Source organism: Amblyomma americanum, chromosome 1 (genome assembly GCF_052857255.1).
Source record: "Amblyomma americanum isolate KBUSLIRL-KWMA chromosome 1, ASM5285725v1, whole genome shotgun sequence".
NCBI classification, from domain to species: Eukaryota; Metazoa; Arthropoda; class Arachnida; order Ixodida; family Ixodidae; genus Amblyomma; species Amblyomma americanum.
In genome coordinates, this window is record NC_135497.1 from 248,240,673 (window position 1) to 248,312,761 (window position 72,089).

General features: G+C 48.1%; 1 protein-coding gene across 1 annotated transcript; it reads left to right on the forward strand.

Moving 5' to 3' along the window:
• The first annotated feature begins 32,749 nt into the window (after positions 1–32,749).
• On the forward strand, positions 32,750–35,361 carry LOC144114892 (uncharacterized). The gene has a single exon (XM_077648906.1). It carries the CDS (start codon positions 33,229–33,231, stop codon positions 34,789–34,791), a length of 1,563 nt encoding a protein of 520 aa, XP_077505032.1. The 5' UTR covers positions 32,750–33,228; the 3' UTR covers positions 34,792–35,361.
• Positions 35,362–72,089: the final 36,728 nt, after the last annotated feature.

Consider the following 72,089-nt stretch of genomic DNA (forward strand, 5'->3'; position numbering starts at 1 on the left):
AGCACGTCATGCGAGATCATAACATCCCCCGTCGGTCATCGGCGCTTCAGGTCCTTTACCGCACGGTGTTTCAAATGGCTACATCCACGATCATGTCAGGTGCCGTGTGCAAATGACCAGGTTGATGCCGTCCATACAACTGAATGCTGCAGCTGTCCAGCGATTGTATATCCTCGTCAATTATTACTTGGAATTCATCCTGTACTGGCTCACGTTATGTGAAGCCGCTTTTTAAAAGTACGCATAAAGCGTTCGCACATTATTTTCTATTAATAACCTTGACGGCTACTGCGTGCCCGCAAAAGCGGACCAGTGAGCATATTTGGTCTGAACAAATTGCGCAAGCTTGCAAGTATTCATCTTGTCCTACACCTAGATGCGACCGAAAGCAATACGGGATCAAAATAGCCTGCTATCGTCAGCCTGGCAATGTTGCCATTTGGCTAAGTGCTCTTTCCAGTACAAGCCCCTTGTTTTTGAGAGGTAAAAATAAGCGACACATGGACTATGAGGGACGCTGTAGAAAAGGGCTCAGGATTAATTTCAACCACCTGACGTTCTTTAACGTGCACTGACATTGGACAGTGCACGGGCGCCTTTGCATTTCGTCTCGCTGGAAAGGCGGCCGCCGCGGCTGGGGTCGAATCAGCGTGCGCTCGGACTCAGAACCCGAGCGCCCTAATCGCTGAGCCCTCGCGGTGGGTCGACAGGTAAAGGTTAAGAGACATGTATCAGCATCAGCAAATATAAAACTGCGCGAAGAAGACGAGACGGGCGGAGAACAGAAAGACTGCACACAAAGCGCAGAACTTCCAACTGGATTTATTTTCTGATAACAGGGGACTTATAAACGTCATAAAAATAACAAAAGAGGTACAAACGCTCAGAAATTTTGCTCGAGGCAGCGACTAAGAAAATACCAAGGCCACGTGTGCATTAAAACCGATGCAGGGACTTGATATGCCCATCTATTAATTATATCTTCTTTCTTGATAGCGATATACAAGGTGAACTACCGCAGTTGTCACCCTTTTTTGGTTCTCCTCCTTTCCCGTCTTCTTCGCGCAGTTTTGTATTTGCTGATTCTATGAACCAACTATGAACAAATGACCAGCCCAACATCATGTCTTACTTCAGTATGTATCAGCAACATGTGTGAAACACGAATGCCTGAAAGCTAAATACATGAAGCACGGAATACCCTACGTGCCTAAATATCTTGATTTTCACTGGATGGAAAACGTGATAAGCGGCGTGTTACTCATTCATCGCAGAGGGAACGTTGCATACCCCGGAATACCCTCCGTGAACTTAGGAACGAACCGGCGCCGCGTACATTTCTGTGAGCGCCGCCAGCTGCCTAGCCACACTAGAGGAGCGACGGTGCCGCCACCTATAGGTCCATCACGTGCGGATAATTTAATCTCCTCGGCCGGTCACTGAGGCTTTGCGTATAGCAGCGACACATTTAGTTGTTTCGGCGAATGAATCTCTCACTTATGCACGCGTTTGGTGCAGCCTTTGTCAGAAGTAGAGCCCAGGGAGGTTTGCTTTTAAACCCGTGCGGTAGGGCTCTTGTACCATACGTGGAAGTCCTCACTTTCGGACAGAGGAGGTCAAGAGCTCCTCTTACCTTCAAGAGATATGCAACGCTGCTTATGCATAACGAGCTGCACGGCGTGCGGCCAAGAACCCTTTTGGGCCCTAACCTTTTGATAAAGACTGTGCACGTATGCAGCTCTTATGAGCTCGAGCAAAAGCCTTAAGCTACGGAACAAAGGAGATGAGCTCGACTGTTACAGGGAATATACGCCGAGCCTTTCGCCTTCACCGTACACACACAAAAAAATGAAGAAAATGTTGGCGCTCGAACAGCGCGTGACAGGCTATAACAGTTCTTCAGCGGTGACATTCAAGCCCCTCCTGCTTTTCAAACGTTTTCAGGCTATCGTATTTGCTTCTTAGTCCTGCTGTGAAAGGCCAACGCTGCAAACATTTAAGGTCTGTAAAGCATTTTCCTCCTCACTTCTTGCAAGCTTTGAAGCCCAACAGTGTACGCAGTGTCCTGAATGTCACTGACAAAGGACGCTACCTGATGTGTTTAGAATACCTTTTTCCAGTTCCTTAATTGGCTTGTCTGTTATGTCACATCGCGCGGCGGGGTACGGCGACTTTATTTTTTATTTATTTCTTCTTCTCCCATACTAACGTATGTCACATGCACTCAAGATTTTGTGGCTGTCGTTTTGTTCCCGTTTACAGTGCATGACGTTCACTCATGGCTGTCCACGCAGCTTTTTACATTTGCTATTCGTTCCATGAAAATGGCACCCCGCTGAAGCAGCAGAAGAGGATGACAATGAAACGTCGACCTCGGTGCGGAGTGAAGAATAGCGTATTTCGCTTCTAGTAGGCTGCTCCAACGCAGCTCGCTGCATTTTTTCATCTCTTGGCTAACAAAATACTAGACACTAAAACGGATCGGTTAACATGTGGGGCGGCAACAATGAGAAAAGGTCAGCGTCGGTTCCGGAAAATATTCCATGACCGTTGTTGCGAAAAGCCTTCAAAGAATGTGTGCCTTGAGATACCGGTAGCAGAGAGCCTCGCCCTGCGAATCCGAGTGCGCAGCTCTTGCAATCGCACCGTTTATTTTACTGATCGAAGACGCCAGGCCCAATAAACCCTCCACACTAAGTCTACCCAGGCTGCCTTGTTAATCATTAACTGCAATCCCAGCAGGTTTAGAGCGCCTGTCTCATCGTTTTTTATTCACTATTGTCTACATCTGTCTGTGCGCACTGTCTCAAAGAAAAACATTAACCGCACTTTTTTTTTTTGCTCAGAAAATAGGCATTAAAAATGACGTATTAATACCTCGCATAATGCATGTATTTGAGCATTCATGGTGGGTGAATAGCTCAACAAAGGCGGGACAAAGGCAAGCAAGCGCTTGTCTTGCCTTTATCCCGCCTTTGTTGCGCTGTTCACCCACCATAGATACTTACCAACTCGCCCAAATTTCAGCTTTACTCAATGTATGTGAGCGCCGTTCCCTGGGTAGTAAGTAGGCTGTGTAATGTGCGAAAGACGCAGCATCTCAAAGTGATAGGGAAGCAGAACAGCGAAGCAGTTTTCCAAGTATTCGACGAAGTTTGTGCAGAAATTCAGCTCTACTGCTGGTGTCAGAGGGCGTCGGAACAGAACCCGCTTCCGACATTTTGAAAAAAAAAAAAAAAACGGGCACGCTGCGGAGTAGAATGCGCGGCCGGACACTGGAACCCACCAAGTTGAGCCGTCGTCGACTGTTACAGCGACCTGGGAAGAGCGAGCATTGGGATTAAAAGCAGTGGCATTGCTATCGAGGTGCTAAAAACGCAAAACCTCATCGCCACGTTAAGTGTTTAACGTCCAGTTTCAGGTCCTGAGCAGTGAAAAAAGAAAGATGACAAAAAACTTCGCGAGGCTTACACACACGAAAGAAAAAAAAGTGGCCTTGAAAATCTGTGCTGGACATGCGTGGGAGCAAAGCTAGAGCGCAGTTATCATACGACGAGGGATGTTAAAGTTGCATCGTGGCCGCAGAATGGAAAGTAGTGCACCTGGAAGAGAATGCAAGTAGGTTCATTAGAAATTCCAACAAAAATAACTGGCCCTCAACTGTACGTACTTATTTTTACAGTGAAAGCTGTAATAGCTTTGCACAAGCCATTTAGTGGAGGCAATTTAGGTGATACAACGGCAGCCGTGTAACGCGTTAATAATAATAATAATAATAATAGGTTTTTGGGGAAAGGGAAAGGCGCAGTATCTGTCTCATATATCTTGGACACCTGAACCGCGCCGTAAAAGAAGGGATAAAGGAGGGAGTGAAAGAAGAAAGGAAGAATAGGTGCCCGTAGTGGAGGGCTCCGGAATAATTTCGACCACCTGGGGATCTTTAACGTGCACTGACATCGCACAGCACACGGGCGCCTTGGCGTTTTTCCTCCATAAAAACGCAGCCGCCGCGGTTGGGTTCGAACCCGGGAACTCCGGATCAGTAGTCGAGCGCGTAACGCGTTTTTTGTTTGCATTGGAAACCCTCCCTTCGTTTTGAGAAAAGGAAAGGGGCATAACTTCCTCAATTCGTGGGTGGACACCGTCGCCCCTTAGTAATTGGTTTTTGGGGAAAGGAAATGGCGCATTATCTGTCTCATATATCGGCGGACACCTGAACCGCGCCGTAAGGCAAGGGATAAAGGAGGGAGTGAATGAAGAAAGGAAGAGAGAGGTGCCGTAGTGGAGGTCCCCGGAATAATTTCAACCACCTGGGGATCTTTAGCGTGCACTGACATCGCCCATCGACCATCGCCCCTTCAACGCGCGATTGCGGTGTCCGCTGACCTAGTGAGCCAGTTATGCTTCTCTTCTTTCTTCAAAACCAACAGAATGTCTAGACTGCGGGTAAAGCAACACTGGGAACTAGACTGATTTGATTCGTGCAGGGGGCTCTGGAGTCCGTGAAGTGTGCCGGGACCGCAAGCGGAATAAGCCCGAATATGCACGTCAGCGTATAGACGCCAAAACGGGCCTTTGAGACGCCCAACCGGGCGTACTCCTGTGAAATGTCAAAATGGACCTGCCACCCCAGACCTCTCAGCCACTAATGCCAACCAGCTTTCACTGATTAATGCGTTGTCCGGTAAGCTTTGATGTAATATTTTGCTTTGCAGTATACTTCAATTATACGTAATTGTACACATTTGTTTTTTTTTTATTACTATAGGCTGCAGAATTATCAGACGTGAAGCGGGTTGACTGCTTATCACCTTGCTGCTAGCGCTTGAGTCTCATAATATAAGCAACCTAGTGATGACCCTCAGCGTGCAGTCACTTGCGAGAGCACTGTCGCCGCGTTCTTTCTTCCACATAAATAAATGGCTTTAGTGCGCAATTTCCCCTTAGCTTCAGACGGTCCACTGACGCATTATTCAGCACGTCATTGAGCACCCTCTGCAATAACGCCACTCTCTGTCAGCTCTCTTGTAGCAGGAATGCATTATAAGCCGGCAGTTTCACTTCGCCGTGTCTGCACTTTCGCGTCGAGATGCAGAAGAGGGCTGATGCAGGTTATATTTTTGACAAGCTCACCTGCAAGGCAACAATATGTTCTTATCAATTCAGCAGTGGCGACGTATATCCTACACGGCCACGTAGGCCGGGGGATAGGTTATACATGTTATCCAGCTGGGTTTAGATGAACAGGGAGATAAAGAAACATATAAACAGAAAGATAAAGAAAAGCAGCAGACGAAGAAGAACGCCTGAGCAGAATACGTGGGAGCTGCCGTTAGACGGAACAGAATGAGGAGATTAACGGCAAATGTAGCGCGAAGGCCTCCGCCTTTCGTGGCTGAGTGTGTTTATTGACAACTCTCGGAGTGTACGAACGGCAACACAACGTGGCGCAGTACGCGGGCATTACGGCTGTAGTTTAGTAGGGCGTTTCAGCGGACGTGACAGGGAATTTCTAATTTACTTAATTTTATTTTTTTTTACTTAAAGCTGTAAAGTTTCCTGTTCGGCAAATAAGCGCAGTATTTTAGCACAGATGAAAGTGGTAGGGTTTCGACATAGTTAAACCTAGTAGATGCATATATGGGAAAGGATGGGCACTTAAGCTGCGCCTTTAGGGCTTTAGTGGGCTAATGCCAGATATGCAGAATCGTGCAGTAATATTCGCAGATCGCGGCGAGTCCCCACACCACTGCCAGCGCAGTGGGGCAGCAGTTAAGCGATCGGTCACTGCATTAGCAGGCGGCTGTTTCTATGACAGCCGCCGGTAGGGATTGTGGCTTGACGAGCAAGCTCCGCGACCAAGACAAGAAAAGACAAGGCGAGACTCTTGCTCAGGGTTGGTACGTCTGAAGCACTGCTTCCGCACTAAAGCACATTGGTTTCAGTGCGCGAATCGATCATGCACAAGCCCGTTATGGATAGAGTCGCGGCATTCAGGGAGTGGCTCGCGCTAATTCGCACGCCTTTACCGCACCGAGCCCAACGACTTCCATATACTCGCAAGACATCAGGCAGAAGAACAGATGGCTTTACCTGGGGAAAACTCGCTGGCGCTTCGGCTGTTGTGCTTAGTCAGCGAAGCAGGCAGTGGATGGTTACGAGGCCACTTTACATACGGGTAAAATGTGCTGCGCCCACTCGGGAACGAAATCGCAATGCACTTCGCACGTAAGGACAGCATAGAGATTGACAATGAAGTTATTAGACGAAAATCTGCTGCTGCTCTCAGCCGAGGGCGTCAATATAAGAGCCCGGACACCACGAAAATCATGTGCTTCGAACATCACCGTGTCTGAGCGTTTTGGAGCCAATTCTTCATCATAACAGGCACACTAATAATAAATTCGTTTATTTACGCTCCGAGCACTCGAACTGTATTGCAAGGCCTTAAAGAGGAGCACTTTTCGTTCAAGAAGCGCAAAAAAAAAACTGCACCCTTGATTAATGGCACTATTTAAATATTGCCTAACTATAGCGACATGCTCTTAGCTTGACAATTCACTGCCATCGGGTGAAGTAGCAAAACTGTGTGATAAGTCACTTATGCTCAAGATATGATGGTTCTCACCGTCGGGAGAGTTTGTCGGACAGGAATGAAGTGCTGCGAGAGAAAAACAAAGAATATTGGAAACAAGCAATGAGAATGTCCGAAGCGTCGCGATTAAAATCACTGCACCTAGTTCTCGTATTTCCAGCTTCACTGGACCTCTGCACAACCAGGCTGTGTTGCACTAGTGTCAGCACGAAACTCTACGAAGGACAGTCCGCGATAGGCTGGCTCTCCTCGGCTGCCCAAACTTCATATCCTGGTATGTAGACGCAGAAACCATTTCTTACACACGAAAACTTTAGACCTCGGTCGTTTTAGTGTGAGGGCCAGTGAAAATCAGGCCGATACATTTTTTTTTTTTTTAGAGCGGATGCACTACTGCACGGGGTCAAACCCAACCGAGAGCCTTGTGGCGTCCCTGACCTCGAGGGTGTGCAGAATTAGTATAAATATTATGCGACTGCAAGTTTCGAACCCGCGGCGGCGCGAACACATTAGCTTCGCTGGTCACTGCACGAGGTCACTATATATGCTATCGCCGCAGCCTATCAAGCCTCGTGTTAAACTGAAACACTCTCTCTTGCTGTGCACTGCACGTCGTTGTCCTCATCAACTTCCATCTGCGGCGCAAACAGATCGGAGCAGCTAAACCTCGATCGTAGCTGAACCTGAGTCTAATATCGTCGTCAGACGTGGCGACGACCCCGCAAAGCAAAACCACGAGCCAACCAGGCTAAACGCATGCTTTCGCACCTCTACTCGGTTGAACTGCGTTAAAACCCTGCCACTCCTTTTTTTTTTTTTCATCTCGTTGTCTCCGCTAGCCGTCTGGAAAATATCAGTGCGCGAGTTGGCGTACAATTATAACGATGTTTGCGAAGTACAGCCATCAAGCCACGTGGGCGTTGCATGCGGTGTTGCGCTGCGTCTTTTGCAAGGAGTACCGATGGCCGCATGTCGTCGCACGAGTGCTCCCAGCGCAGTTCACATCGCACAGATAAGCGGCCGGCCCCGAGGGGACTGATAACTGGCACTAGACGGGAGCGGCGGCGGATGACAGTAGAGGCAGTTCCCGGAAAGCACGCCAGAAGCTGGCTCGCTGGATGCTCTAACATCGACCCCGTCGCTGCGCCGACGGCTGCTGTCAGTTACGCTGCGGCAGCTATCACCGCGAGGGCGTTCTCCAATAAGCAACCCCGACCACCTACCTTGTCTCGTTTATTCATTTTCGCTGCCGGCCGGAAATCCCGTTTGGATGTAATGTCTCGTCTCAGTGCGAGCGTACTTCCGACGGATGTGTGCGCATGACTACTCATCTTTTTGTTTTGTAATTATTAACCTAACACCCTGCGTAGACCCATAATAGGGCGGGAGGGAGAAACACGCACATACACACACGAGCGCTCGTGTGTGTGTGTGCGTGTTTCTCCCTCCCGTCCTGTGTTATTCTGCGCAAAGTTTTTAATTATGTCTCTACACCAACTGGCCCAACGTTCTACCCTAATAATAGGGCATTACAGGGAGGTTTAGGAGGCGGGTTAGTAACATTTAGGCTTAATATTTAGAAGAAAAAAGCGCAAGTATGGAAATGCATGTCTTTGCCTCGAATATTATTGCTTATTTTATATGCAGAAGCAAAAAAAAATGTACACACTCGTTTCCTACTGAAGGTTGGGTGAACGAATTTTTTGCACTTATTCGCATTTTCATTTGCCCACAGTAAGCAGCGAGGTATCATTGTCTGCTAGCAAATATTTAAAGTCGCATTGTTGATTGTCTTGCGCAGTATGCAGTCAGTAGAAACATCCTAAACAATGGCGTAAAGCCTGAATTAATATCACTGATTTGACACAAAACCTTAGACCCTTCACCCCCTGAAATTTCTGAAGTGAATAAACACCATTTATGATTCAACACAGCAGCCTCCTTCCTGCCTCAACCTACGCCAATAATTTTTGTCTAACTGGTGTCCGTAAAACCCCACAATAAAAATGTAAACATCCATGCTTTTCCTTTCCTTTAGTTGACACCGGGTGACCAGTCACCATGTGCTTGGAACCCTTTGGCCGGAGATGTCCTTGCGGCTTGAAAATCAGCCGTCATGATCATTCTTCCCTTAGGTATATATTTACACTTCGTAGAATCGAACATAATTTTTCGATTTTCAGAGAAAAAAAAAGGTTAAGTGTTCGAATGTATTAAAAGGTGTGGTAAATGAAACGCTGATAAAATAAGAAAACCCCTTACATGACGACATTCAATAATAAATAATATAGCGTAAACTACGTAGTTACAGGCATCTGACACATTAGAAACAGACAAGCGTGCAATTTCGTTGCCTTCAAGTCCTTTCGGGCTAGCCTTTGAAATGGTGACGTAATCGCAGATTTAAATCAAGCTTCTCCGCAGCGCCCAGTTTCAAGAAAGGGGGGGGGGGGGGGCATAATAACGTCATCGAAAGTATCAGTACATTTCTAAAGCATAAACGCTTGCTTTCAAGGAACAAAACCAACGCCACCGAAGCCAAAGGCCTCCAAGCGTTGATTGGCGACATTCAACTAGGCACGCCAGGATATGGTTTGTGGCAGCACAGATTTAAAACCTAACCTTCCGTGACGTCACATCCAACTTCTCCGCACTTCTCCGGTGGTGTGAGGAGAAGTGCAAATTTTAATAGTCGATTAGGCCACTATTTTAAATGCTAGCGCAAAAACGTTTTTCCACGATTTACTTGCAGCCTATATAGATCCGAATCCTTGAATAGTGCGAAATTTCAAAAAAGTGGTGCAGTTGCCCTTTAAAGCACCTTCAAGGTCATGTCTTTTGGAGCACTTGGTGATTTGAAAACATAAAATATGAGAAATAGATCCAGACTGCGCAACATCACCACAGAACTACACTGCGCCACGAGGGCACAGGATATTAGGTTGTAAGCAGTAATCAATCCTTACTTACACTGTACGTTCGAAAACGAGCAGCAATGACGCATATCACACATCAGGTCTGGAACCACACTTAAATACCTATAACGTTAAAGACCTAAACCATGAAATCAAATAACGTTTTTACGCATTACAATATCGCCGAGTTGCGTACTTAATCGCTCTTGACACCGGTGCTGACGCTAACTGTGCGGAACCAATATGCAGGCAAGCCGCCACGGTGGCTGAGTGGTTACGGCGCTCGGCTGCTGGCCCAAAAGACGCGGGTTCGATCCCGGCAGCGGCGGTCGAATTTCGATGGAGGCGAAATTCTAGAGGCCCGTGTACTGTGCGATGTCAATGCACGTTAAAGAACCCTAGGTGGTCGAAATTCCCGGAGCCCTTCACTACGGCGTCTCTCATAGCCTGAGTCGCTTTGGGACGTCAAACCTCTATAAGCTAAACTAAACTAGCAATATGCAGGCGAACAAACAAGCCAAGTAAGCCTTACTGTAGGCAGCTTTTTTATTCTTCCTTCTGTATTGCATTCTTTTCGCCGTCACTATACATTAACTCCCCCAGATTAAGCCTTGACTGATGGCCGCGCTGATGTTTAGAGGTAGATGGTGATAGGCTTGAAGAGATTTGTAGACACTCGCTCGTTTAGCGCTGAATCGAAAAGAAGGATTCCACTTGCTATCTTGAATTTAAAGTGACCTTTTTATGGAATACTTCATGGTGGTGTCTTCCTGAGGGCCAATGGACCTTCATCTGGTGTGTTCCTGAGAAATGGAACTTCTAATTGCGCGTAAATTGCACCACATGGAGTGTGAGTGTGCCGTGCGATACGGTATACTGTTCACCAAATTGCGCGCAGTTTGTCGCTGAGCCATCAGGCGTTTCTTCATGTTTTTCATTTTGTAAAAACAAACACGCAATCTTGTGACGTTATAAATACAGCTGGAAGCTGACAGGCGCGCCATGTGAGTAAACTTTAGTAAGGTCACTTGCAGGCGTACTAAACTAGGAGTGTAGTCCCGACGCTGCACATTCACGGGCAGAATGTCCAGAGGTACAGGTGACGATCTGTTTGTAGACCATGAGCAAGAGGCACCGTCGGCTTCACCTCTAGACAGCAATTTAGAAATGTTCCAGGCAGTTCCGCTCGTGCTGAGCAGACGAGCCGATCTTTCGGTTTCTTTGCTTTTACCTTCGTGATGCTTCGTCGCCTTCTGTAGCGAGAGCACTTCGCGAAACCTTCTGCACCTGTCAGTAGAAAACTGCCACACACTATCGTGCGTTGCATTACGATACAAAAAAAAAGGAAGCTAACTGCAACAAAAGATCACATTAAGAAGCAAATGAATATCACAAAACAACTCCACTTGCCTTGGAAGTTGTAAGGCAGCGGTAAAGCCTAGGCTTAAAATAATATTTAAAAAATACTGGTAGTCTAGTTGGAACGCTTTTTTGTCGCACACAGGTACTGATAGAAGGACAAAATTGTTTTCTGCGCGCGAATGGCAAAAGCAACAGTTAAACAATGAGAAGACAAGCAAGAGTTGCCTGCGCGGACAAAATAATGTCGCATTACTGTACTTTTATGTTCATTTAGTCTAACCGTTTTCTGAAATTTCCCGTGCTCAATGTATTTCGTTTGAAGGATGCAAAGCAAGTAAAGCATTCTAGCATTCTTTCTAGCGGAAAAAAATATAAGCGGCCAGGTGTATAGAGCTTCTTTTATTGTGCCGCTCCAGAAAAAGAAGAAAGGCAAGCAGAGGCAATGGTTTCGGTATTGCTGTTACAATGCGATGCAGCAAAGTGGCTGGCTTTTCAACTTTCTTGATTAAATCAAATTGTCGTAGCAACGCCCAGAGAGGTCTCGGTCCTGCCGAGCGTCAGATCTACTCTAGGCTGCAGGTTTGAATATTTTTTTTATTGACGCCGTCACTGCGTTCTTGATAGAAGCACTGCTCTGATATTTAATTCTGGGCGTTTCGCGTCTTTCGTGGTGACGTCTTTTATGATGTCTACCATATGAATGGAACTTTTTGTGATGTGATCATTCCCAATGCAATTGAATTGAATGGATCTTTTTTGTATTCGAAGCACCCAATTGATTTCCTTTTCAACGAGAAAGGTGCTCACTTTTCGAAGAAGTTTGCAATGCCGCATTTTTTATATGGCTGTCGTTGCCCTGTAACTTGTAACTTACTGCGCATGAATTCCAATGCCTACTCATAACAGACCTGTATGCACTGCGGTGACAGAAAGACCAGTCCTAAAATTCGTTTATGCTGCCGGCTATCCATATTATTCTAGTCATTAGGTTCAAGAGACAGTATTATTTCATGAAAAACACAGGCCAGCGTCGTCACGAAACGTCTTTTCTTAAGCTCGCATGTTTTTTTCGTTGATTTCATCCACTAACTTAAGTCTATTTCGGCGCTAGAAAAAGTTTAATTAGAAATTGATATATTAATAAAAAAACTTAAGAACTTTTAATTCAGATGAACTGCGAAGTCCTGTTGTGTTCTTGTGCCTCTCTCGTCCTTGTTCTTTCCGCGCCGTACTGACATCATCTACAGCTATGAACCAGCTAGCCCAAACCAAAGTAATTCTTGTTCACAACACTTCTAAATATTATTGTTTTTGTTAGCATTGTTCTCTTACTTATCGTACGGTAGACGCTATGGAAATAATTCTACATTCATAGCAAACCATCAAAAAACTCTAAATGTGTCTTTTACTTTGGTAACACTAATTAAATGTGACGAGATTGGTGTAAAAAAGAAATGGTTGCGCTCTGCGCCATTTACTTCTTGACAATGAAGCATAACAGCTCTCAAACCCGTAATTTTTAAATGTAGGTGATACCATAGGCTTCAGAAAAACTTAATTTACCAAATTTACGATTTCAATGCGTCAAACCTTAATACAGCTATCATTTCATAACTTGCCAGTTTACTTTCATTTGTCTTGCGTCAAAAAAAAAAAAACAACGCGGGAAAGATATATTTGCTAGTTGGCTGCCGTATGTATTTCCCGCTTAGTCTGTTCAGTATGGAATGCCTCTTGCCTTATTGCTCTAATGTGCATTATAGATTTCAAGCGTTGGTCTTTTTGTAATTTCGAAATATTGAGGTTTAACGACAAGTTCATTCTTTTCGTGAATAACGAGTGTGACGTTAAACTTCCACTTATTTAATTTCTTGTGTTATTCGCCTGCTCCTTGTTAATAGGAGCCAATGCGCTGTCAAGCCCTCGGTGACCTTTCAAGTGTTTGAGATCTTATCTGAAAGGATGACCCCGCACGAGTTGTTGGAGGTAATCAAAGCAAAAGTTTTTGAGCTACGGGAAGAGTATCTTCCTAGTTGGATCTTGACATCACGCCGAAGAAAAAGCAACCATGGTTCAAGAAAACGCTGCGCAGGCTCACAGATGAAAGACAATCTGCATACAGGGCATAAAGAACGATCACTCTGCGTACAAGAAAGAAAAATTGAAATGCGTGAGAAATGCAGCGAAGGCGGCGGTCAAACAAGCAAAATAGTTTTTTTTCTTTTGAATAACGTATAAAAGAGCGTCCTAAAGAATTTTGGCAATTCATGAAAAGAAACGGCAAGGATCACATATCAATTCCATCTCTTGAACATGGAGGTGCTTGTATTACCGAAAGTCTTAATAAAGCTGAGTGCTTCAATGTATTTTTTTCGTCTGTATTTTCTGTTATTCCCAGCACTTCTTACGTCGATCTCGATTTTGGTTCAGCTAATGTTGCTCCTTTGCACTGTGTATAAATTAACGAAAGACGGTTTGGTTTGGTTTATAGGGTTTAACGTCCCAAAGCGACTCAGGCTATGAGGGATGCCGTAGTGAAGGGCTCCGGAAATTTCGACCACCTGGGGTTCTTTAACGTGCACTGACATCGCACAGAACACGGGCCTCTAGAATTTCGCCTCCATCGAAATTCGACCGCCGCGGCCGGGATCGAACCCGCGTCTTTCGGGCCAGCAGCCGAGCGCCGTAATCACTCAGCCACCGCGGCGGCTAATTTAACGAAAGAGGAATCGAATTGCTGCTCAAAGGTCTGAACGTTCGTACTGCTCCTGGTCCTGATGATCTACCAACTGCTCTTTTCAGTATATGTGCGTGTGAGTTCTCTAAATATTTGCATATCATTTATGTAAAATCCTTGGAGGAAGGTGAACTGCCTTCTGACTGAAAATTAGCCAATGCAGTGATAGCGTATAAATCTGCCCCTCGCAATGCCGTTTCTAACTATCGTCCAATGTCTTTGACAAGTATTGTTTATAAAGTTTTGGAGCACGGGTTTTCCAACAGTATTAAACCATATGAATATGCATTTTTTATTCGTTAAGCAGCAGCACAGTTTTCGTAAAGGTTTTTGAAGTGTAACAGAGTTGACTGAGTTAATTCATGACATGACGAGCAGAGGTGGGCAACCTCATGAGGTCGACCTCAACCTCAAAATGACCTCAACCTCACGTCGTGAGGTGAGGTTGAGGTGAGGTCGGCGACAGCTAGAAATGTTTTGAGTGAGGTCAGCATATCAGACCTCAACCTCACGTGTGAGTTTGACGTTGAGTGACGTCGTCATTCAGTGAGGTCGAAATTTTGAGGTCGAGACTTTTCGCAATTGACACGGCTTACTTCGACGAGCGCCGCTTCCGAAGCAGAGTTGGAGCGTACCACTGCAGTGCTCAACTGTTCATGCAGTGACGCTTGGTGTTCGGTTTCCTCTGTTTGCGCAACCGGCTGCCGCATTCCGCTCCTAGCTTTTTGGTGCTGCGCCGTAATGTCCGTTGAGCCCAAGTTTACAGGAAGACGTACCCCTCTGGTCTTCCTGGAAGGAGTGCTGTTGTCACAGCACGCCACTCTCCCTCCCACTTCCCCCGATGGCGTAGCAGCCGTAGCTGCCTGCCTAGCGGCTCAAACTCCCGAGAGTGCGCAAACCACGTAACTCAAGTTGACCCGCTGTAGCTTTGTCTGATGCAGCAAACAAACAAGTTCAGTCCAACAGGCACGCTATAAATTCGTCGCAGCGCGAATGGCCCAAAGCAACACTGCTTCGTGTTCATGCTAGTTGCCGGCCTGACCTCACGGCTCTTGCCTTGCAGTCGAATGAAGGGATCCTGCTGTACATTACATGGTGACTTAACAGAAACTGGAGCAGTCAGCACAGGCCAGAGAATGTGATTCAGGGAGTTCCTAAGAAGGACACATGCTGATTCGATGAAAAAAGAACGAAGCCAGAAAAACCTGTATAACACCGTCGGAGCTTTTGATCGGTGTCTTCCCCTTTCGTATATCACACTACTTCTGTATAATATCGTTCCGCAGTGCAAGCAAATGCAAATATAATTTCACTTTTATATCCTTCTAAATAACCTCTCTTTGGTCTCCTGTTCCTTGTTATTTCTCGGAAATTCACATATTATGCCGAAACACCGCAGGACGGGGCGAACGTACCAGCATAGCGGTGGTAGAGCGGTAAAATATGCAAAACTATAATGAATATGTGACTATGTGGTAGCTGATTCCTTTTCCTTTTATTCTAATGAAGATGTGTGAATAGAACTGATTACGTGCTGGCGCTGTACTGCAGAGTCGATGTTTCAAACCTTCTAATATGGCATTTAATGGGGCACACTGTTGTTAGCTTCTGCTTCTAGTGTGCGATTTTGTTAGTAAGTTTGTAGTCATTCTCTTTGTTTTTTTTCTTTGTTTTCTCGTATGAGATCAGCTGGGTTGGCGGCCTGCCTTGCAGGCCACCAGGCACTGCTCACACCGCTATCTTTCCTTTAACTATTTTGCAGAGACCGATCGTTCATCTTAGACGGCTTCGCACAATGCGCGCGCGGTGCTCGCGGGTAAAAAACTTCGAGGATGCCGGCGTACCAATGGTTTGGTTCACTGGTTCACTGGGGTTTAACGTCCCAAAGCGACTCAGGGTATGAGGGACGCCGTAGTGAAGGGCTCCGGAAATTTAAACCACCTGGGGTTCTTTAACATGCACTGACATCGCCCAGTACACGGGCCACGAGAATTTCGCCTTCGCGTACCAATGATTAGTTCATTTTTGAAGGAAAACAAAGTGATTGACTCAACGCAGCTGGTCTCAGACTGGTTGACGAAATGGTACCCAGATCTCTGTTCAGGCGTATAGTATTATATAGTATATATTATAGTATCTGTTCAGGCGTATAGTATTATATAGTATATATTATAGTATCTGTTCAGGCGTATAGTATTATATAGTATATATTATAGTATCTGTTCAGGCGTATACTATAATGTTTGGGGGCGGGGGGGGGGGCTGGAAATAGATTTTGCTGCAGCGATATTTGAGCGGAGAGCCGTAGTGCTCTTTACAGAGAAGGCAAGTTCACGCTGCCCACTCTAGGCCAGTTGTTTTGGTCCGTGTGATTTCAATGGGCGGCATATTTTTCGAAGGCATAATTTAGCCCGTTCCGGCAAAGTGCAGCTTGATCACCGAGTCATCGGAGAATTCCCAGGATTTCGAAACGATTGCCATCGCCACCTGGAGGGAAGTGGCGGCAACAGCGGATGGTCTTGACCTCCCAAGAACATCAACATCGTCATCCTTTATTAGCTGCAATTATTCCTGTTTTCTCGCAGCGTTATTGTATTCGGTTGCTGGTAATGTACAATATTTAATCAATATTCTGGAAACTTTTAATTTGGTAGCGGTATATCGACTTTCCCGGGCTCGTTAAGATAAACTATTATCATCGTCATCATCATCGCCATCCCCTCGGGGGCCAACGGCATGTGTCGTTGCATGATCGCTGCAGTGTGTCACACATGACAACTGGCGCATTTACCTGCTGGACAATCCAAATGTCATTAATGTGGACCGAGCTTTGGGCACCCTTTAGTAACGCGTCATGTGCACATGTGTTGTAATGTGGAATCCATATGGGCCTTGAAATGGGGGTGGATGGGTACCTGCTATGATTTGGCATTACATCATTGTCACGTGAGTAGGTGTGACGTGACATTACATCGTCGTCACGTGACTAGGTTTGGCGTCAGATTACATTGCTGTCACGTGATCTGGTACTATGTCACTCATATGCTGTCATCTTAGCGCCGCCTTAGCGTTATTTAATTACATTAATAAGCATTGTTATGCATGTTGGTCAGTGTATGTTAATTAGCATTAATAATGATGTGACGGCATCCTCTTCACGTAATTCGTCGGCTCGTGACGTCACTTCGTGCAGTTTTTTGCGGACACTTTTTTGCAGATATGACCTTAAAACTGAGCCATGTAATGCGTTCGCATTAATAAAAGAAGCCGTTCGCGTCTACGTAGACATAAACACAACGCACCTCTATTGGTGTTTTCTGAGGCAGCATACAGAGTACTCTGCCGGATAGAGCTAAAAAATCGAAATATACTGATATGCGTCTGCGTATCTGTCACATTGGAAAGTACATCGCCGGCCAGTTTCTTTACATTCGCTAACTATTCTAAAGTCTAAAAAGAGTATCGTCAATGCCTTCTCCCCCACCCAATTTCTGGTAGATGGTGTAGAAGGTCTGTGTTTGACAATAGACGGTTCGTGCGTCAATGCGCGAAAGGCTTCCAATATGAAAAAGTATACACGAAGCAGTTGCCGAATATTGACACTGATAAGCTTACAACTAATTACTGAACCAAACTTAATGAAAAAGTACCCTCCAACGTACTGCTGGTAACTGCGTAAGGGACACCCCTGTCCGCAGGCCATAAGCTCTCCGAGGGTTCATCGCAGATTATAAGCTTCTACTACTGCGTGCGCATCAATAATGTCTGTACACACCTTATTAAATAATTACAGACCGCTTAATGCCGCTATTGTAATAACTAGTCATCACAATGGTACCATCATTTTGGTTTTCTTGTCTGACGGGATTCTCAGAATTGCTTTTAATTGAAAAACTTCCTAATAGCTTTTTTGTTTGTTTGTTTGTTTGTTTGTTTGTTTTCTGAGGTCGAGAAGCCCCGACCTCAAAATTTGAGGTTGAGGTGAGGTTGAGTGAGGTCGGCAGTGGCCTCAGGAAAAGTGACGTGAGGTCGTCTCAGGAGACCTCAACCTCAACTGATGAGGTTGAGGTTGAGTGAGGTCGGCAATTTTTTTTTTAGGTTTGAGGTGAGATCGAGATTTTTTAGGTCAAATGCCCACCTCTGATGACGAGTGCACCTGATGAAGGATTTTATATAGATTGCGTCTTATTATATCTTTAAGAAGGCATTTGATGTTGTTCCACATTCTTTTCTGCCGCAGAAATTGTCTTGGCATAACATTGCTAAGAAAGTTATGTATTGAATAAAGGAATACTTTAATTTCAGAAATCAAAGAGTAGCAATCAATGGGAAGTTGTCAAGAGAACGTGTTGTACATTATCGTGTACCTGAAGGGTCTGTCCTCAGACCGTTATTTTTTTATTTTTATGAATAACATTTCCTCTGGTATTGCTTTTAATATTCGTCTGTTTGCAGATGATTGTGTGTTGTACAAGGTCATTGACTGTCCGAATGACTGCGTTGTATTACAGGACGACTTGAATAGGGTTGCCCATTGGTGCAGTAAATGGGGGATGAGTTTTAACTTGAAAGAATTAGTACACGTGCGTGTCACAAAAAAAGACCACATGAGCATTTTATGAAATTAATGGAACACAACTATTTTCAGCACCTCAGTACAAGTACCTGGGCTTATATATAACCTCTAACCTAAGTTAGAGGCGTCATATCGACTATGTAACTGGACAGGCGTGACGCGTTCTGAGTTTTTAAAGGCGTAACGCTAAACGTTTCCCCCCAGATGTAAAAGAGGTACTTTTTAAGTCTAACGTTCGCTCAGTTCTGGAATATGGTTGTTCAGTATGGGACTCTTGGTATAATACAGGTATAGATAAACTAGATAGGGTACAATGTTTCGGTGTGCGATATGTATTTAATAGTTATAGCAGGAATTTTAGCGTTTCATAGGCAAAAAAACTCTCTGCTATGGCTGTCACTAGAAAAACGCAGATATTCTTTGAGATAAAAATTTTTCATAGTATTTATCATTGTAAGACTGGCATAAACCGTGACTTGTATGTTTATGCACCACACTATGCTCGCTACGGCGTGATCATCCATTAAATGTAAAGGAAATTGCCTGTATAACCGGCATGTACAAGTGTTTTTTCCCAATGTCTATAAAAAGGTTGGAATAGGCTCTCGGAAGAGGTCACGTCAATTATGTCAAATAATTTATTCGCATCATTTTTGTAAAACCTTTGCTCATGGCCTATTGTGATCATCTGTCGCGATGCACTGTCTGCACATCACTTTGTTGCCAGTTTTCGTATGTATTGTGTGCTATTCCCCCTACCCCCTTTCCTCTCTGTAATGTCATTTGTGGAACTGTGGGTATCGGAATAAAGAAACAGATAGACATTTGCTCAAGTTCTGTAAGAGCTATATAAGCGTCCTCTCACTGGAAACATCACTCGATTCTCGCGTGGCATCGTGAGAGTATGAAACGTGCTGAAAAAAAATGCGCTGATGGCGTACCTTCACGCCATTGTAATGTAGAAACGTTCGGAATTGCTTTCTTTGAGCCCAGTTAAGCATACGATGCTTGCGAACAAAAAACGGCACGCACTGTACATGCTGAGCATAACGAGAGAAAGCGCCTACTTTGTAATCACGAGCCCACATAATCTTACCTCCGCTTCAAGCATGAGCAAGAAAACTAGCACAAGGTCTTTTCCTCACTTCGAAGTGTGCTTTTGCAGACAGCAAGAACAGTTGGCTTAACTTCAGTTTCGAAAGTAACGATTGTTTGAATGCTGATTTTTTTCTTTCTCACAACGGACTGCATGCAATGTAGAGTATCTTTGGGTACAAACTGAACTTGTGCAACAACAAAATGCCTGTGATTCAGTGTAAATATATTTGCCGTGTACGTATGGTTTAGCGAGACAATATGTGTGTGCGGTGTGCCTGTTGTCCCGCAGTGACGACAACACGCGACACAGTCAAGCATAAGAAACTTAAGATCCCACACAGTCGCGCTCACATTTAGGAGCCATTAAGAATGTGTTTAAGACCTTTACTGATGACATCCGTGAATAGCGCGGAACGCAGGCGCCTATTCATGGCTGAACTCCTAAATATGCGACAACATACAGTAAGTTAGACGACCGGGCGTAAAACCAAATCACTCGAGGTCTACCACCCTCATTACTGTAACAGAGCCAATGCTCTTTGCAAGTATCTTGACTGCCTGCATGAGGTTGCTTGAAGGCAGATTTTCAGATTCTTTACCCAGGAAAATGCCTAAATATCCTCGGACGCGTCGGAAAGATGTCGCACTCATACGAGGTTTCCATGAGGATGGGAGAGGCGGTGCGCATTATCTGCCCAGAGCTAACAGTAGCTGCTAATTTCGTTGGCTAGAAAAAAATAAACGTGAACAGCACAGCTGTCCTCAATCTAGCATAGCAGGCTCCAGACTGCTGGAATGTGTGACTCGGAGAACCTGTGCGCGTATGCGCTGAGACCAGTGCACGCGTCAAGGAGAGACGCATAGATAAAGGCGCAGAGACGTAGACGACGCGGCATTTTTGATCGGCTTTCTGGGCTTTTTGAGATCAATTAAATGATAGACATTTTTGCTCGTACTCTTTGTTTGTTGTTTTGATTATAGAAGGTAATATTTACGTCACGGCATTTCGTATCCACCTTCATATGCTATCAAGGTTGGCGCCGAATCGGCAGCCTTCACGGACACAGTACACTAAACAAGCGAATCGCTTTTTTTGGTGCATGCTGCACGCCTGTGTTGGGACTTACCGGACTAGAAAGGCTTGATCGGGTGTTCTCTCGCTGGCGCAGATATGCCTTCACCGGAATCTGAAAAAAGATGTAATTATATACCTTTTAAAAAAAAATTGAAGAAGAAAGTGTGAAGGAATTGTCGGCAGCCGTTTTACACGTGCGTGAACAACCAAACCCCACATCCCTTAAGAAACTCTGATAAACTAAAAGGAGATGTAGTAATAACTGACACCGCGGAAACAAAACATTCCTTGTAAGGTTATCAGTGCCTCTATTTATTCTGAGTTGTCATCCCGAAGAAATCTTTGAGAGCATAAAGAGGTATTCTTGCCGCCTCATTCCCGACTCGCAAAAGGGTACGCGTAAGTTTATGTTACTTTTCAAATGGACCTATTTGTTCAACAAGACCGACAAAACTAACTAGTCGGTCGAAGCCCGTTATAGAGCCTGGAAAGCGGTGTACGCTGCCTCTTCATGCCCCCTTCTTCCTTTTTCCTTGACAGATATGTTCATTAACGTCACGCTTTGCTTCTGCTCAGGGTTGTCCACTTCCGTGGTGCGTCTACCTTTAATATTTAGCAGCGTTGCCACCGACATGTTATGAGAAGGATTTCCTCCCAGCGAACCCCTGAACTGAGACATCCGCGCACTTTCGCGAACTTTTGGCACAGTAAAAAGCTAACCGTAAGCTTTCATGCTTGAGCCTTTGAAAGTGCAATACCAGCTGTTCCCTACTCTACCAAACGTGACGCTTCTTGTACGGCTCCTTTCGCTATGCACTGCGAAGCTGTGTAAGATTATGCCAGAGCAGCAATTCATTTCCTTATGGCATCAGCAAGCTAGCTCGAAAGTGTCGCAACAGGAAATATGCACACGTACAAACAATATAAAAAGCAACAGTCATTTTATTTTTGTTTCTGCGTTCAACTTGAAAAAGTAAAACAAAAATTGGAGGGGACATTTAAGCTCCACCTTAAGGGTATGACGCGATATCTTTAGTGAGTTAATGCCCATATATGCGGTATTGGCCATTCTCTACTTCCTACATTCACAGATCCCTGGGAGTCCTCCTGGCGCAGTGGGTTAAGCAATGCGCATTGCCCTGCGTTGGCAGGTGCTGCCACCGGTGGGGCTTGTGCGCCCCAGGTTGCTCTTACCGAGCGACCTCTCGCGAGCGATCCAATCAGTGTGTCTGCCACTTGCTACAGTGCGCAGTTTGCTCACAATCCGGTGGGCAGGTTGTGATAACGTCACAAGGTCACGTGACCCATAGGTGGCCCACCTGCCTCCTAGGTTGCGTCTGTGGGGATTTTTCACTCACGGTCAAGAACGGTGACGCCGGTTTTTCTGCGACTCGCGCTCCTTAATGTTGTCGCGCTAAAATCATTCATGAGAGGTAAGCTATCGTGAAAAAAAAATCGCATGCTTTTCACTCATACTTAAGAAGCAATGGATGGTTGGGCGTTACCTCTTTAAATGCTTATACCTGCCATGGTAGTGTGCTCTTGCAGTGCTCCCATTTCACTGCAATCTAGGGCTTCAGGACACTGAAACGTGCAGCACTGCTGCCAAGCGATGCCGACGACCTTCCCCCAACTTGCACTTCACTTAAAGCTGGTGGGCGTTCACAAAACTGAACATGACGTCTCGAGAAGATGCGAGTACATACACGTTTTTCAGCTCTATAAAATTAATCTGGTTTTCATCTGAAGCTTCAAGCCCCAGTGGTTGAGGGCTCTTAAGCCTATGGAAAACCATTTTTTGACACAAAAACCATGGGATCGAGTCCGCTCCTTTCAGCTTTCGTTGACGAAGCCCTTTCAATCGTTTTGGAAGCGCCTTGTTCTGGTAGAAAGAATAACGGCAGCACACAAAAAAAGAAAAACGCGTTCCCCAGCGCTGTTCGAGCACGCATGTACTACGTAGCTCGCTGCCATATCTACGCAGCTGCCATCACCGAACCGAAATCCTCGCTTCGGCGCAGGAAAATCGTCTCGACAACGCTCCGAAACACGGGCCGCCCAAGACTGCCGGCGTGCACACAAAGCCCTGTCACCAGATAGAGAGAGAGAGAGGGGGGGGGGGGAAAGGCCGCCAGCAGCGGCAGCTCTGCGCGCGCAGGCTTTATTTGCAAACAGCGCATAGGAAATGGGCATTATGTGTGCGCGAGTATGCAGTAAAGCCGAACAGGGGGTGGGGGGGGGGGGGGGAGGCTCGCGGAACCCGGCCTCTGGTGGAGCTGCCACATCGTCGGAGAAGGGTCTTAGGCGGGGTCGCGTACAGCCACCGCGGCGCAAGCCGGGGTTCGGCGGCGCTCCCCGTGCGCGAGGAGGGGGTCAGCTGAGCAAACGAAAGTTCAATAACCCCACCTGCGCACTGGTTTCGCGTTCGTCGCCCGGGAACCGCCTCGCGCGCGCGCAAGCACGCAAGCACAAACGCACGCGCACGAGAACGAGCTTCCTCCGCTCTGCCCCGCACGCCGCGCGAAAGACCCGAGGCCCCTGGTCCAGTTTCCCTTCCCCACCACCCAAACCTTTTTCTTTTTTTCTTGCCCGAGTCGGTTTTGCGGTTTCTCCCGACTTCCACCCTCGCCCCCCTACATAGTTGCCTTGCTCGCGTTCCTCGTTGCTAACAGCGCGTGCATCTGCCGCGCGATGGGAAACTAAAAGCGCGTGTACACCCGACATTGCACTAGCATATCCCCCTTCCCTCTTTTTCCCCCCAGTGATCGCCGGCTTTTATCCTCAGCCCCTCTTGGTGCTCTTGTTCACCCCCAAAATAAAAACGCTGTTCGCCCGTCGACAACCAGCGGGGTGTGTTTGATGACCTTTGTGCTCTTTTCGAAGCCAATTTGCTCTAGCTTTTTTTTTCTTTAGACAGAGGGGTCAAGGCAAGGGACAAGAGAAGGGGAGGTCTCGATCTTGATTAATGGATACGGCTCATCCACTTCAGCCTTTTCGCTGTCAGTCTAACAAGGTCCGCTCGTTAGAGGTGCACAGAAACCATAACTGTGGGACACGAGAAAATATCGAACGAAAGCACTGGCGTGCGCTTCAGAACTGCACCTATTTAGAACCAGATTAATCTTAGGTGAATTAATTTTCGGCATCATTACATGTGTTCGAGGCTCAAATGGCACCAGATGCAGTTTAGCCCGATGACAATGCGGAGAGCATGTGGCTACCGATTAAATGTGAAAATAACCAAGTGATATGCTTAACACATCGCCTGGACTGCTATTCGATTGTATATAGATCTCTTCGTTTTCGGTTTAATTGCTTTTTTTATTATTCGGGTGGTAGAAATCGGCCGCTATTTCTAGAGTTGAAATTCGGGTAGAAATCGTGTTATTCAAAAAAGGCTTTCATGATTCGGTTTCTCGGGTTGTTTTTTCCAGTCAAAATAAGCGATTGCTAGCGCGCGTCTAATGTACACATAAAACTGACTATTTGCGTTTATTATTTTCATATACAGTCCAGAAGTTGTGTTCTTCCAACGTCCTGTCTTTGTCGCATTATTCCGTCCTGTGTAACTATGTACCAACCAGCCCAAGTCGCCAGTCTTCCAAAGATGACAACTATTTCGTGGAGTACATTAACATCCCCGTCTGCAGCATTTCCGTGTCTTCGCTCGAACTTCCTTGCCTGCCTTCGTGCATTGCGAAGATATTCGGCGTCATAGTGGCCATTTGAAACGCCCAACAGCCTTGGGACAGGACGTCGTTAGCGTGGATAGCGTATGACACAATGGCAGCAAACATACGTCCCGTCAGTTTCTGCGGTCTGGTTTCTCGCTTCGAAGACACACTTTTCGAACTTACCCGCAGATGAGATCATGCCTTGGATGGCAAGCTTTAACGGAGGTTTAAAGGCTTGCTTTGCTTGCTTGCCTGCTTGCTTTATGGGGGTTTAACGTCCCAAAGCGACTCAGGCTATAAGAGACGCCGTAGTGAAGGGCTCCGGAAATTTCGACCACATGGGGTTCTTTCACGTGCACTGACATCGCACAGCACACGGGCCTCTAGAATTTCGCCCCCATCGAAATTCGACGCCGCGGCCGGGATCGAACCGGCGTCTTTCGGGCCAGCAGCCGAGCGTCATAACCACTCAGCCACCGCGGCGGCTGGAGGTTTAAAGGCATCAGCTAACTGAAAACGTCGCTCTAAAAAAATAATAAAACCAAAAACATCCGTTAGTTTTCCTGCGGTGCGTTCAGCCATGGTACACCGGCAAGTTGCACTTTAAGATGCATTTTCGGGTGGAAGTCGAGTTTAACCCGACTTTTACGAACTCAGCGCAGAGTCCAAGTGTCGGGTGAGATTGGCTTTTACTCGAAAAGTAAGGGAACTGATTACATATGGCAATTTATCTGCGTCCTATTGGCTTAAATTCAAATTTGAAGGTTCAAGTAGGCGTTAAAAAAAAGTATCTGAACGATTATATTTCCCATTCATTTATCATCACCAACTGTCGCATGTTTATGGGATTGCTCCTCGTCTTTATTTTTTTCCAAGGCACGCTCGCGATGGTGTCACGGCGCGGGAGTCACGTGGGCGGCTGGGAGGGTTCTGAGCCGATCGGCTCCGGCCGTTTGCATTGACGATGCGGCGTAGGGTCACGTGACCGCGCGGTCAGATCGACAGCTGACTCGGTGACCTCGCGGCACTGGTCATGGCTGCTCACGTCACCAGCCATGCTAGTACGCCAGCGCAGACGGGTATACAGCGGAAATGATCTACTAACAGCTGCGCTCTAAAAAAAGCTCGCACTTATTGGCCTCTCCTGGGTCAAAGATGAGACAATGGTATCTACCGCACCCCCCTACTCCAGAAGAGCGCCCTTTGGGGGCTCACCAGGATCACGTCACCACACCTAGCATGTTCTCCAGAGGACCCACTATTCGGCCCCACATAAAACGACTAGAAAGCCCATTTCCCGACCAACGTGGCTGAGGAGTCAGGTGACCACACAGGATAACTGGATGGACGTTAGGAGCGCCTCTTTTGGAACGGAGTGTTGGAAGGTACCACCATGTTAGGTATATTTTTTTCTTTACTTCACTCTAAACCAGTCTGTCAAGCTTAACGGTATTATCTCTAAAATCGGCTTTTCATAAACACGGTTTACATTTACGTTTACGTTTGACCAGTTTTTAATCCTAATCTCGTGTCCTTTCGTCACCTCCCTGCTTTTGACCCACCAATCTTCCAACCGCTTTTTGTTAACGTCTACCGCAGATTCATTCCCACAACCTATCTTATTTCTAAACCTCAAGGCCTTTGGGAGAACGACTGTGCCTGCACCGACGTCTGGACGGATACTGCCACATTCTAGCAAATATGCTCAATTGTTTCCACTGATTTACTACACAGTCCACTAATGTCATCTTTCTGGTTAAATTTCCTTTCGTAACCTCGCGTTACAAGGCGCCCTGATCTCGCTTCAAAGAGCATAGGGCACTGACACTGGAGTTATCAAATTACGATTCCTTCCTGAAGCATCTTTTTTTTTTTCTGCACAGGTCTAAAGTCTGCTTTTTCCCATTGAATTAATCCAGTTTTTACCTTCCACATTTTTTACCTGTCGTTTAAAGGCCTTTATTCCGCCGTCTTGGTTTCCTGGTCAATTTTCTATTCCTTTCGGCCACTGTGAGTCAGGGCACCTTATGTACAAGTATTTAAATACCTCACGGGGCCCAATCTCGACAGCGCCCTCTTACGCCTTACCTGGATGAGGGAGTTCTTAGGTTGCCTTGTTTGGAACTCCCCTAGAGGTATATCTTTACAGGTCGCCTTCACACGGTTCTCTTCGCACAGGGTATTTCTTTTCGCTACCCGGAAAACAGACGTTTATTGCGCAACGGATTCTTCAACACGAAAAACAGATTACGTTGAGGTTACTGTTGGACTCTTATGTCAAATGCACCGAAAATTCGATGTTGCTAATGCTTTTTGAACTATCAGAACGCAAAATTCCACGTCAGCAAGAGCTGCGCCCTCCGGTTCTGTTGCGGTCTGAACTTATAAATTCATTGTAAGCGCAGCTGCGAGCACGTTCCAAATAACCTCATCCGCCGCGTGTTTCTTGCGTCAGTAGCACGTGCGGTGACTCATTTGAAGGGTCTGCCGAAAGGTTCTCTGACGCCAAGCAAACCGGTTGCCATACGCGCGGCGGAGCGACCTGGCATCACAATCAGGGGGAATGTTCCGCCGCCCTCACGAGGAAGACCAGATCCAGGGTCTGTGGGCGAGATCAACGTCACCGAGGGCCGCTGTGTCGTCAATCCGCGCTGTGAGTCAGCCACAAGCTGAATCACAAAGTTCGCATCTCTGAATAGATGCAGCTTGCTTCTCTCGATCCAGTATACCGGAAATGCGCGATGAGCAGTTAAGAGCATGGCAAGTAAAACGGGTGCTCTGCAGCTACTTCTGGCTCGATGATTCCCACTTTGAGGGTCGCTTATGAGCATTCGAGCAATCGAGGCACTGGCGTGTGGGTGATGCTTAGGTGGCCACCGAGCGAAGCGCTCTTTCGCAAGTGCCACCTGTGCGCCTGCACGGCGCCTGCTCGGAAGTACTCTTTGATGTACGCGTGGCCGACGAGATGAGAATTTAGCCAAAGCGCTTGCACTTATCTGCAAGCATATACGTAGGCTTCCGAGTGCACTGAAAGGCAGGCGCGGGTGTGTGGCGTGTGTAGAATGGGTATCCCGGTAATGAGCTCAAGGGAAAGGGAGTACTGAAAACTGACTTCTGCGCACATGCAAGCACGTTTTGGTAAAGGACGTCAGAGCTGCCCTAGCCTCGTAATACCGCACACGGTACTAAAGTGCGCTCGTTCCTTAGTTTGCCTGTCTTTAAAACTTCTGAGGTGCCTGGTCTCATTGTCTGTACAAATAAAGCGTGGGGAGGGTTTTTTGTCGCCCGATTTGCACTATACCATTCGCAATACCAGGTTCACATTTTCTGAAGTAGGTTGTAAACGGCTGTCTTAGTCAATGAAACGTACAATATAGTGACGTCTGGGTGTCAACGGCATGAGACGGCAGGAAACGGCGAAAATTACATCACCTATTTCACACCTTCTTTTTTGCTTAGTTGGTAGCTCAGGCTTTTGGGACATTGTAAGATTTCAGCAATGTACGTTGTACTTTTCACGCGTCCAGGTCACATGCTGATTTACAGCGCACAGCTGTTTTTTTTCTGAGCTTGCGACACGAACAATGGCGAAAATGAAACACAAAATAAGATCAGTGTAGGAAAGGGTAGCTTCGCTTCCCTCACTCGGTGCTTCGGTGTCTGATGGGACTGGAGGCTCGAAAACCGCGGTAAAATAATGCACCCGCGTTCACACGGGGAATCCGTGTTTACGCGGACTATTAAAGGAAATGAGGAGGAAAAAAAAATGCGCGGATGTAGGCTTTTCCGGAAGAATACGTTCATTTAAAAAAGAGATGGCAGAGACCGCACGATAGTGAAGTCGCTTCTTCGCATCGTCGCGCGGCGGCCGGACGCCGCTCAGAATCTGCTTGTTTTTCGACCTTGGCGCGTGACATGAGCGTCAAGGCCTGTTCTTCGCGGCGCGGTTTCGGAGCGAACCTCCGGCATTCGCCGCGCGGCGGTGGCTTCTTCCCGCCGCCGCTCGCTGCCGCTTCCCACGGGCGAGGGCGCTTCCTCGGTTGACACACGCGACCGGCGCGCGCGCGTTCGCCTCGCAACAGCGGCTCACATTTACACAATGCGACAGGCGTCGTAGGTTCAGGTTCGCCTGGGACGACGATGAGGCTCGGCGCTGCAGCGAACGCCGAGTGCATCGCCGCGCGCTGGGCGCTGTTTTTGACGTCATTATCGTCATACAGTGTGTCTTCAGTGTAAAGTATTCACCGAAGATGACGCGGATATCTGGAAAAAGAAGCGTAATACTTAATTTCCGCCTGATGACTGGTCACACATTCGCGCTCAGGCGCATCATAAATATCGTCGTGTACCTTTGCTGCCGTTTGCCCTTACTGTCTTGGTTTACGTTACAGACAGAGAGAGATAGAGACACATTTATTGTAAATACAAATGAATCACAAGTTTCAGTAGGAGGTCCCAAAGTAAAACTGCTTCTTTTGTACCTCAGCATCCTTCGATCGTAAAATATGTGCTCTGGAAGTGCATCATCTGTCAAAAATGTGCAGGACACTTCGCGAATGCGCCTAGGAGACTATAGGCTGGATTTTGGAATTTTTACAGCAGACTGTACAGCACTCCACAGCAGCTCTAGAAAGTGATAGGAGTGGCCCCTGTCGTCCTTCACAGCCGTACAGCAGCAAACACATCACAGAAGCGGAAATACAAGTCGTTGAAACTGCGGGCGCAAACTTGCAAGTAAGCGGTGTATTTTTCGCCAAACTGTTTGCGAATGCAGCCACCAACGACTGACACGCGATATTGCGAGCTCGCTGTATTGTGAGGCAATGTTGAAGGGTGCCTGCTTTCGGTGGCTCTAGAAGGTATGCGAATATCACCCGCATTCTCACGGCTCCTATTTGGAGCATTCTTTTGGTACAAAGCCTCCCAAAAGGAGCAATACAGAGCCAAATACAAGTAAGGCAGTGCTCTATGAGTATCGCGTTGCATCTGTTGACGCCGCACACGTGCTTTCTCTCGCGGGGCGGTCATTGGTGTCGCTTAGGAAAGAAAACGTGAACAAAGGCGACGGTGGCGTTGAGAAGACCAGACGGCTTGGTGCTCGCCAGTATAATTTCACCGTGACACCAGCGCATAAACGTGACACTTTGGACTGTAGTGTTTACGGAGGTGATAACAGGTACTCTATCAGCCTTCGGCACATGTCACCGAGTGACAGAGGTAAGCCCTCGGCTGCCCGTGGCAAAGGTTGTCTCGTGTTAGCCTGCGATTGCGCGTGTGTGCGCACGGCTGAGCTCGTGTCCGTGTCCATATCGCGCTTATCGAGGTCATCTCTGTTTGCTATTCATTCGCAGGCAGACGGCCGAACTATAGCCACGAAGGAGAGCGGGGCAGAAGTTTTAGCTCGTGCACACGGACCTCACAATTTCTAGGAACTGCTTCTTCCCGATCCTTAGCCAGCGCATCCACGTTAGCAGCTATGCACCAGAAGTGTACATGCTGTTCAATTTCGCGCCCGACTGCCTTTGTCACTCACTGTCTCGAATGTGCTGCCTGTACACCGTGCGGTACACTCATATGCCATGCAAACATTGATAAGCTGCTGAGGTGAATGACGGTCGAAAGTAATTGCTGCTGGCTTTGTTTTTTTGCTTAGCTCAAAATAGAGCTAAGGACGACAAGAAACAGTGTGGATGCAGACAGCAGAGTGATACTAAAATTTTCTTTCAAGTTTTCTATTAAAAGCTATACCTTTAAATATGCAAGGAGGAATTCAGAGCGTTAGTAATGCACTAAATTGCCGAGTAATTCTCGCTCCTTTAAAATGAGTACTGCGTGTGTCATGGGTAATGATGGCGGCTGTTCGGGCCAGGCACAGTGATTTTTTTCTACTGCTCGACACGAAAGAGCGAAAGCGAAGAGAGCGCCTGCTTTCACGTGTTTGTCGACCTGTTTGAGTGCAGAGACAGCGTATGAATAGCGCACGAATCGTCCGTGATTAAGCCATGCCAGCGGTTTCGCGAAGACGACACGCGAACTCGTTTGCTAGCTAGACTCGACTCAGCGGAGTGCAACGACCGATGCGGGATGCTGTCAGTGTCACGAGTCTGTCTAGCCGCCCTGCTCGGTCCACCGCCCTGAATCACACGTTGTCTAGGCAGCTGCCAAGAGACTTGTGCGAATGATATCATTGTTTTTGCAGCTTGAACTCTGCGGGGGCTTTCATGGTGTATTTGAGTCCCTGTTTTCTTCCGATTCTATTTATTTGTGCTGGCTGTGTGTGTACCAAATGATTTTGTGAATTCGATCTAGGTGATTGTTTTGCAGCACCCGTGAGTGCTTTTGTGAGCCCAGCTTATCTGTAAACGTCGTTTCATAAGGAAAGTCGAATAGAAAAACCGCTAATGCGTTTATTCTCGCAATTAGGCATTTGTACACGTTAGGGGCAACAGCGAATGTTAGCATGCTGAAATAGAAACACTTTTTTCCGCACTATAAGGTGCCCTTTGTTGTCGTTTCCTCGTACACTCATTTCCAGCTGCTTCGTGGCCAGCCGACACGCGACGGTGTTGACAGTCTGAGGAGACCGCCGACGCTTCGCGCTGCGTGTTTGCCTTCGATGGCGCCATGCTCGTGAAGACGGCTGGCCTACCCTCGGGAGGAAATACGCGTCTGCGCCGACAAATGAACTCTGCTGGCAAGCGCCCATGCGTATCCGACGTACTTCTAGGGGAGGTTCAGGCAAGTTTTATTTCCAGCCTTGCCAAAAGGCCAATTCTAGGTATTGCCTTTATATGCTCAATGACGCTGTATAAATCACAACTCGAGCCGACGACAAAAAAAAAAAGTGCAGTGAGAACCTACGTAGGAAGACCACTCATAATGCCGTAGGGCGTAATATGTCGGCTGCTTGCGTTCGACAGCTGGTGCCATCGTCATTGTCATCGTCACGTGATCCCGTTTAGTATGTCTGGAGGGAAACCTTTTTATTCCGTCTGCATTTTCTCCGCGGCGATACTTTCGCCGCCGACTAGAATCTCCTTGCTGTCGCAACCTGTAAGCGGTGCAAAAAGAGACGCAACCTGACTCCTATGCAAACAGCCAGGAGAGAAGGCGTTTCCTTCTGTGTCGCTGACAAGTGCCTATTGTTCCTCGGGTAGAATGCCAAGGCAGTCGCCGACAGAGTGTCCGATTGCACAAATGTCAAACGCTCCCTCAGCCGTTACATCGAGAAGACAGCGGGTGAGGACGGCGCGGCGTTGCTCGAGTTTAGCTTCAATGTGCAGCTGCGACGCAATTTAACGGCAGAAAGCAGCCTTGGCTTTGAATAATATTCCTTTTTTTTCCCGGAAAGTGCGATTCATTGCAGCAGTAATAGTGCCTCCATGGGTACGAGAAATACAGTTTTCTTATCTGTTTACGCGAAGGAAGGCGAAAAGCAAGTATTGCGGAGAAGGACCGATTTGATTTCGCGAATTTGTGGATTACGCTAACAGTGCGTCCAGTTGTAAACTGTGTTGGCTACACTTCCCCATGAAGATCTTCCGAGGTATCTTGGCACAGCATAGTTCAATGCTAAGATGTGTTGCTGCGCTTCTAATATAATTCTCATAATGCTTGTACAACACACTATATTGCCAGATAGCGCAAGCCATTAGCATATTTTTTCCTCTTTTCAGTTGAGGAGCTAGTGTTATTCGCGTTTAGGAAATTCCCGGTTACAAAAGGCCGATTTGAGCACTTGCAACTTTTCTTTCAAGCTATATTTCGGATGACAGACTTATATGTCGGTCCAACGTTTTAGGAAAATCCCCCAAGGTTATGTAGAATCATTTCCTTATTACAGACTTATATGTCCTGATCCCGTGTGTCCTGTGAATATTTTTCCCTGCAGTCACAAATGTGCACAATTGAGGCATTTTTTGTTCATGTTGGGCGTGCGCTGTAGGCGAAAACAAGCGAATTTCTATTTCTTAGTAAAAACTGTCAACTAACCCTCAAGCTAAGACGCGCTAAATTCTTCGTTTGCGCATGATATTTAGTCGAACACAGAAATGCTGACCTTCCATAGCGGCAGTAGCATCCTGCAACACTGACATGACACGCATGCTGCTCAGATACAGGATCGGGAGTTCCCGGGTTCGAACCCGACCGCGGCGGCTGCGTTTTTATGGAGCAAAAACGCTAAGGCGCCCGTGTGCTGTGCGATGTCAGTGCACGTTAAAGATCCCCAGGTGGTCGAAATTATTCCGGAGCCCTCCACTACGGCACCTCCTCCATTTCTTCTTTCACTCCCTCCTTTATTATTATTATTATTATTAGGGCGCGGTTCGGGTGTCCAACGATATACGAGACATATACTGCGCCATTTCCTTTCCTCAGAAAGCCAATTATTATTTTTATTATGGATCATAATAAAACATTCAGCGGCCAAAGATGATAGCAGTACTACAAAATTATTACCCGGATGAACTGAGCAAAGCTTCTCCTATCCTCAAGGATAGCGGCCAATACAATAATCAAATAATACTGGGTCAAAATTGCATCGACGCTAGTAAAAAGGGCCCTGGTGCGTTCGGCGCGGAAGGAACGCACCGGCAAACATGGCGGCGGACCCCTTTGTTGCGCAGCCGCTGTGCCAGAAGTGGAGTGGGCCGTGTACAGCGCCTCTCAAGGGCGGATCTCTTCCACGCGGCAGCGGCCCCCCCCTTGGCGGAGAAAGGGCCGAACGCGACCGACATCGGCCCGAAAACCCGTTTGAGCGCGCGGGGGATATCTTCGTAACCGTAATGGCCGCTGGCTTAGCAACACCGCACGCGGCGTTCGGGGGGCCCCGCAAAGGGTTCCAGCGGACGACGCTTTTGCGAAGGCAGCGGCGTTGTTGACGACCTCGGCGGAAGTCGCACGCTCTCGACGTGACGTAACCGGCAGCGTACGCCTCTCTCCCCGCAGCTGGTTGGTCTCTCCCCGGCACGCCGAGCGCGCGCCGCTGGAAGAGAAGGTCGCCGGCACGACTGTTCACGTGCACGCAGCGTGATCCGATGCGAGAGGCAGCAGCCGCGCGCGTTCCCCGCTTTTTATCGCCGGTCGAGGTGCCCGCGCGCCGCAAAAGGAAAAACAGCCTCCGCATGGAAGCAAGCGTTCCCACCGACTCGAGCAGCCCTGGGAGTACACGAAAAGAAAGCGCTCGGCCCGAGACATGGCACCACCGGTCCCGAAGAACGGCGCGGACAGCGCCGACGAGGCGTCCTCGTCCAGCCGGCCACGCATCGTGCTGCCCTGGAGTTTGCGCCAGCAGTGCCTCGACGAAGTGGGCCGCAGCGTCTGGCGCTGGAGCAAGAGCGTGGACGAAGAGTCCGAGCCCGGCACCCCAGTCACGCCCCTGGCCGAAAACCCGTTCGCCGATTGCCCGCTGCACGTCAGGCAGGACCTGCTTGAGTGCATCCTGGACGACGAGGCGCGCAGCCCGGCAGTGCGACGCGTAGCCGAGCTGCTGCTGGTCTGCGGGGTGGAGTCCTTCGACCTGAGCTGCCTCGACGACTGCAGCACGGCGGACCTGCAGTTCATTCTCAGCATGCTCCAGGAACATGGCGCTTCGCTGTGCCAGCTGACCATCTCGGGACTCTGGATGTACTCGCCGGGGAGCGAGGAAATCGTACAACGCATATTGAAGTCGGCACACAACCTGCGTGTGCTCCGCATTCAGGACATCTACAGGGACACTTTAGAAGTACTGGTGAGGTCATGCCCGTTGCTGCAGCGGCTAGAGGTGATGCATTACTCGATAAACGCCGAGGACATTGCTTCCGTGTCCCAGATCGTCCAAAGCGAAGGCCTCGGGATCCAACGCAGCCTGGTTGAGGTGCGCCTGCCGTCGTCCGTGAACGGCGAAGGCGTGATCAAGCTGATTGAAACGTTCCCCAACCTCCAAATAGTCCGCTGCGTATACCTGGAGGCGGTGCTGGACAGCCTGGACGCCAGGGCGAGCTCCGGCCGCCGGGACTGGTGGGTCCGAAGACTGAGCCGCATCCATGCACTGCAGAGCGGTCAGTCCATGGGATCGGGGAGCGTAGAAAGGTTGGTGGCATGGTTTCCTGCTTTGGAAGAAGTTGTGCTGCACGTGCAAGAGGATATGAACCTGAGGGAGTTGGCTAAGCTCATACGACTGCGTTCGCTTGAACTCAGGAACAGTCCGACGATACCGTCTTCGTACACAGACGATGTGCTGCCGTTGCTCGCTCTGTGTGGCAAGAGGCTGCTGCGCCTCGGACTCGAACATTTCGACGTTGTTGATCTCGCGAGGACTGACATCATGTGCCCCGAGCTGGAATCCTTGTCGCTGCGCTGGTTCATCCTGCTGGGCTGCGCAAGCCCGGCGGTAAGCTCGAGGGCGGCAGTGGCGAGACCGTTCCAGAACCTGCGGGAGCTGAGACTGCGCCCTCGCGTCGGACGCACTGTGCCGCGGGAGGCCTGCGAGCTTCTCCTGTCGCACTGCCAAAACATCCGCCACATGGAGCTGTTCTGCTGCACGGGACTGACAGACTCGCTGGCCGCTGTCCTGTCCAAGCGCAACGGGTTCGCTAGTCTCAAGAGCGTCCGGCTACGGCATGGCCACGGACTCAGTGCCAACGGACTGCAGTGCTTCCTTTCCAGAGCGGCCAAGCTCAAGTTCTGGAACGCAGGCAAGATCACCCGAAGGTCGTCCTTAAGCGACGACGACGAAGAAATCGACGCCGCAGGCGATAATGCCGGTGATCGCTGACACATTTCTGTGATAAAATTCCGCTTAAAAAAAAACTAACATTGGAGAAGATGCCACATACTAATGGCAAGGAACGCCTCAAATTCAATGCAATTTTCGTGCTTTGTGACAGGAGCTGTGTCGCTGTCTTTCGTCGATTTTGTGTTCCCGGTGATTGTGATCAAAGGCTGGTCATGTAATGTTTCTGTGTGCCGCTGATAAATGTCTTTTTATTTTGTTCTGAAGCACAAATGTAACGCAAATATTATTTTGTCTCTAGTCTCTGCCAATCATGCATATGATCAGAGATCTTCTCGAAGCAGCAAGTCTTGCGTCATGTATTGTTGGCTCGATGCTTTTAACTCGTGTTGGTGTGTGTCCCTTCTATCGAAAGGTGCGCGATGTGCCACCGCGAATAAGGCCACAGGTCTGCCGTGCCAAATTGTTCAACGTTTTGACCATGTACAAACTTTGTCCCTTCTTACTCCAAAGCCTTGTGTACGGACCTTGTGCGTCATATGGGAAAGTTAATGTCTCTACTGACTTTAGTGTTTATATCCTCCAAAATAAATACTTTTGAACTCGCTGTAATCATTTTGTCTTGTTATCGTATGCATCGAACGAGGATATGAGGAATCAAAGTTCGCTAGGGCTTCCCATCGTACTGTGTCCTACACTATGCGATGCACGAAGTTCTAGCTGGATTCGGTGCGCTATAATGCGTGCAGTATTTTCTGTGTTTATTTCTTCAAGTTTACATGTCTCCGGGGCAGTAACGGATAATCAGACGCGGGCGAAGCGCGAAATAACGATGTTTCTCGCTTTGTCCGCGAGTTTTGTTTATGAGTACCTGAGTGTGCATACGTGTGCTCTGCGGCTCCATTGGGGACCCACAGGGCATACACGTGCAGCGTACTGCGCGTCAGCGTGCAAAACGCGAACCCTCCAGTCGCAGTACAAACTAAAATGTGCCGAGAAAAATTCTTGCCATCCAGTCTAGCCCTAACGTGGTGCCCATTACATGCGAGTTTAGGCTTCCCTGTTGAACTCTTATCCGCGTGTCCCACTCAACACTGTAGGCTCGCGAGCAGGCCGAACGGCGGAATGCTTGCGATTCCGGGAAGCACCCATTGGTGCCTATCGCCTATCAGTGTTATCCACAAGTGCCCGGTCCTTGACTCGAGAGGACACAATACGAGCGCTTCGCGTGCAGACTGCTCGCGCAACAGTTTTTACCTTCTTTGTGCTCGCTCATGCCTGCACGGCCAAGCGTGCGTCTACGTTGGCGCCCCTTGTTTGGTGGTTTGGTTTGATTTATGGGGGTTTAACTTCCCAAAGCTACTCAGGCTATGAGAGACACTGTAGTGAAGGGCTCCGGGAATTTCAACCACCTGGGGTTCTTTAACGTGCACTGACATCGCACAGTACACGGGCCTCTAGAATTTCGCCTCCATCGAAATTCGACCGCCGCGGCCGGGGTATGGCGAGATGGAAGTTCTGCCCATTAAAGGATATAATAACACTTCTTGCTCGCTTCAGCTTTCAGTCAATGATGACGATGTGTTTCACTGCAGCTAGGATTTAAGCTTTGGCCGAAACTATTGCGAAGTGTCGAGCGCACAAGGAATCGTTTTCGCCCTGCTTTTCAGAGCCACACCGAGCAACAACGCTGTTCCCATTGTCAGCCCACGATACAGAACACTTTCGCAACTGCGCGCTGAGCAATACCGGAGCTCAAGACGCGTGGACGACATAAGAAACTTCAGTCGAAACCTGACTTTCCACTCCTTCCAAGCGCAGGCTGTCTTCTGCGGACTGCAGCAGACGAGCTACGAGAGGCATAGGGGTTTTGCAACGTAGTTAGGTGCATACGTGTGGCCTACTTCTCGAGCGACTGCCTACGTCACCATGCGAGACGGCAAGCATTGTTCGACGGTGTGGAACGAAGAGATGTCTTGCTGCGTGGCGCATCAAAGTTCCTTATGGGGTGAGAAAGTGAGACGCGGATTCCGTCGCGGAAATTATTCCGGAGCCCTCCACTACGGCACCTCATTCTTCCTTTCTTCTTTCACTCCCTCCCTTATCCCTTCCCTTACGGCGCGGTTCAGGTGTCCAACGATATATGAGACAGATACTGCGCCATTTCCTTTCCCCCAAAACCAATTATTATTATTATTATTATTCCGTCGCGTTTGTTCGCAATGCTATCAACACACTGCGGCCGTGTCACGAACAGCGTTCAGTTTAGGGCAGCGTTTCACGTGGTGAAACAATAGGAAAGCAACGTACTGAAAGACTGCTATTGATTGCTACCATCGGGGAATCCTTAACGTGTATTTCACGTAAACTGCCGTGTTTAGCTTCGCCGCTGTCGATGTGCAATAGCCGCGGTCAACAAATCCATCACGCAGTGTCGATCTGATCTGTAGCCAGCGAGCCAAAACAACACAGGAGTGCTAAGACAAGCCGAGGAAATTTACCTGGTTACTGTCCCATGGTTGGAAGGTTCCATGGTTACAGACCCAACAACAGGCTTCCTGATTTTCCGCAATCTTTTGACGGGCCAGCTACGACTGCTGCTTCGTTCTACACCGTCCCAAGATATTGTTTACTGGCGCAACATGTGACGTGAGCTTTGAGAAATCAATGATGCCACCATCATAATAATGGGGGGGGGGGGGGGGGAGTGAAAGTACACGCTGATATTCGTTCAGTACACTTGGAACGCTCCACCCGCCGCGGAGGCTCAGTGGTTAGGGCGCTGGCCTACTGATCCGGAGTTCCCGGGTTCGAACCCGACCGCGGCAGCTGCGTTTTTATGGAGGCAAAACGCTAAGGCGCCCGTGTACTGTGCGATGTCAGTGCACGTTAAAGATCCCCAGGTGGTCGAAATTATTCCGGAGCCCTCCACTACGGCACCTCTCTCTTCCTTTCTTCTTTCAATCCCTCCTTTATCCCTTTCCTTACGGCGCGGTTCAGGTGTCCAACGATATATGAGACAAATACTGCGCCATTTCCTTTCCCCCAAAACCAATTTATTATTATTATTATTATTATTATTATTATTATTATTATTATTATTATTATTATTATTATTATTATTATTATTATTATTATTATTATTATTATTATTACACTTGGAAAGCGTAGCTTACTTGTTTGCCGTTGAGATCATCGCTGGGGCAAAACCATTGGTTTGAAATGAACAAATTGAAAGGTTTCCAAGTTTTCAAGGGCTTACATGCGCACACGTGACGTCACGTATACGAAGCGCAGTCGATGTTAACTTCATCCGTACCGGACGCCTCACGTGTTTAGTAAACTGCGCAGCACTGTCGAATAATTTTTTTTATGCAACAGCTTGTCATGACAATGGGCGCGGTGGGTGCAGGTTGTCATAAGCATCGCAGCGGCAGATGCTACGATAACAAATAAAGCACAATACCGCCATTGCACTAGAGAAGGGAGAAATTTGGCGGTGCTCAGTGGGCAGGTAACCTGTTGTTTAACTGTTCATTTCCAAAAGAATCTGTTTATGAGTCACTGTTAAAAGCCACTGTGTTTATTTATATCGCGCTGTTGCACGATGTTTTTGGGTTCTACGAGCCGGTATTAAATACGCCGAGATGGGTTAGAAAAGGTCAGCCAAAAATATTGGAGGACGTTTAAGTTTCGGCTTTAAGAGTGGAACGCGACAGCGTGTTGCAGCGCTGCCAGCGAGTCCACGGAACGCCATCGTCCGTTCGGGGAAATGCCTTACCCGTTATACAGATCGCTCGGAGTCTCTAGGAGGCCTCTCAAAGCGCGGTTGAGGTGTCAACCGATATGTGAGACAGTTACTGCGCCTTTCCTTTCCTCTAAAATCACAATCACAAAGGAGACGCACAACGGCCAATTCAGGGAGCAGCGTCACTGCAGCCCGTTCGAGAACTCTTCGGGCAGCGGATGGGCTGTTTTGAGAGGCCGCCGAGAGACTCCGAGAGATTTGTCCAACGGGCAAGGCGTAGCGCCGAACGGGCGATGGCGTTCCGTCGACTCCCTGGCAGCGCTGCACACGCTGTCGCGTTCCACTCTTCAAGGCGAAGCTAAAACGTCCTCCATTTTTTTTCATTTTTATTACTTGAGTTAATCAATTAATTACAATGATTTTATTAACTCGCCATCGCATATCGCACACCAATCAATCATAAATCACTAGAACCACAAATTACCATGATACAATTTTTTTTAGACAGCCCTCGATTATATGTCGCCGGTTCGAATCCCTGCCGCAAGCTAGGCTGTAACTTAACTAGTACGTTTATGCTACACGAAACCCTGAATCGTATGACACCAACCGGAACATTCTGCGGCAAACGGTTAGCATGATACGATTTTTTTTTACGCAGCCTCCGATTATTTCCGACACGCGATGCCGACTATTCTACAACGCCGACGGCTTTTTGACCGAACGAGCTGTATACGCTGTCGCGTAAAATCACGAGTGCGGCACTGTTTAAGGTTACTGGGAACAAGATGTTGAGCTTTCTGAACGTAATCCTCGAGCTATCAGTACGTGGTGTTGCGAGGGGCGACAGTTCTTGCGGAATTGTCATTGTGCGCGGCACGTCTTCTCAAATACGCGAACAAGCCTAAGTGGGTATTAACCTTTCAAAGCAGCTGCATGGATACCTTTCGCACCTACTCGTATCTCTTCGTACTGAAACCCGCAGATTAAACAGCCCTCCTCGGCCACCTGGCGACGCACGGGGTATTAAAAGGCATATCTGTCGAGAAAAACTAGAGTTACAAAGCTCTAACCATCCTTATTAAGTCTAATAATAATAATAATTGGTTTTTGGGGAAAGGAAATGGCGCAGTATTTGTCTCATATATCTTTGGACACCTGAACCGCGCCGTAAGGGAAGGGATAAAGGAGGGAGTGAAAGAAGAAAGGAAGAATAGGTGCCGTAGTGGAGGGCTCCGGAATAATTTGGACCACCTGGGGATCTTTAACGTGCACTGACATCGCACAGCACACGGGCATGGTGTTCGATCTGACCGCAAATGAGAACGCGCGAGTTTTCGTAGGCTAGTGTGACATCTTCTTTAGGATGACTCTTATTGCATAACCACTCTGTGCAGATAAAGGCTACAATAAAGCAGGCTTTAAGGGTCTTAGTTACTTAGACCAGGTGCAGTTCCTCCTCGTGCGAAAAAATCTGCGCGAATAAACCGTGTGCTTCGTTGTGATAGTTTCGCACGAGCACAGACACAGACAAGCATCTATGTACGCTCGTGTGTTCTCGCTTTTCGGCAGAAAAACACCTCCCTTCTCGGTAGATGCGTCGTTGAATCATCAGAGAGAGAGAAGTGGAAAGAGAAGAAGAGAGAGAGAGAAGAGGAAAGACAGGGAGGTTAACCAGTAAAATGTTCCGGTTGGCTACCCAACTTGCACAAAATAAGCGGCCTACCTGCGTAGAAATCACTGTGTAGAAGGTCAGGCAAAATGGAGCGCAGCTATAATGAAAACAAAGGCATAGGAGGAGGGACTTTAATGGAACAGAAGACAAAGGCAGAGACAAGTCAATGCTCCCAAATAAGAAAAGAAGAAATATCTGAAAATCAGTCATGTGCTACTAGGGTGGGCAGGTTGCAGTGATTTGGAAACTTTCTGCGTCATTTCATACAAGAAAAAGAAAAAAGAATAAAGCTCAACCAAAAGCCACGAAGGCGAAAAATACATTGTAAAAGGTGGTGGTCGATGAACATTGATTCCAGTAGAAACTTGAGGGGAAAGGAGAATTTAGAACCTGCGTTTCAGGTTGACACCTGCGGTCTTTGCGCACGAAATCGGTGCTGCTCGTTATAGCTTGGACCCTGGTACAATCAATAATAAAAATAAATGTAACTTAGTAATGCGTGCACTGCCTGATCTTGCGCCGTATTTATAGATCGCCCGCAGGATGTTGCAGCCTAGCCCCTGCCTGGCTTCGTCAACGATTTATGTGCAGTATCATACGGCTCGCATTAGACAACGTTTGAATGGCGCAGCACCCTCATCGGGCAGTGGCCAATTTCCTTTCCTAGTCACGCTCTAACAAGACGATATGCGCTCGGAACAAGAGAGCCCAAGAAAAAACAAAGCAAAAAGGGGGGGGGGGGGGTTACAGTGGCAGTGTCATCGGAGGGGGCAAAGTCTGTGCAAAGGCCGCAGCGTCACCGAGATGCTGGGATAACTTATGTACCGCCACTCTAAGCGCAAGGGACACTTCAGATTCGCAGCCACGTCCAATAAAACAATCTAGGGGCGTTTTCCATCAGTATTTTTTCTTCCTCACGCTGGTGCGCTCTTCCGTGCACTTCAAACCCAAACTTCTATTTTTCCTTCTCTCGTTCTTTCTTCCTTCCTGCTTTTTTTCTTCCTTTTTTTTTCTGCGCCCGACTGGTAGCCAGCCCCTGTTGGGGCGTGTGTCAACATTCGAGGCTCGTCTTCAGAGGAATGAGCCTCAACAGGCTCGTCCGAGATGGGGGCCGAGTGTTTTATTGATCCTGTTCGGTAACGAGACCTTAGTTATCGCCAGTTCCAATCCACGAAAGAGAAGCCGCTGGGCCTGCGGCTCGACCCCCCCCCCTCCCTCTTCTCCTCCCCCTACCGCTGTGCCGCAGAGGATATTGGAGGGGCGCCTTGCGTTCAGCCAGAGGACGCTTAGGGCGAGGTCGATAGGGGCGCTGCTTTTTTGTCCCTCGCTTTATTCTCCACTTCTGGTCTGGCGCTTCCCGAACGCTCGCGTAAACATCGCGGCAACGAGGTTAATGGTCGACGGAGCAACGCACCACGGCGGAGGAACATGTGGCTGCGCTACTGCGGAGATTTGCTGCGGCGTACCGTTGCCCCCCGGCTGGAGAGCGCCGCGGATCGCAGGCGGGAATCTTTTAAACGGGATGTCGGCAGGAAGGTCTCGGGAACATTCGTGACATTGATTTGTTTAGTGAGTATAAATAAATTAAATGCGTATTCTCAGCATAAATTTCCATCTCGCATTGTAATCACGTAGCTCAGTTTAATACTGGCTAATAATAATAATAATTGGTTTTTGGGGAAAGGAAACAGCGCAGTATCTGTCTCATATATCGTTGGACACCTGAACCGCGCCGTAAGGGAAGGGATAAGGGAGGGAGTGAAAGAGGAAAGGAAGAAAAAGGTGCCGTAGTGGAGGGCTCCAGAATAATTTCGACCACCTGGGGATCTTTAACGTGCCCTGACATCGCACAGCACACGGGCGCCTTAGCGTTTTTCCTCCATAAAAACGCAGCCGCCGCGGTCGGGTTCGAACCCGGGAACTCCGGATCATTTAATACTGGCTATAATAATAATAGTTGGTTTTTGTGGAAAGGAAATGGCGCAGTATCTGTCTCATATATCGTTGGACACCTGAACCGCGCCGTAAGGGAAGGGTAAGAGAGGGAGTGAAAGAAGAAAGGAAGATTTACTTTTCACGGTATGAAGAGCTCGCAGCGCGTCAGCTTCGAGCGCCGTCACAGACGTTTGATATAGCCATGAGCGGGCGCTACCAAAAATTAAACCTTGCAGGTTAACTGGAACCGATTTCTGATCGTGCCACATCGCTTTTCGCAGTGCAGATAAAAACATTTTTTTTCTTTCAGTGTGTTCTAGACACGCGTAATCACCCTCATGGTTTCGGCAAGTCTGCTAACTCTTTGCCGCTCGTGCGGAAAGACGGCGAATCGCGACTACACCTGCAGGATTAGAGCTAGGAGTAGACTATTGCTGTCAACTTGGTGGTAGCTAGTGAACGAAGATGAAACTATCGTGAGACGCAGCTACTTTGTTTATGTATTTTTTTCTTGAAATTTTGTCTATGTGCCGTCGACGAGCGACTCGCTCTATACTATAGCCAACGGGCGGCGTGCGCTGGCGGCTGAACAACGCGCCCGTCGGTTTGCCGCCGCCTGCCGACCCCGTGTCAGTCCGGCGGCGGGCCTGAAAAGGATGTTGCACCAGCTCTGAGTGGGCTACTTTTTCCGATCACACGCTGTGACGCGCTTGCCTGGAACGACCGCTTGTCCTCATGCGACCAAGCTTCGTAGAAACGTTGGGGGTCTGCCAACAAGGGGCAGACAGACACCCTACACTAGCGATGGGATGACAGAAATGTGACGGAATCTTTTTTTGCGTGTGCGCTGCATAGAATATGTTATAGGTGTGACCTGCACATATTTTGCGTCATGCGACTAAAGCTCTCGCGACGAACTATGACTGCTATGAAACGTCATGCTTCTCTTTTAAGACCTAAGACGAGACAAAATGTCACAAGACGTAAATAATATTTCGGTTTAGTGGCCCCAGCACCACATAAAAAACGCCGCTCGTTAGAACTGTGAAGCAGGTTTGAAAGCTGCTGCTGCATCGGCACCACCGGCGGGGTTGTCTTGAGAGTAATATAATTGTTTTTTTTTGTTTTTTTTTTTGGGGGGGGGGGAAGGAAATGGCGCAGTATCTGTCTCATATATCGCTGGACACCTGAACCGCGCCGTAAGGGAAGGGTAAAGGAGGGAGTGAAAGAAGAAAGGAAGAGAGAGGTGTCGTAGTGGAGGGCTCCGGAATACTTTCGACCACCTGGGGATCTTTAACGTGCACTGACATCGCACAACACACGGGCGCCTTAGCGTTTTTCCTCCATAAAAACGCAGCCGCCGCGGACGGGTTCGAACCCGGGAACTCCGGATCAGTAGTCGAGCGCCCTAACCACTGAGCCACCGCGGCGGGTGCCTTGAGAGCGAGGAAGCCGTAATTGTACTCAGTAGTGCGGCGTGTGTCTCATCGCTGCGGCAGCAATACCGACGCTCCACTAACGTCCCAGCGTTCGTAAGCAGATCGCACAGGCCGACCACGTAAGTGGGGGCCGCTGGACGACCACGCATACGCAAAGCAGTCAGCGTGTCAGTTGCCCTTTTCCCAACAGAGCAGAAAATAGGCACCGCGTTAGTAGAGGCTTAAAAGGTTGTAAAAGCTTTGTACGATTAGTTTTTACCTCTAACATAATACATGAGCGAGAGAGAGAAACAGAAGGACGGAAAGGCAGGGAGGTTAACCAGGCGATGCTCAGTAGGCTACCCTGCACGTGGGGAGGGCAACAAATGAGGGGGGGGGGGGGAACATGAGAACTTTATAACATGTATGACCCGCCGCGGAGGCTCAGTGGTTAGGGCGCTCGGCTACTGATCCGGAGATCCCGGGTTTGAACCCGACCGTGGCGGCGGCGTTTTTATGGAGGCAAAACGCTAAGGCGCCCGTGTGCTGTGCGATGTCAGTGCACGTTAAAGATCCCCAGGTGGTCGAAATTATTCCGGAGCCCTCCTCTACGGTACCCTTTCTTCCTTTCTTCGTTCACTCCCTCCTTTATCCCTTCCCTTACGGCGCGGTTCACGTGCCCAACGCTATATGACACAGATACTGCGCCATTTGCTTTCCCCAAATCAAATTATTATTATTATTATTATTATTATTATTATTATTATTATTATTATTATTATTATTATTATTATTATTATTATTATTATTATTATTATTATTATTATTATTATTATTATTATTATTGCTGCACGTAGAGAGGAACAATGTACAGGCGGTTTTGCTCGAATGGCCGTCCTTATATCGTTGGGATCCTGTTCTGGAGCCTATGGAAAGAGACAAGAATTGTTTTTAACTGCCCCCCGTTAACAACTGTAAACTTCTCGTGAACTTATCCTGAACTTCTTGGCCGCCTTCGGTCTGCCAGTCAAGCCATTGAACGTTAAAGACACAAGAATAAAGCTGGAAGACGACAATGAATATGTTGGAATAAGTATGAATATGCTGATGGAAAGGTGAAGTTTCAGGACAGTTACGCGTAAATGGAAGACTTGATTTAAAAAAAAATTGTCTTTTTGCATTTCAGCGCAGTTTTCTTCTCTCGTCTCTGTCGGTGTTTGTGTCTTGGTGCGCTGTATGAACCACAACAACGTGAAACCAACTGTCCTAGCTGATTATCATCTGATGTTGTATTTTGGTTTCGCATGCGAAGTACTACCTCGATGGAAATAAATGCGAACAGCCCGGCGCCAACACGCCCCGTTGTTGGAATTTATTTTCATCACGCTTTTACCTGGGTGCTACGAAAAAGACGTTATAGTCGTCCTAAAATGTATTATGTACGAGTCTAGGGTCTTTTTGCTATCACCGTAGTAAAAGCGCGGTAAAAAGAAATTGAAAGAGAGGAGCGTGTTGGCGCCGGGTTGTTCGCGTTTCTTTCCATCGAGGTAGTACGTTTGAGTTGAAACTTTCTTGCAATGCTTCTTTCTGCTGTTTTAGTACTCCACTTTTTGTAATGCCCACACCCGCCTCTAACGCCTTCAAGCAAGCCTGGCAGGCGTTTTGAAATAAAAAATGAATTAATTATTTATGGAAGTAAGGCTTCGTGCGAAAAGAAAGGATGACAATTGGGTGTTCAGATCTTGGAGGGACAAGCAGAATGCAGCGCTGACTGAAACTTCAAAATATCGGAGCCAGCGACCCTCGCTATTCAGTCCAGGTGAAAAGTATGTTACTTCACATTGCAGCAAAAGATACACAAAACATGCGCGGCCAGGCGCACCTAGTATGACGCAAAATCTGTCCATTAAAAAGAAAGATTTAATAATGGTTTGCATCTCCACAAATAGACTTCAACAAAATACAATATAGTCAAAACGAAACTTGTATGCAAAACAATTACATGTACACGAACTGGGCCCTTTTTTTTTAACGCAGACACTGCTGCCTCCTTGTGCTCATTAATTGCCTGGCGTGTTTAATGGGCTTAGTTAACACGCACTATTGGTTCGAGCATATAATGAAGAAAACCACGTGCATTCTGTCAAACGCGCCACGCACGCGCAGAGGAGTCGACAAAATTCGATGTCGTTTTGTTTCTCAATGCCAATCTTTCTGCAGCGTGTCTTTTCTCACGTGGTGGAACTTTTCCGCCCCAAGCACGTGCTGGCCATGTGGACAGCCATGAGACAGACACCTCCGCGTTTGCGTGGTGAGAACGCATCACGGGGATCGCAGGTGTGCGCTGCTTTCATGAACGCATCCGACAGGCTGGCGTGCGCAGCTGCACCCGAGCAGTACGTGATGAATGATCAGCGCTTTTGCGTTCCTTAACAACAGCCACTCTTGCAATCGCGCCGCTTGGCTGTTGTTAGCGTTCAAATGGATGATTGAAGAAACTCCTCATAGGGCTTTTTATCTCCTGCCTAGCAAGACTTCTTCGTTAGCAGGAGGGCAATAAACTACCTACCCTGAATTTTTTTAATCGGATTTTCATGCGGGGAGCCCGTAGGTACGCCTACGAGGCACGACATAGTGAGGAGCTCCGGACCAAATTCGGCAGCTTACGGTTTTTTTTAACGAGCGCCGAAATATCTGCACAAGGACGTTTTTGCGTTTCGCCTTCATCAAAACGTTGCCACCGCGGAAGAGATCGAATCTACAAACCTGTGCTCAAAAGCAGAATGACATAGCCACTGAGCCTTACTGGCGGGTCACGTACAGTAAAGTAAGGTAGGGAAAAACCAATACTCAAAAAATACTCATACATAAAAACCAATACTCATTTCGTTTCATACCGCGGAGCTTGTGGTCGTACTTCCAGGCAGGAATTTCGCTGCCCGAGTGGCAGTACAACCGTTCTTGTCCTCTTAGCTGAACTGTCACGATCACGACCGAGCTGCCTGTACAGGGAGTGACTGTGCCTCGCGCAGAGAAGGCCCTGGCTTAGTGCACAGTTTTGACTGCTGAGCATGGAATGTGCGTTGTGTCGGAAGCCCGTATCGCTTGGCCTCCGGTAGCAGTGCGGAAGTCTAACTGGAGTTAGCTTAACTGCTGGAACAGCACAGCGGCGTTCGCGTCCACGTCTACTTTATTCCAGTCCTGTTGGAACAGTTGCGCGGAATTTGCCACGGCTATGTAAAGGTTCCAACTGGCTGAACGCGGCCACCTGACCTTCTACTGTCCTTCAGTCACTGTTCGTTGTCTAAGCAGCGTGTGCATCCGCCACGGCCGGATGGTTAATCCGCACAGTCGCTTTAGCCACGTCAGAACGTTGTATCTAAGAGAGCTCTGCGTAACAAGACACGTGGCAAGAGTTTCTTGCCTGCCGTGGACAGCCATGACAGGTTTTACCTGGAGAGAGTGAGCCTAGAGGCCGAGACTGATTATGGCTACAGAGTGCTCAAATCTGCATCTAACAAGATGATCCAACTAAAGAAAAAACTACACGAAACAGTTCTTCTAGGTGACACTGCTTGTATTTAGCTGGCAATGTTTTTCGTTCGTTATTGGGCAGTGAGCTTCGTCAAAGATAATAGCGGCTGTTCCCACGATGAAAAGGTCATCCTTGAGGATGTGAAAGATCACGTGATCTTTGCCAGTTTATTTTGCCCTGTAACCGGCACCGCTCTCATTGTTTGTTCATCAAGTTGATCTGCGACAATCACTTACACTCGAGTAGTAACTGAAACAAGCCATCCAATTCCCCGGTTGGGGTGCTACGCAAAGGTTACGGCGAATGTCGGCGGAAAGGGAGCAAATTTTAAACGCCTTTAATCACCATATATAGTGGGGTCGTTTACTTTGTTTTTCCCTAATTTCCCAATAACAGATTGATCTGATTGACCCTGACCTTACCGAAGTAGTTGGTGACTTTGCACCACGTAAATGTGGCGTGCATTACGAAAAGATTTATCCTTTCCCTACCGCAAGACGCATTTATTGAGAGCTTCTACGGCCGCTCAAAAACGCCCATCCACGACCGAGTTTGCTGGCAATGCTCTTTATGCGATAACGGGAAATGAAGAAAGGGGCTGGGGAACGGAGACATTTCCTGATGCCGAAGGCTATCAACAGAGAACGTCAAACTACTGAGCCATCACCGTGACATGAGCATGTACGTGGCATTACACAGTTGGAACTAATATGTGTGCAACTCGTGCATCATTACAACATGCAGCAGGTCAGGTAATGAGCATTTGCTTGGATAAAAGGCCGGTGTGCGTACTGATGAGTATGAAGACGACTCTGTCACGATGCGTCGTAGAAAGGACGGTTCTGAAGCAGTACTTAACGCCACGATACCAGTGTGTTGAACTGGTCTGGAAAGTGCTTCAGCACCACATTCCTCCATGGCAGTTTTCAAAGCGCACTTCTTCAACGCCATATTCCCAATATTCCTGGCGGATGCCCCTCTAAAAGCACTGATCAAAATACCTGTTCGAGCTATGCTTCACATTTCGCTAGCGCATATCCAAATTACCAGCGCGTGAACATTGTTTTTGCCGCATAGATGCTGCCTGTCGTTCTTTTCCGTTCTGCATTACAGTGCATTGCACCTGCGGCAGCCACCAACGATTCGCTATTTTAAGCGCTCATAAGGTAGTCGATTAGAACAGACGTATACCTAAATAACCCGGGAAAAACTACGTGAATACAGAGCTTGCCCACGACTCTTCAGCGCGCTCACATACGCGCACACGCAAGCCTGTTGTTAAGGCTCCCAGTGACATGCCGAGCGCGTATGCGCAATTGTCGGCGAGGCCGCGGGTCTTCTTTCCTATCGTGCGGAGCCGTTTGTTTAGAGTCTCGACTGCGGTATCCGGCGCGCGTCCCCGTTTCTGCGTCGTCCCCCTCCCTGGCGCAACGGCCGTCACGGAAACAAAGGACCCCACGCGCAGCGCGCCGCCGCCGTGATCTCGTCGTGACTCCGGAAGCGCCGGCTGCGCGCCGCTGACCTCGCTCTCCGGCCGGCGTGCTGATCCCGTGCCTGGCGCACCGGTGTCACGTGCAAGGGGCGCTCAACGCGTGCTGCCCCGGCGCATCCTGGAAAACGCGCGTGCTCTAGGCGCCCGAACGGGGTCCCATTAGCCGCGCAGCTGCGCCGACGTGCGCTGACGTCGCCGCCTCGGGCGCTGCGCGAGGGGCTTTCCTCGAGCACAGCCAGGACGTCGAGGTGCGCGTTGCCAGCGCAGCTATCGGTGCGCATTTCTGGGCGCGCTAGAGGTCTTCAATCCGTTTTTCTCCTACGCACACCTCTTCGCAGTAGTTAACCTATAACACTATAACACTAGATTTTATTTCAGAGAGAGAGAAAAGAGAGCCGGTCAGAGGCTGTCTCCAAGCTGCCCCTGCTGAAGATAGATTCGCGGGGTCCACTTCCTGCCTTGTGTGTGACATCAGCAAAAAAACAGGCGCAGTCTGAGCAATATACAGTCCAGCCCATTTGTAACGAACCTGTCGGTCACGCGGATCGCGTTCGTTGTATCCGAGGTTCGTAGTAAGTGGACTTCCACGATTACAGCTAAAAATGCAAAGTCGGTCAAAAGTGGCGTTTATTTCATACTTCTTCACGCAGGACCTGAATAGCTCTTTTCACGCTGTCCAGAGTGGCCATGTGCTTCTCGCCGAAATAGTTTCTATCAACGAGCTGCTTGAGAGACGCAATATTATTAATTGTGACATGAGCGTTCTTGGCACTTGATGCAGGTCGGCCTGCGTGCACATGGAATGTTAGCTGGTGTTATTGGTGTTTGGAGACTCGATGTGCACCTGACTACACAAATTATTTTGCCTCTCTGCCATTGGTGAGGCGCAATTTTTATACCAGAGCGAGCCACCAAAAATATTGCGCTTATTGGATATTACCTCTGACGTCACAGGCCACTGCGGCCATTGACAAAGGAACGAAAGAATGAATCGGGAATGAACCTTTGCGAAATACGGCCCCGAGCAGCATAAACTGTCTAGTACACTGAAGAAATTTGTCGCCCAGCTTTTAACGAACAAATGAAGGAATAATTCTCAGCACATCAAGCCACTTTCTCTTTCCCAACAATTTGTGACCTAACAACTTGTGAGCTGCAAATTAGGGTGACCCTGGATAATCCTATGTGCTTAGACTGACTGGTAGGCTTACCTATATATATGAAAAACTGAGGAATCAACTATATTGCATTTTAAGTTGGCAACACAACAGTGCCTACCATTCCATATTTCACAAGAAAAAAAATAAATTAGGCCAGGATTAATATAAAGGCTCCATTCAAACTCCATTCTAAGCTACACCCTATTAAAGATCCTAATGCGTCATACTGGCATGTGTACGAAGACACGATATATAAACCACTTGGCAAAGTTATTCGCTTGGCCGTTTCATTTCTTTCCGACGTCTTTTGATTATTCTTGTTGCCTCCTCCCCTTTCTCTATCTGTTTTCCCTTATATGCGCCAGCATGGAAGAGAATAATAAGACATTTTCTAGCCTTTAATAGTCTCGATCAAGGGATTTCAGCTCGTACGCAATAGATGAGCAGAAATTTCAGAAGAACGGCTTAAATACAAAAAAAAAAACCTCGCTTTGAAAGCCACTTGCTACCTGCTTCGATTTCGAAAAGGGTTATCTGTATTTCTATTGTTCCCAAACAGGTTATCTGTATTTTCATTGTTCAGAAATAGGTTATCTGTATCGTTATTGCATATCCGCTCAGATTTAATCACGCAGCCAGGCACAATACATAGGATGTTTACATTATACCTTTAACTTATTTGCCCAGTGAGATCAATATATCTGCCACTTTCCCGGATTCTCGTCAGCCACATGTAAATAAACGAGTCAGAGAGCGGGTACTGCTTTTATCCCCTCTGTACTCTGTTATGCGCTTTTTCTCTCGGTCGATATTATACTATACCGGACACTGTTAAGCACGCCGGAAAAGCAACATGACACGGTTGCGGGCGAGTGACGCTACCGGCGTAATTTGTGTGATTGCGAAAGCAATGGCCTCAGAATGCATTCCGACGAATAACAAACTCTCTGTTTGTTATAACCATTTCTTTTTCGTGAGGAACGAAACGTACGCATGCATTTAGTCCGCTTTTTGTAAACGCTGCAAGGACAGGTCACAATCGCACCAGCATTCGGATGTGAAATTGATACTAAAAAAAAAAAACGAAGAGGCATATAATGCACCAGAGGTTACCTAATGTTCTAACTGTAAATTATTATGAAGGGCACTTCTCTCTGGTTTGCGTCGTGAAAAACGAGGCAGAAAAATTAACCGAGAGATAGCCAGGCCCCTGAGAAGCGAAATAAACACGTAATGTTACGTAGCAGCAATTTTGCAACATTTAACAATGTATAAATGAAAATGCCTCGTGCTTTGCAGCGAGTGGGCTGCTGAGCGCAAGTGCTTAAAAAAAAAATGCGAGAGCTGTCAACTGTAACCTTACAGTCTGAATCAAGCCGCAGATGCGTGACAGAGAGGCTAGTTTAAGGGTTTCACAATGGTAAGTAATGCACGCTGATGAGTAGACTACAACAAATCAGTAACATTCGCTTTGCAGTGAACTTCGCGAAAAAAAGCACGTGTTTTCTTTTACTGCTTTTTTTTTCCCCTGACGCTTTGCTTGAGCCGATTTCTGTTGAACTCTGCGCGGGCATTAAAATAACACAATATGTTGGGACCATGCCAGCCGTGTTCCCGTGATGAGAGTGTCCTGGGCATACCGCAAAAATCGCCAGCCAGCGACAACTTGCCCACTAGGCAAAGCTTTCTTTGCATATGAGTTGACGGAAAGCAGAGAGCATTGATCCAAACATTGCGGCGCACCGAGCATAAACATTGCAACTCTGTTAAATGTTATACATAAAACCGATCAAAACGCATTTTTAATGAATCTAGGGTCAAAGAAGGAAAGAGAGAGAGAGAGCATACAATGTGAAACACAGCCTTATAATTCTCAACTATCCAATGAGAACCAGGCTTCATTGACCAGGAACGACTTTTGTTCCTGTGATTTGAGTTAAACGGATATATATATTAGGGCATTCGGCGGGGCCCTAAAATACCTGATGACGTCGCTTGAATAAGTTTCGGTTGCATTGTGACGCCTTCTATACAACCACGTGCTGAACCGCATTGCATGGACTCATGGCCCCGTACTTTCTATTACCGCTGCCGTGTCCTCTTTCCGAGCGTTCTTCCCGCGCTGCTTGCCGCTTTCAGCATTCCCTCGCTCGATCGATGATCTTTCAAGGAGACTTCCCACAACAGCGCTAATTTAACCACCGCTGAGCTCCACTGAAGGGTATCGCTGAGTCAGCGCCGTTGACGGCGACCGGCCGCTTGGGAGATGTGCAGCCCAGCGACGGGACGCATTCCTCCGCGTTCGACGAGAGCTTCGTCACCGCTCTTGGTTTCTCACTTGTTTGCTCACCTTACGCGGCTCTGAACAAGAAAACGCGTGCTTCTCTGCTTTCTTTCGTCACAGCTAACGTGTAATCAACGCAAAAAACAGAAGAGAGAAAAAAAGAAAGGGGTTAAAACAACATAAATAAGGATGACTGGCGTTAAGTGCGTATGCTCTTTTAGGCGCCATTCTGCTGATGCTGACGAAGGAGGAGTGCAGAGAAAATTATGCGCATTCTGATGCAGAGGCCAGGTCGACGTCACGGCAGTCTAACATATGTCGCCTTTCATAAACATGCCGCAAAAATGCGGTTTAGTGATTATGCGGTGGCACCTTGGGCACAACGTTTTGCTTAATTGCGTGCTTAACGTGAAAACAGGGAAAGTAAAATTGCTTAGAACCGGGAAAAAAATTCCCTCGTAAGCGATCCCGAAATAAATTTGTTCAAGCCTCCGGCTCAGTGAGCATTCACATCATGTTTTCGTCGCAGAAATAAAAAAACAGTTCACTTATCTTGGACATTGCTATCCTTCCGTCCCCTGCATGCACTGTAACGCGATATAAGCTGCACTCTCGACGAAATAATGCGGCGGGAGTTCAGTGTTAGACAACTTCGTAACTGGGCGCCACTGGTTTGGTGCGAGTTGGTTACTTGCTCCTGCCATAGTTTTCTGCTGCCTGAGGCACGCAGGCCCCCACCCTCGCCCGCACACACGCACGCACGCACGCATTTGCCAGCAGTCACGCGCACGCACTTCTGTCTCCGCACGCACATTAAGCAATACTACAGTGGGAGATTTAAGTGCACAAACCTGTGAAGGCGCCTGCACAAGAATGTCTCAGTGTTGTTAGAAGAACAGCAACGCTAGCAGTGGTGCTGCACTTGCCCTGAATGAAATCAATAAAAAGGAGCCATAAAAAAGTTAATTGACAAGGTTCTGATGATATACAGTCGCATGCGGGAGCAAGAAATATGTAAGTAGCATCTGTGGCAAAAACTCTAATGCGCGGCATAGATAAATTACAGCGTAATGTTTTCCACTTCACCTCAGTATCGGTCGCACAAATGTGGGTCACTTCAGTGAAGGTCGCCACACAATATCGGTAATCAATCTGAGACTCTTCAACAGGGCCTCTGCTGGATGCTTGGGTTGCTAAGCTTAATGCAGCGGCCTGGTTTCTTGATTTCCTCTGTATATCATCGTTTTCTCGGGCAATCAAAATCACAAAAAGCCTGTGCGACTTCAGAAATCTGTTTGAGGTTACATCCTTCGCCCAGTTTCCCGCCGCGTTTAAAAAGGTGCATATTTGCCTCCAAGGGACTGGGAAGGCCTGGACACGGAAACGAGACCAAAATGAAGAAAAAAACTAAGGAAGTGTGACGCCTAACTTTCATCGAGCTCTAAAAGCATCGCAACCTGAACTGTTTGCTCTTGCTAATGGACAGCAGGGAAGGAGTGTTTTAAAAAAAAAAAAGAAACGCTGCCAGGCAGGGACAGTAAGGCGCTGTGTGCTATCCGGTTCGTAAAGTAGTCGCCCACCTTAAGCGTCAAGTTTTGCGCCTGGACACCAGTGGATGATGTAAAAGGTTTCTTTACGGCGAATTTTTCCCCGCTGGTTTTTCGCGAAAGCAACTTATTATTTGTTCATATTAAGCAGCGCATGCTCAAGAAGCGAAGCCGAGGTATAACCTTGAGCACGGTGTGTTGCTGGGTGTAACCTCCTCGTTCAGCCATTAGGCGCTGCGAGCTCCGTGGAGCTGCTTTGTTTTTTTTTTGTGTGTGTGTAAATTGCAGGCCCCGTACGTGCCTGTTTAAAGCTGTCCCACCGATGGGCTCGATATCGCGTGCACGCTTCCCGCGTTCGAGAGCAGCACGCCGCGATCCCAGCGCTAAGCGGAGCCTGCGCGGGAGCGCTGTACCGGCCCGCTGATTCATCACCTCGATCCATCAAATCAGAGGTTGTCAAAGTACTTCGCGGAAGACGCGGAAGGCGCTCGAATGCAGCAAGATTGGGCGGAGTATACGCGCTTTGCACAGCTCTGTCTCGTGCGCCCTCGCGAGCTGGTTTATTTGCACTTTTCTACTCAGCAAACATTCGTATATTTTTTTTTACTCGTTTCTTTCATCGCGGACGGATGTTCCAACATGCGACACGCGGAGTCAACAGAAATTTCGATATAGAAAGTGACATCGTCGGCTTCGATTTGTCATTTTCGTGCTTTTCCATGGCGCGCGCATTATTGATTTCCTAGCGGCTGGTAAACGTCGCGCCTTTGGAGGATACGGCGAGGCTTGCCGAGGAAATTCCTCGAGTCGAATACGGAGCAATCGGCAATACATGAGCGAAGAAAATTCCGAAAAAAGTGCTTCCCACCTTTCTGACATCGTGTGGAAAATTGATGTGGCATTTGTTCTGGCTATTCTAGACATTCAAAGTCTACTCAATAACTTTTTTTTACATGAATACATTGGATCTGTGCACACACTCAACAGGTCGCAACTTACATGAGGTTTCGGATCAATATACTTGGAGGAATCCCGCAAGGTGGAGTAGATTTTATTTAAGGGAGAAAACGGTTACTCGTTAACAAGGTCCTGGCTACAAAATGCATCTACAAAATTCGTACAGCCCCGGACCGGGATGAATTTTTCTGGAGTTAAGATTCCGAGAAAATGGTGCAGCTTTCTTTGTACCCTTAAGGCAGCGCTCAGGTGTTGGCTAATTATTACTTAGATCATCAAACACAAGGGGCAAATTGAAAGATATTACACTGAGATCAAAGCTCGGAATATCTTCTTTTCAAAGAGAGCATAGGTAATCGTAATCGATATATTCGATAAGTTCCCGCCAGCGGTGATGCTATCTCGCCAAAGATGCGCTAGGCGGCTGTCCACGACACTCACGGGGGCCTGATTTCATGACATTTTCGCTAGGCGGGAAGAGCACGACTTCCAGATGCTCCTTAACATTGGGAAAGGAGTAGAACTCTGATAGTGTGGGGTCCTGGCTGCCGTGTGGACGAGGCAAAACATCCGCCCTCATACTCCGAAGACTGGCTCTTGTGCACCGGAGACGGAAATGAATCGCCGCTGGTGGAGACTATATCCAATAGTGATGTGCTCCTTATAAGGAGAGCATTGTAAACTTTGGTTTGCATGCGACATACTCCAATTTGACCGATGAGAGTGTGGCTAGCAGTCAGGAAACGAGCTCGCAAACTTGTTCAGCAACAGAAGTTGCGAGCTAAGTCTTCACGGTTTCTGTGGGAAGTGCTTTCAACATTTCTATTACAGTATGCCGCCCAACATTATTTTTGAGTAGTTCTGCTCGCGACCTCCTAAAATTTGGTACATACACGTCGCATAAACCCGTGCACAAATGCAGCAGCGATGATCATGGTACATTTCCTGTCAGTGCTTGAACTTCGTCAGGAAGAGTGCTTGCGACCTCTCGCATTCTGGCGTGCCCTCCATGGCAGAGGTGATGGCGCGTTTTCTCGCGAATTAGTGTGGCTGTCAACGCCAGCCCCCCGTGATTGTTCATTGGGCGCACCCAGCGTGCGTATCTTCGCCGGTAACGAGGCATCCTCCCTTCAGCCCCGCATCCCGCGAAAAGTTCGTCGCCATGTCACCTGATGTCACCACTAAAGCGTCCATAGTTTAACCGCGTGGCCTAGATTAGTTTTGCTTAATTAAAAAACTTTGGCCTGAGAATTCATTAGAATAATTGTTCCCGGCGAGCTAACTGAACCTGCACCACGGCGACGAACTTCCGTGGGGAGAAGCCTTCCTCCACCTTATACGCGAGCGCGTGTATAAGCGAGGTCAGTGAGCTGTACCTTCTCCGGGAGATGACGGCGCGTGTCCATGTTCCTCACGGGCGAGTCGCGCATGCGCGCTACATTCGCGCCAAGCGCGCGGAGAACGTCATGCTGGCGTTCAGGGTGCACCGTGCGCGGATAGAGCACCCTAATTACTTTCTGCGCGGGGTAATGGCGAGCTATATTCCTTAAACCGCCCATTCATGGCTCCCTCTGTGCTTGTGCGCCTGGAATGTGGAGCGTCCGAACAAATTCTGTCGAGAGTTACGCGCGAACGTACATGTCCCGGCAGCGTATGGCCTTCACTGTATTAAAATGCTAACTCTACTGGATGAACACTGGTCATCGAAATAAACCTTTTTTTTTTTGCAAGTGCTCCATTTCGGTTTCATTACTGCTGACGCATGTCAACTGGCCTGGCTCAGTTTCGAATCAGCCAAACATCTCGCCTACGCAGAAAGTACACCAGGAAATTTATAACCTGCGAATGGCGACAACTTCGACCGCTCGTCGGGCAGCTTTCGTCGTTAGTAAGCTCGTTCACATAATCCAATACAAACATAGTCCCAATTTATGGCCCATTCCCTCTCGTGCATCGTGCGATCATTGCTTAGCTGCCCCTCTTTATCACAACAAGAGAGCGCAACATAAGAACAACGTATGCGTAAACGAAAACATTTTTGCTGCACACCGTCCGAACACACAGGACCGAGAAAGGTGTCTAAAAAAGAATGTGCTGGTGGTGGTGTTTATGTAAAGAAATAAACTGCACCGAATACTAGGGCAGCTACTCTCGCAGTACCAGTCACTGAGAACAAAAGAACACGCAGAGCAAAAACACTATTAAACTGACAGCAGAAGTGTTAGATTAGATACGGATGAAAACACAGCAAAGAGGAGAATAAACAATGCTCTTAACACATCAAAACACAGAGAGATTTGCACGAAGAGCAAACAGGCACACGGAAGCCGCAGTGCAGAGTGGTACAGTCGATAGTGTGAAAGATCCTATCTCCTGCCTCAGGCAACACCTCTGACAATATCACGTGTAACATGTGTGCGCCCCCGGGACACACAAAGTGCCGGAGTCAGGGGACCACGCAGTTTTCAATGCGACTAAAGTCGAGCACCCAGTACGTTTTGAAGCGTTAAAGTCCAGGGGCGTTCCAAGCATTCCTGTTCGCGCTGATGACTTCGCCAGCGAGCTTGGTTTTTCAAAGACAATCTCAGGAGGAAATACCCCTTCTGTTCTGATCGTCAAAGGTACTCATAAAAACCTTGAGTTTTACTTACCATTTTTTCGTTAGGAATTAAGAGGAAAGGCTACACAGCGGCAGGTACTCATAACATAGATAATATAGATTTATACAAAAAAAGTGACAGGAATGAGTTCGGACCACCATGCAGGTTTCATCGTCAATTTACGACGAGGTTTCTGCAGAGCCTTTCCATTTTGTGCTGGCTTCAGTTGTCTAATTACAGAAATAAGAATTCTTGTAAGACTCGATCGTTACACTTAACTGTTTCTTTAGCACCTCCAAGATTTATTCATTAAGTAAAAGCGAACGGACCACCCAAAGTGTTTCTCGCATTCATGGAATCCATAGCTTTGCCAGTTAATTCCAAAAATGCAATATTTCTCAGTACTTACAGAGTCTACTATATTTAATGATCAGAATTCGCTGGAAGCGCTTCTTAATCAAGGTTAGTTGCTGCCCGATGATGCGGATATTTCAGACGAAAAAAAAAAACGAGCATCGAGAAACAACCGGGCAGCAGAGCATAAACTTTAGTCAGCAGGTCAGGATCTGGGCGAGGGTATAAAAGCCTATCGTAAAACCCTCGCCGATACGAACGGGGCTAAACTAAGGCGGCCAAGGATAAGAGAAAGACAAGGACTATTGGCCCCACTTTTTTTTTTTTCACTCGCTTTGGCGTCACTGTCGTCCAACTTGGTCGAGGTCACAGCTACGCGCTGCGTCGCGAGCTTTATTCGTTGGCGTATACAGTCGACGATAGCGCCTTTCGCCAGCCATGTGGAGGGCCAGTCTAGAGATCGACAACAGCGGCGTTTGTCCTCCGTCTACGTATGCACATAATGGAGGCGCTGCGAAGGAAGCGGGCCTTCTCTGCGCGCGAGTGCTTCCGCCAGCGCGCAGCGGGGGCAATTAAGACGCACTGTTCTCTAGAGCACGTCACTTCACAGTTTATCACAAAACGAGCGTGAAGACGTGCGACTGTCGTTCATTTCACCCCTCACAAATCGCAGTCAAAGTTGTCAAGCCAGTCCACAGATTCTAAGCGGAATGCGCCGTGTGCTGGCAGCATTTCCACGCGATATGCATATATGCTGCACGAGATACGCCGTATCCCGATTAATTCCGATCACTTCAGGCCCATTGACAAGCACCGAAGGCCCAGCATGCCGGTGTTTTAACCCCCATCTAAATGCGGCCGCCACGGCCGGGATGGAACCCAAGAAGTCGTGCTCAGCAGTCAGACTCTATTGTCATTCAGCCTGCGCAAAGGAGAGAGAGCGTTAATTTCTGCCTTAACGTGTATCTAGATCGAGCTCTCATTCCAGCCATAACGGTTGGAATTAACATGCGCACCTGGACAACCGGCTCTTTTCCCTCCCCCTTTACATACATAGGATACCGGATAACCTATGCACACGCAATGCGCGGCTAACCAGTCCCGCTCTTTTCATACGATCGACAGAATCGGGTGGGAGGCTGGGGTCCGTGAAAAGCGACTTTCCTCCGCAGGTACACATATTTGTCGTGTCAGGGAGCGGAATTCCTTAATCCTCGTCCGGAACTCACCGCACAGAACGCACACGCCGGCGGGGCCTTTTGTACACCGCCTGTCAGCGAGCGGCGGAAAAGAAAACCGATCCACCTTTGGAGCCACAACGGGACGGGGCGGAAGGAGGCGGCGCCCCCCAGCGGACTGACGTGTGCCTAGGCTGTGCGTCTCCCGCGCGCGCATACCTGAGAGCGCGTCGCGGCTTTACCGCCGTGTCGACTTGTGCGCGAGACCGTGCAACCAGCGGCGCGCTTTCGCGGCCACCGCCGCCCCGTGGGTGCCGCCGTCTATCGGGTTCCCGGCCGCGATTCACCCCCCCCCCCCCCCCCTTTCCCCTCCCCATGATCGCGCGCTCGCGAGCGAACTCGCCTCGTTCGCATTTCAACCGAGGCTTACGTCTCCCAATTTCATTTTATTTCGCTTTCTCCGACTTCCCTACAGCTCGTGACCCGACATTGATTATTCAGGTATGCAGGGATTCTAGGTGGTTTCTTCACATTTCCCATCCTGCGCATTCTCTGCGTGCTATTGAGCGTTCCGATTTTATGAAAGCCAGAGGTTCAAAGGCCGGCTGTTTTGTGTACTTTGTTCCTACTCCGCTCTCCGGCCCACTCTTCAATTATCTTTTTTTTATTCGCTTGAAATGTTCCTTACTTCATTCCTTTTTATAATTTGCGAGAATTGCATTATAAAAACTGAACCCTACTGCTTCCCATGTTTCCCATGTGTGCGCATTTAAAATGCAGGCCAGCCTCGAGTAGCGCCTTTGTAAGCTAACAAGTTTGAAATTATGTGCTGCTTCTTTTTTGAGTTCTCGAAGCAGCAGCGAATTTTCGTACCACAATGCAAGCCCTGATTTTCTTCTAAATTACTATAGATGACACTTCGCGTTCATTTCAACCCTCGCCGAACGAGCGAAATTTATTCTTTTGTTTGCATGTAGAAATAAAACGAAACAGATACCTGCAATGCAGAAACGCCAATGCTTTCTTTTCTTCTTGCGATGTCACTCCTACAAAACCATAGCGCTTAAGAAAGCTCCGTTTTGCAGTGAACTCAGTGCCCCTATGTAAACGAGAATATTTATTTCTTTGTGTGTGTCTCCACGAGAATATTTATTTGTGTGTGTCTCCATGTTAATAATAATAATTGGTTTTTTTGGGGAAAGGAAATGGCGCAGTATCTGTCTCATATATCGTTGGACACCTGAACCGCGCCGTAAGGGAGGGAATAACAGAGGGAGTGAAAGAAGAAAGGAAGAGAGAGGTGCCGTAGTGGAGGGCTCCGGAATAATTTCGACCACCTGGGGATCTTTAACGTGCACTGACATCGCACAGCACACGGGCGCCTTGGCGTTTTTCCTCCTTAAAAACGCAGCCGCCGCGGTCGGGTTCGAACCCGGGAACTCCGGATCAGTCTCCATGTGTGCACGTTCCTTTTTTTTTTGCGTTTTCCTCTCTGTCATATTTCTAACCCCTATCCCCCATCCCCAGTGTAGGGTAGCAAACCGGAGACTCACATCTGGTTAACCTCCCTGCGTTTCCTTTTCATTCTCTCTCTCTTTATTTCTTTACGTGATATTTCTGAAATCATTCGTTTCTCCCTGTGGCGCGTTGTTTTGCGGACCTGCATTCTCGAGCATGGCGTACGTTATGTCGGCGTACTTCCGAGGATGAAGCATGCATCCCAACCGGGCGCATGCGCCGCAACCAAAACGCGAGCCACACAGAAGCGCCTGGACTAAAGCGGCCGCCCCAGCAACGCCGCGCAGCGGAGCTGCTAAAGCCCCGTGCTGCGTCTCTCCGCCCTCGGGAAGGCGACGGGCCTGGCGCAAACTTTTCCTGACGTGCTGTCTGCCGCCATCAAGCGGGCGCTGGCCGGGGCCTTCGGCGAGCGCCGGTCGCGGCCCTGCGCAGATTTCGCCCGGCGGCTCCGAAGTCGTGCGCAGCGCCAACCGACAGCGGCGCGTCGGGCCAGCGGGAGCGGAGGCGGCAGTTGTTCTCGACGAAGCGCAAAGCTTGACGGATTACGGGCTTTGGCGATCTCGGCTCGGGAGGCATGCGAAATCTTGCCGGGCGCAGGGCTCCCCTCGCGGCCGAGGAGCGCGAGTAATGAAATGAACAAGAAATGAGGACCGGGAACAGCGGCGGCGACGTGACCTTAGAACGCGGACCGCCGCTGCTCAGGCAATCCGTTCCCGTCGCGGCGGTGCGCGGACGCGCCACATCCTCACAGGGAAGAGAGAGACCATCGCAAGGTAAACAGGGGAGACGTGCTCGCCATACCTTTAAGCTGCTTTTGTACACGAGCGCGCGTCGCACACCGGCCGCTTTAGTGGGCCGCCGTCTTCAGTCGCGGCTGCGCTCGCGCCGAGCGCTGCTCATCCTTCGGGGCGCCGGCGTTAAATTTGTGTCGTCGTTGTCGTCGTCGCTTTTTCCTTCTGAGCAGAGGTCCCTTCTTGTGCGGCGCTGATCGATTTCGAAACGTCAACAAACTTTGGAAGGAAACGCGAGGTGCCAGGGGAGGGGGACGCAATCGAGTGGGGCACGACGACCATGCAGTTGGTCGGAGAGGTTTGCGCGGTAGTCGCAAACACGCTGAGGTGGATGATGGAAACGGGAGAAAAGACTCCGCATGTCGACAAGAACACGTGTGCGCCTCCCACTTTATTGTTATTGAATGAAAACGCACGGTGATCGCAGACAGCATTTTCTGAGCTATAAGCCTACAATGCAGGGGAGTAATCGTGTTCGGCCAAATAAGGCCAGATCTTTTGTCGCGTGTGTGCTTTCGTTTCTTTTTTTTTCTTCTCTGTTTCCTTCCATTACGTGCCTGACAATCCACGAGAGGGATGACGCCTAATAAAACGTGCTGGCTGCTACACCTCCCACATGGACGACGGTGTGCTTACATCGAAGAAACAGAGTGAACATCTCCCGAACAAATACCAGCGAACGTCGTCGGCAATAGAGACAATCAAAGCAAGTGTAGCTTCGCATATTTTTCAGGTCGCGCTCAAGAAATGTAGCCACTGAGCTTTATAAACGACGCCCCAGCAGTGAAATGTTAGTTAGTTAGTTTGTTTGTTTGTTTGTTTGTTTGTTTCCACCGCGGTGGCTGAGTGGTTATGGCACTCAGCTGCTGGCCCGAAAGACGCGGGCTCGATCCCGGCTGCGGCGGTCGCATTTCGATGGAGGCGAAATTCTAGAGGCCCGCGTACTGTGTGGTGTCAGTGCACGTTGAAGAATACCCAGGTGGTCGAAATTTCCGGAGCCCTTCACTACGGCGTCTCTCATAGCCCGAGTCGCTTTGGGACGTTAAACCCCCACACACCAAATCATAACCAAACCATTTGTTTGTTGGAACTAATGTCCCAAAGCGACTCAGGCTATGAGGGATACCGTGGCGGAGGGCTCCAGATAATTTCGAACACCTGGGGTTCTTTAACGTGCACTGACATCGCACAGTACGCGGGCCTCCAGCATTTCGCCTCCATCGAAATGCGACCGCTGCGGCCGAGATCGAATCAGTGGAATGTCGATCTGAGATTGGAACAGGCCTCTCTGTGGACACCTTAGTGCGTAAAGTATGCCTACATTGAAGTAGTATAGCGTTACCTGTCACGAATGAGGGAGTGTGTACGTGCGCCACGAAAAGCTTAATGAAGAATACGACACTATTTTCTGCTTTTTTTTTTTGCTATGTCCTTGCAAGAGTCATTTCCGTCACTAGGTGTGTTAGCAGCCTGGAAGTCTATCCTCCCACTCGTCTAACCTTCCTGTTATTGTTTAACTACAGGAATTAAGATCAGTCACATCCCTACAGCGCTAATATATCGGTACACTTTAGGTGATAATAATAATTGGTTTTTGGTGGAAAGGAAATGGCGCAGTATCTGTCTCATATATCGTTGGACACCTGAACCGCGCCGCAAGGGAAGGGATAAAGGAGGGAGTGAAAGAAGAGAGGAACAAATAGGTGCCGTAGTGGAGGGCTCCGGAGTAATTTCGACCACCTGGGGATCTTTAACGTGCACTGACATCGCACAGCACACGGGCGCCTTAGCGTTTTTCCTCCATAAAAACGCAGCCGCCGCGGTCGGGTTCGAACCCGGTAACTCCGGATCAGTAGTCGAGCGCCCTAACCACTGAGCCACCGCGGCGGGGCGTACACTTTAGGTGCATAAAATGATTTGACCTCACTAGCACTATGAAGTATACAGGAATATAAACATGAACGACAAACGGAAAAAGACATAAAGCAAGAAGAGAGTTACTAATGAAAGCTAGAATGAGCTGCGAGCAAAACGCGAGAGCTGAGGAGCGCGCGTACTAAAGCGCGCTTTCACGTCTGCCTTCGCGAGACTTGAACGTAAGTTTTGGAATATGAGGTTTGCGACTTCAGATGAAAAAAATAACTAACAAACAAAGAATAAGAACCGTTTTCCGTGGAGTGAACATAAGGAAGCTCCGAGCTTAACGTTGCTGCAGGGGGCAATAACTGTATTTCCTCGGTTTATTTTGCTTTAAGAAAAAAAGAAGAGGAAAAGGAGGCTGGACAAAAATGCAGATGAAAGCCTTGCACTCCAACCGTGGTTAACCGAACTTTCTTTTTTTTTCTTTTTCCCTCTAGCATACGTGCAGGCGGTGCGATATGGTCGCCGTCCCGTGAGGCGCCAGGCGGAAAATAGGATGGGATCGCGGCTTTGTCCGGCCGGGTCAAGCACCCCTCGTGGGCGTATAGAAGGCAGCTCAGTTATTCTTCTCGAAAAGCAAGCGAGTGGCGCATCGCAGCCTGATGGCATCTATGGGAGCAACAATTAGCGTATGCCAGCCAGAATAGAATTTGCCTGTTTGTTTCTACCCCCCCCCCCCCCCCCCCCCCCCCCCCCCCCCACTGCCTTGTCCTCTTCTTCGAGCCGCGCATGAAGCATCGCTTTTTTCCTTTCATTTGTTTTTCTTTTCCTTCTTGTTATTTTGTTTACAATCTCCCTCAGACTCCCCTCATTCATACATATCTCCAAGGCTGTAGTTTGCCCCGTGTTCGGAGCATGGGCGATGGTTTCTGGCGAAATGCATATAAGCGATGGATTGCTGAATGCATAATTAAGAGGGGCTAGCAAGTAGTTTCAGGAGAATAGTATGTGCTCAACACACAACGCTAGTAATTATTCGCTTATGTAAACAGTCGCCTAGCGCAAGAGCATCTCTAGGGCCTCGATTTGATCCTCATTAAAATGTTCTCTATCTCATTTTGAGCACCTCTTGCACTTTTTTTGTATGCGGGCTCAGATTTTCTGCAAGAAATGTTGCCGCTAAACAAACAAGTCCGTGTATTACACATGCAACGGTAACCATCGCTGCGCGCTTTGAACGCTGCAGATAATTTTGGCATTTCCGCGTGTGCAAGGCTCTTGAAAGATTACTCATGAGCAATGGAGACGTGCCTCCATGCCATCGATAATTACCAAACCGTCGAAGAGCCAGCCAAACTAAAAAAAAACAAGAACATAAACGCCGGACAATCTGTGCTATGCAGAGGGCAAGAGAAAAATGTCCTTAATCGATCTCCTTTCGACGAATCTTATACAGTGAGCTAGAAACATTGTTTTGTAAACGCCCGTCCCAGTCAAGGATTTGTTGGCCGATGGTACACAGATGTGTTTCTTGCTGACAGCGATGAGTCAAGCAAGAATTAAGCGAAAATAGGAAGAAGGATTAAATTTTCGACAATGTCGAGCAAAACATAAGCATTTTCCAATGAAATTACATTGTACATGCGCACGCTGTGGGGCCAAATCTACCATGCAACAGTATACTTGTGGCTGCTGATTATAGTGTTTCCTGTATACGTTTGAATACGCGCCACCGTTTTAGTAGAACGTGGCCCGATTGCGTTTCCTAATCAACTCTGGTACTCTCACTTCATTCAAGTCGGCATCGTCTGTTAGGCAGTACGTTGGACAAACGCCGTGCAGGTATAAATCCGAGCAAGGATGCAAACGCAAAGAAATCGATCAGACTCTGCCTCTTCCTCCGAAGAACGCACACATGTGCCTCAAAACTTGGCGCTCTTTTTCTCCTGGGGGCGCAGGTTTTGAAAAAGACACGCGGCGTCCTGTGGTGATCGCTCAGCCTCGGAGAGGTCGATTATGCCTGCGCAGAATTGCGCACACTTTCGGCAGTCGCATTCGGCAGTCTGCTGTGAACGCCGCATTGAACACAGTGCTTTGATATTACAGTATTCGAAATTGACGAACCAGTATTCGAAATAGACGACGGTGGAGCAGGACCTCTCCTTTCATGGGCGCGGGCTCTCAACAGTTCTCTTCGGCGCAAGCGTTGTTAAACTCTGCAGCGCACTGACCTTTAATTCCAACGACAGAAAAGAAGAGTGGCAAACGAAAGGCTGTGTTTTTTTTTCAAGCGGTAGGTCATTGTATTGTTTTGAACGTCACGTCGCAAAACTGCAGAGAATATCGAAAACGAGGCAGAGAGAAGAAATGGAAGTCACAAAGTAAACGAATTCAACCTGTCTAGAAAGAAAAAAACAAATGTTTTTCCGCGCACGGCGGTCTTTGCACGCTTCCAAGTAAATGGCTAATACCTGCTTCTCTTTGGAATCAATTTCGTCGTTGTAGGCGAAATCGACAGCTTTTCATTTTACTCTTGGCTTCCATTCTCTCTGCCGTGCTTTTTCTCCAATTCCTTTTTTTTTTCCTGCGTGCCTGTGGTTCCTCGTCCACCCAAAACTTTCTTTACGGCCGGGCTGCAGATATCACATCAAGGGTTGGCGAAGTGCACGGCGGGGGCTTCGATGTACGCTCGGCGCTGAAAATATCTGCCCCGCAAAACTGAAGCCAGAGGAGGAGGAGGAGGAGAGACGGAGAGCAGTGAGCATGTTGCGAGCGTAAGAAAACAAAACTGAAAGAGGACGAGAGAGGGAAAGGGAAGACATCGGGAACGCAGGAGGGGACCGAGGAATCACAGGTGGGGTTACATCCACGGGCCACACGGTCTTATCTTCGTTTCGGCTCTTTTCCCAGTTGCCAGGCGGCGTTAAAAAGACGGTGCACCCGCGTTGATAGCGCGGTTACGTTTCCGTCACCCGCGGGGTCAACGCCTCCGCGCCTATATGGCACCGCTCGGCACGCAACAACGCCTCGCCAGCGCAGCGATGAGCCCGAGCTGCCCCCTTTTATCGCCCTGCTTCTCCCCTTCACGGCCGCGATCGGGCTCTCTCTATCATATATATATATATATATATATATATATATATATATATATATATATATATATATATATATATATATATATATATATATATATATATATATATATATATATATATATATATATATATATATATATATATATTTCTAACAGCCTCTGCTGCCTCTAAACAAATTCGCAGCGTCAACGTTTATGCCCCAAGAAAGAAAAAAAAATCGAAAGAGGGGACGACTTCGATGGCAAAACTGTGATTTCACTGTAAAATGTACAGGTATATACAGTATATAGGAAGATGTGCGAAAAGCAGGATACTTTACCTAGGGAAAAAATGAGGAAAGCAACAGACAGGAAGGAACTTTTTTTTTTATTCTGCCTTCTTCTCAGCTCCCCATAAACACTTCCTTTCTTACTTGTGCATCATTATATTTGAAATTTCTTCTCTGTTCTGCTTAGAACACTGTCGAATAGCATTCTATGTGATTGTGCTCTCTCCTTTCCGTCCTTTTTTCCGCCTGTAGTTTTAAACACCGTACTTAGCAAGTTATTGGTGTGCACGCCATGGCTCGTTATCTTGAAGCGCAGGCCCATTAAGGCGTTGCGTACGCTTGTGAGAGAGCACCTCAGCGCACGTCTGTATATGAAAAAAAAAACAATTACGCAAAGCAAAGGACCTTTGTGTAGAATAGACAACGGAAGAAGAAACGAGGGGCTCGTTATGACATACATGACGGAAGCCGAGAGTCACCGAAAACAAGGCGCACAGGAATGTTTTTTTTTTCTTTGCAAGTTATGATGTTCATCAATGGGAGATTAATAGGGTACTCATTTTTTTTTGAAGATGATTGATTAGAAAGCAGCAGAAAAAACAACCATGCCGCCGGTGGGATCCGAAACCACGACCTCCGAATACCGCGTCCGGCGCTCTACCAACTGAGCTACGGTGACGTCAGTCCAACCTACTGCTCTCGTGGATATTTATGCATTGTGTGTAAGCGAACCTTGAGAGTGTTCACCAGCGCCACGCTCGTCCATAGCGGCGGACGTAGCACGTCCTGTATTATCGCGAGTGTGACGTGGGACGTCATCTAACGGCGAGGGAGGAAACTGTGCGAGAACCCTGTATGCTTCCTAGGGCATCAAGACGAGGGACGAGGGTGGCGCTGGTGAACACTATCAAGGTTCGCTTACACGCAATGCATAAATATCCACGAGAGCAGTAGGTTGGACTGACGTCGCCGTAGCTCAGTTGCTAGAGCACCGGACGTGTAATTTGGAGGTAGTGGACATGGATCCCATCGGCGACGAGTGGTTGTTTTTTCTTCTGCTTTCTAATCAATTATATTTAAAAAAATGATCACCTACGTCCCATTGATGAACACCACAAATTATCAAACAAAAAGAACATCCCCTGTGCTCCGTGGTTTCAGCGACTGTTGGCTTCCATCATAAGCGTGTAAAATGCCTACACAAACTTTTAGGCGTAACCTTCGATACAAAGCTGGCTTCTCTGCCTCATACAGAAGCTCAAACCAAACTAGATAATCACTTAGTCATAATATTCAAAGTTCTAATTTTCTACAAATAGTCGAAATTTTAGAAAAATAGAACATTTTTTCTGCTTTACGATAAAAGTATACCATGTGATCCGCTTATTTTCTCCAAAAGAGGCATTCATGAAGCCTACGCCAGTCTGTATGAAGTTTTAAGAGACGAGAGCATTTAAATAAACAGTATACTATATTTTTCTAACGTTGAACACATTAGATAAGAAAAGAGCACATTTATAACCCTGCGTGCCGTGCCTTTGTTGATTACGCACAAGTAATTAACCCAGCATAATGTGAGCACCTTCGTGCCGTATTGTTTCCCACTGCGTCTTCAGAGCCTTTCGAGACTTCTTTACCCCCACAGCGAGAGGGACACATGCAAACAGAAAGGAAGCGTGAAAGGGGCGGCAACCTTCTCACAAAAATACTTCTCGCTTCGTCCCCTTCGCCGCATCGCGTGCCCTTCGGGAACTGAGGCCAACACCTGACACGCCCTGATTCACTAACCACCTTAGCGACAAGGGGCAAAAGCAATCAGTGCGCCTAATGCGTCTCGATGCGCTCACGAGGCAAGCACGGCACCCGTGTCGCGCTGTAAAAAGGAAAAAATGAAATCGTCTCGCGTCACTCGCAATATGGGCATCAGACACGGCAAGTGCTGAAGCGGGGACGAAATCTTGCGTTCTTTTTCTTTTTCTAGAGCGTGAGAGAGAAGAACGCCTGTGGGGCAGATGAGCGCCAAAGTATTACAACCCGAGGCTCACGAGCAAGCAAAGCGGGACCGCATAGACGCTCGCGAGCGCGCGCAAGCCGGCCGCCTTGAGTGACGCGTCGAAAAGTGGAAAAAGCGAATGGACAATCTCCCGCGGCGCTATGAAGTTATCGATGTCAGAGCCTATTACTGCAGCGGACGGCGGCGACGTAGCACGAGGGCTACGCACCGCGGGGCGGTGCCGAACTGCGCCCTCATACGGGCGGCCCTTCGGCGGTGCCCCGGCTCGCTGCCAGCAATGTCTCGAGGGCTTCGGTAGCGTCCCTGCGAATGCTCGGAGCGGGCCGGGCGAGAGTGACCTCGTCAGTGTTTGCGCTCCGTCGTGCGGCAGCGCACTCGAGATGCACCGAAAGCGGGGAAGCAGGGCTCGCCCTTCGCGCGGGAGACGGCTGCTTTCCGGTGCGCGCGCGTGAGCTCCGGCACACGCGCGCAGGGTTGCGCGCTCGCATCCACGAGTGCCGGGCCCGATAGCGGAGCGCGCCGCCCGTTGTCAACGTCCATTTGATTTCGATGACGGCAGTGAGTCACGCGCACACCGTTAAAGCGCGCAGCCGCCTCCGGGAAGCGAGATTATCTCCGGCCACGGGGCCAGAGGAGAATGCCGCTAGTCCCTGGAAATCAGCGATCGGAGTGCGCCGTTGACGTCACGAATTCACGCAGACCCCGGGGAGCCAGATAACGCGAGCCGAGGGAAGCTCCAGAGCTCTCAGTGCTGTTAACTAAGTCACTTCGGCTATGGGTTGTTTTCCTATTTTGAGACCATTTTTCTTTCTAGAGGGAACCCACTTGGCAATCAGTCAACGCCTGCATTGTGTCAACCAGCGCACGAAGGGCGGTTGTGGCCGGTTTCAGCCACAGCCGAGAGAACAGTGGAGAAGGGATTTCTGTTTATTACTTTCAGCGGGCGTCCTTTCTTCCCGTAGGGTTCGCTTTCTTTGCTCACTAATTGGCCTCCAACCAACCTCGCTTTTCTCGGCGAGGACTCTAAATGCAAATGCGTTACGCAGGCGTGCAAAGGCATTTTTTTTTTCGAAAATGGGAAGCAAAGCCGATGATGCAGCCGTGAAGCAGCTGACGAACTTCGCTGTGGTTACCATTTGATTTCGCTGTCAAAAAAGAAACAATTGCGCTGTAAATACCGGCGAAACCTTCTAGTAAAATATTAAGACAAGAGCAAGGAATAGTAGTTTTATTTTTTTTTGAGCACTCATAAAAATAAACGATAGAAAGTATAGCGTAATATAACAAAAAAGTACAAGATCTCATTCCCATCAATAGAAAATACCGATGGGATACCGTACGACGCGCTTACTTTCCTTTGTCCCTGCAGTAGTTGGAAGACCAAATAACATGCGTCCCGTGAGGGAATTCTATTGAGAACATCGTGTACAGCCTCTGTGAAAAATATACAGTCCACCATGACCGCGGGTGGAGGTGTACCGTGCGTAGCCAAATCCCACTGATTGGGTCGTGTTGCTTTTAAAAACTGCCCTGCTGCTGAAGTTTCATTTCCACATTGTCCAGTGTGTTTTGCGTTGTCACGCTCCGCTCAATTCGTCGAAGCCTGGTAATAATGACATCGGCCATCACCGCAAGTACGAAATTGTTTTTAACCCTTAAGGTGCTTTGTACATAATTGTGTACTACGTTGCAGACTCGCAGCTTTCTCTCAGTGTGTGCTCTAGCCAGCACTAATTTCTTCGTTTCATCTGAATTTAACAACCTTCACGCTGCAGACAGGACGTTTCTTTTCTGGCAATTGGAGAGCGAAGTAAGAAATATCTCACAAAACAGTGAGCCATGGTAGCATGTCTTCCGCCATTTTCTTGCTGACAAATTTTGCCGCCGGAACTATGTCCTATTTTTGTGAATATCTTGCGTCATGTGCATCTTCGAAAGGCAAAATGATTCCACGATTCCTGATGCGTTGATTTCGTAAATCATGTTTGCTCTTTTACCCCGCCGCGGTGGCTCAGTGGTTAGGGCGCTCGACTACTGATCCGGAGTTCCCGGGTTCGAACCCGACCGCGGCGGCTGCGTTTTTATGGAGGAAAAACGCTAAGGCGCCCGTGTGCTGTGCGATGTCAGTGCACGTTAAAGATCCCCAGGTGGTCGAAATAATTCCGGAGCCCTCCACTACGGTACCTCTTCTTCGTTTCTTCTTTCACTCCCTCCTTTATCCCTTCCCTTACGGCGCGGTTCAGGTGTCCAACTGATCCGGAGTTCCCGGGTTCGAACCCGACCGCGGCGGCTGCGTTTTTATGGAGGAAAAACGCTAAGGCGCCCGTGTGCTGTGCGATGTCAGTGCACGTTAAAGATCCCCAGGTGGTCGAAATAATTCCGGAGCCCTCCACTACGGTACCTCTTCTTCGTTTCTTCTTTCACTCCCTCCTTTATCCCTTCCCTTACGGCGCGGTTCAGGTGTCCAACGATATATGAGACAGATACCGCGCCATTTCCTTTCCCCCAAAACCAATTATTATTATTATTATTATTATTATTATTATTATTATTATTATTATTATTATTATTATTATTATTATTATGTTTGTTCTTTTAATATTAGCTTCAAGCTGTTTTGACAGTTTGAAGTTATGCATAAGCGTGTAAAAAATTATCCTTCGGTGTTTTACGCTCCAAAACTTATGAATAGGCTTTCTTGAGGCTATGTATGCTATTTAGACTAAAAATATATATTTGTTTTCATTGCAAATAATAAATGGGGCCTAAAAGGGTCAGCAGGTGTTTCCATACATGACCTGCTGGTCAGCGCACCGTGGTCAGGCTGAACAGCACAGTCGGCGCCACTCAGAACGACGTAGATCCGTGATAACACATGATTGTGCTTAAAGACCGGTGATAGTGATTGCGTGGACGCACCGGTGGCGACACGCACCGCACTGACACAGAACGAAAGGGCATAATTAATTATAATCGTCATTTGTCGCCCTTCACGCCTGATACGTTCATCCCACTCGCCCACGTGCTTGGCTGCACCAATTGATGGCACTTGATGGTATGAGAGCAAGCAACAATCTCCAGGTTCTAAAAGGCAACCTTGTTTTGACCATTGTTTTACCCGAAAGCACAGAATTAAATGCTCGACTGATCATCAACAGCTGCTTAAAACTCCCGGACGCGAACTTTGAAAGGCAAAGCGTCGCTGACGTTTAAGGGGGAAGGAAGGCGAACGCTGCGCCGGACACGTATATAACCTGGCCGAGACCGATTCAAGGAGAGCGGCTATCAGCGCCTATATGTTTCGTTCTGGAATGTGCTACGCTGCTACTGCGGCTTATTTCATGCAGGCACCGACTCTCAGCGACCGAAACTGGCCGGAAATTATTTTTTGCTAGTAGCTTTGATTACGTAAAGTAATTAGCTGTCATTAATTTCGATACAGTATAACTTTACCGAAAGTAGAAGATAAGACAATCGCCGCGCCTCCAGTGGGATCCGGCCCACGGCCTGCGCATGAAACGTGTAGTGCTGTCGCTAGCGAGCACTCTTATTCCCCCATAAACACAGTTTTCGTCCTCAACGAACACAGGTGAGACGCCTTAATGAAACAAGCTCCACACTGACGGAGACCACACTTTTGCTGCAGTCCTTCTCTTCCGCGGGACATGCTTGTGCACCTCAGGCTGTTGTTCACTTCGCTCGTGTCAGTGTCAGCCTCTGCCTTGCTCACGCCCGCGCTTGTTGAAAACCTGGCGTCACCTGCACGGGTATTTCTCTTTTTTTTTGCCATGACAAGTTTATAAAACACGCCTGCCCCTGGTATTAGTACGGGTGCCACCGAGACTGTACTTTAGTTCGGTTTCTCCGGAGATAAAAAAGAAAGAATGAGAGAAGAGAGACAATCCGGGAAG

Bases quoted from the DNA above. Each gene is read 5' to 3' on its own strand.
- LOC144114892 (XM_077648906.1), top strand. From the start codon at position 33,229: ATGGCACCACCGGTCCCGAAGAACGGCGCGGACAGCGCCGACGAGGCG.